This window comes from Lampetra fluviatilis, chromosome 39 (assembly GCF_964198595.1).
Source record: "Lampetra fluviatilis chromosome 39, kcLamFluv1.1, whole genome shotgun sequence".
NCBI lineage: Eukaryota > Metazoa > Chordata > Hyperoartia > Petromyzontiformes > Petromyzontidae > Lampetra > Lampetra fluviatilis.
In genome coordinates this window covers 4,165,554-4,217,138 of record NC_136313.1, presented here as the reverse complement: position 1 = coordinate 4,217,138, position 51,585 = coordinate 4,165,554, and the positions used below count along the sequence as shown (strand labels likewise).

Sequence of the window (51,585 nt, the reverse complement as noted above, 5' to 3'; positions counted from 1 at the left end):
CCTGGCACCAGGCAAACTCCACTCTACATCCTGGCACCAGGCAAACTCCACTCTACATCCTGGCACCAGGCAAACTCCACTCTACATCCTGGCACCAGGCAAACTCCACTCTACATCCGGGCACCAGGCAAACTCCACTCTACATCCTGGCACCAGGCAAACTCCACTCTACATCCTGGCACCAGACAAACTCCACTCTACATCCTGGCACCAGGCAAACTCCACTCTACATCCTGGCACCAGGCAAACGCCACTCTACATCCTGGCACCAGGCAAACTCCACTCTACATCCTGGCACCAGGCAAACTCCACTCTACATCCTGGCACCAGACAAACTCCACTCTACATCCTGGCACCAGGCAAACTCCACTCTACATCCTGGCACCAGACAAACTCCACTCTACATCCTGGCACCAGGCAAACTCCACTCTACATCCTGGCACCAGGCAAACGCCACTCTACATCCTGGCACCAGGCAAACTCCACTCTACATCCTGGCACCAGGCAAACTCCACTCTACATCCTGGCACCAGACAAACTCCACTCTACATCCTGGCACCAGGCAAACTCCACTCTACATCCTGGCACCAGGCAAACTCCACTCTACATCCTGGCACCAGGCAAACTCCACTCTACATCCTGGCACCAGGCAAACTCCACTCTACATCCTGGCACCAGGCAAACTCCACTCTACATCCTGGCACCAGGCAAACTCCACTCTACATCCTGGCACCAGGCAAACTCCACTCTACATCCTGCACCAGACAAACTCCACTCAACATCCTGGCACCAGGCAAACTCCACTCTACATCCTGACACCAGGCAAACTCCACTCTACATCCTGGCACCAGGCAAACTCCACTCTACATCCTGCACCAAACTCCACTCAACATCCTGGCACCAGACAAACTCCACTCTACATCCTGGCACCAGGCAAACTCCACTCTACATCCTGGCACCAGGCAAACTCCACTCTACATCCTGCACCAGACAAACTCCACTCAACATCCTGGCACCAGACAAACTCCACTCTACATCATGGCACCAGGCAAACTCCACTCTACATCCTGGCACCAGGCAAACTCCACTCTACATCCTGCACCAGACAAACTCCACTCAACATCCTGGCACCAGACAAACTCCACTCTACATCCTGCACCAGACAAACTCCACTCAACATCCTGGCACCAGACAAACTCCACTCTACATCCTGGCACCAGACAAACTCCACTCTACATCCTGGCACCAGACAAACTCCTCAAGATCCTTTTTGTTGCTGCTCTGCTCACGCACAAAGGATCTCCCTTGGAAAAGCCGGACAACTGAATAAACGGGATAATCCGTGGAACAGGCATGTCGCTCAACGAGCAAGAAACGTATTGCAAAAAACTCAAATACTCAGAAAAATCAATCAGACAAAAGAATGGCAATTACAACATAGTGTATCTTTTATTTAAATCACTATTACACTTGCGTATCACAAAATACAACAGGACAATGACGTCATTACAATCTGGGAAATGTGCAGTGAAATTAAGTTATATGCATCATGCCGAAACACAGTCTCTGGCCCTCAGCACATGTCGGCAGAGGCCACAGCCTCCAGACAGCACACTTTACACTTTTCTTGTAGCCCTCGCTGGTAGGTTGTGGTCTTATGAAAAACAAAAACACTTCCAGCGACGCAGGAAGTCAGGAGAGCAGGTTTACAAAGAGCGAGTTTACACCAGGCAGGGTAATGCTTTTCAACGCCGTTTGTAAATCAAAAATAAAATTTTAAATATAAAGGCTCTTTGGCAAGGGTGTGAGCCACCCCAAAAGAGCATCTGTCGGACTCCTTAAACCAAAAATTTAAAAATATATATAATTATAAATTCTAGTAACACTTGACAAGCCATACCAAACTGTACCACTAAACACGTAGGATATGACAATGTTACTTAAAAAAATGGTGATGAAATAACAGCAAACCTAAGTCTGTGCCAAGACTGGACCTCACTTGGTACTACCCAGTCAAACCTTTCCGTACAAAATGTATTGTAATGGCCAATAACAGTGAAGTGAAAACCCTTTAAAAAAATGTGTGGGTTATCAAAATAAACTTTTAAATGGCCATCCAAGAAATTCAGGTGGTTCAAATTCTACATTGGCTCATCGAGTTGGGGTTAAACTTAAGGGCAACTATATTTATTATCGGTCACAATTAGTGATGTGCTGGCCGGCTGTGCGATTATAGCCATGGCGAATTTTCTTAAGATCCACCGTTTTTTTTTAAGTGCTTAGGCTTGAGGGGGGAAAATGGACAGCTTTGAGCTCTTTAGGGACATGTGAAGGATACAGGTGCAACTCCCTGGCTTTAAGTGCACACTTTTCTGTAAAAGATAAAAACGACTTCCACAATATCCATTGGGTATTGAGTAAAGTACAAAAATGTTTAGATGTTTAAAAACACCTAAACTGTTATACGAACCTTTATCCTTCACATGTCAAGATTTTCCCCCCTCGGCCGAGGTGGTGGGACATAGCATCTGATTAACTCAGGTAATCTACAGTAACTTATATTTAATTACTATAGGGTTTGTTTTAAAGAGTAAAAAGGACACATTAAGAACAGCACATTTTTATTCTTAATATTACGTTGATTACCTCCTGCCTCGGATTGTGTGGGGCAGGTCGGGGGGGCGAGTCCTCAAACACCCCCTCTTCCACCTAATAATCCACTGTGCCCGTCACCTATTTCTCAATGTCAGAGAGACTTGGTTTGGACAAAGGCTCAGCTTAGCCGACCACTGGGGTCAGAGTACGGACCTCACGGGAAAATCTGTATGCCACCTCAGGTCAGCATTCTACCCTGGGATGAGATTCAAATCCATCCCTTCGATGTTCTGCATGAAACACAGAACCATGCGGTGAAACCACCATGACAACTTGTGCATCACGAACCAAACGTCAAATTGTTATTTTGGCTCCAATTATGTAGGATACAAAAGCACGAATGAATTCTGTATTTTTAAATGAAAATACAATTAAGGTCTAACAGTCACCGAAAACATGGTTTTGTAATACAGATGTAACTTTTAGCAAAAATGGGATTTCTACATCTGTTGTACATATTACTTTAAAATACAGTACCTCACTAATCGAGCAGTATAAAAATGATGAAACAAAAAACCCAAATATGTAGCACAGTCTGCATGCTTTTTATTAAAGTTACCTATGAATCCAAACTATACTCAAAGCACAAACCGAAAAAGTTGAATACATCGGTCATTAACGCTGCCTTACTATAAAACATAAGAGTATAAAGTACACTGAAGGCCGCTGCCCAAAAGTTAAGCATATCATCCCAGGAACCCATTAAATATCCCTTACGTATATTTATGTTGTAAGGCAGTGTTAACGATGAACGTGGGAAGTTGGGGTTTTTGATTTGTGATTGTACACCACTGCAAATGCAGTCCCTTAATATTCTATAATACTAAAGCAATAGCCTGACTTGGGCAACTTGAACAACGTCTGTACTCGAGATCGACACCTTTTCCACTGCAAAGACAAAGATCCCCCTTATAGCCTTAACAGACTGTTGGTGCAAGTGCTGTCAGCAAGCACCTTTGACCACTGCTCTGACCCATCCAACAAATCTTACAGTTCAACCACACGTGGATTTAAAATGCATCTGACCATACAACCCCCGTAAGGACAGGTCCAGATTGGCACGCGGTAATCATGTGTGACGTGCGCTGTACACTTTCAAGACTATGGAACAATACCCAAGCAGGAAAAGAGAAACCTAAAATTTACATTTTCATGGGCAAACCTGTCCAACATTTCTGTGTACAATGACAGTTCCACTGAATACTCGTTGTCTAGCAAGTAAAGCAAATCGGCTCAGCCAGATATAAATGCCTGAGTGAGGCCCTCCCCTAGATAAAACTAGGCCTAAAAAAATTAGCAACAGGGGCAAGGACCTCCCTCAAGTAGCCTCTAACTGACATGGAGCACCTGGCAAGGGCACTGAATTAAGTCCATTCCAAAGAAGAGACCCACCCGGCTTCAGCCAGGTTTCGGGCTACGTTTTAAAAAGCCAGAGCTACCTTTGAATGCAGGACGAGTCGCTGCTAAGGTTTGTGCCGGTGCTGTGACCCGACATTTCATGGTCATGCAGTAGATGCCATTGAGCCTACTCTGCCGGCTTGTCGGTGACGGCATCCTTGATGGGCTTGACACGGTATTTGTTGAGCGGCATGTGGTGAACGATCTCGAGCTGCCGTGTGGTGGTGCACGGCTTCATGTCCTCCAGGCCCTGGCCAAGCAGCCACGAGTTGGTGGCGTCATCCATCTCCGAGGTCACGTGCACCTTGCTCCACTCGTCCCACCAGCTGTGGAAGCGCCGGTGCAGGCGCCGCGAGACGCGCTGGTGCGACTGTGGACAGGAACAAACCGCGCGCGTGACGGTGAGCGAAATAGCTCCGTGGAGTGGCATCCCACACGCAAGTCCACAATGGCGATTGTTAGCCGTAATGAATACCAACAAGAGAGAAAGATACGCATCACTTTTAAATGACATAAAAAATATATATATATGCTTATAATAATAATTGCAGCGAAGGCTTCACACAAAAAGAAAATCTAATAAGCTTGTTTAATAACCTACGGAATTTCTGGGACCGATTTACCTATCCAAATTCCATCAGTTTGTTGTGGACAACTGAAATGTTGCTGGGTTGGTTAGAGTTAAGTTAAACAGACCCATGAATCTTAAAATATTATTTTCCACAAATAGAAATGTATACAATTATCCTGCACTGTGCAAAATTGGCCCAGGTGATAGGACAACTATCACCTGTAACACCTGGCAAAACAGAATTTGTTTTGCAGCCCACAACCCTGATGAGTCACCTCCGTTAAAGGGGGTCCAAATGGTTTTCCTACTTATAGGGTTCATGAGCTTGTGCAGATATTTTGACAATTATCCCATCAAAAACACATTTTTTTTTCCAGATACATCCTAGTTTCATTTCCCATAAAGTTAAGCACTCAATAAATAACCAAGTATTGCACTTTGGATAAATATAATTCTTTAAAAACATTGAACTCCAAAATAACCCAACTATACGAATAAAAACAACCCTCACCACATATACCATTAACACCTTCATATGTAGTGTGCTTGCTCGAGCACCAGTGGCGAGATGTTAACTACCTCACCTGATATATGTATATACAGGATGTCGTGGGTTCGATCCAGACCATGATGCCTGTATATCTTTGGAGTTTGCATGTCTCCCCCTTTGGTTGCAAGGATTTTTCTCCAGGTCCTCCGGTTTTCCCCTCCACATTTAGAACCATGCATTTAGATTATTTGCCTCCTATTTATTCCACACAAGCCACTTCGTTGAGCTACCATATGTGGGCCAGGTTGCTTCTACAAGAACTATACAGATCAGTGGGCCTTACATGGTAAAATAAAAATAGTTTTAGTTTACCAGTTTCATTAGGGAGTGTGCCTGTGCACCACTGGCAATCTGTGCATCACACTTCCGTTAATCTGAACCCCGCGGGAAGTAGTCACGGAGGAAGAGCGGCAGTATGGCGAAGGGGCGGTTGTTACCTGCTGGGCACGCTGCAGGGCGGTGCGTCGGTAAAGGTAGTCCTCCGAATTGAACACGTAGACCATCTTGTACGAGTTGAGTTTGAAGTTGCACTCGATCTTGTTGAAGGTCTCCGGCTCCCCAGGTTTGGGGGTCGTGGCACCAGTGGTGCTGCCGGCGCCGCTTGATCCGCTCGCCGCCTCGCGGCTCTCCTTCTCCTGGCAGTCGAGCTCCCGCTGCCACTTGCGCACTCGACGCAGGTTCCTGCAGGGCAAGAGTTGCCAATTAAAATCGCCACTGCCACTTCATGCAGAACTTGTTGCCCACGACACTAAGTAGTACTGTCGTGTATGGATGTTTTTGGTGAGGAGGAAAAAAAAGAGTTTGGGCAAGGTTTCACTGTTATGTTAAAAAATGAGATACTGTAATGCAAGATTGTGTTTTAATTGAATGTTTGTTTTCTTGAGACAGCCCTTGCCTTACTTTCATACAATTAAGCTGCATCTTATGATTAATCAAATAAGTAAAACAAATTCTGGACTCAATAAATGTATATTCCCATTCCTCTTAAGTTCTACATAATTTATATAAAAAATAAACCTTTTGCTTTACACAAGTACAACTAATTAATCTGATCCATAGGACGAGTTAAATTAGCTTATGGAAAACAATGCTTGGTTGACCAGACCAGCAAATGGAACAAAGCAATGTGGATTTTATGGCACTCTAGACGGCTTACCTGGGCAGGAAGACAGGCTTGCGAGCCAGGTGTTCCCTTAGCTCAGGCGATGAGAAGTCTGGGCTCACGTAGCGGTCCACGTAGTCCGACCAACGCTGCCCACGCCCACCACAAATAAAAACACGTTAATGCTACCGCTGCAATAATCTGCGTGCTATTCAACAATGATCCTTGTAGCAGCATAATAAAAATCTATTTATTAAAATCTGCTAGAAAAAGAGAGCCTACTGTAAAACTAATCGTACACATCTGCCAAATTTGATTGCTCACAAATAAATTGGTAAATTCTACATGACAAAATTACTCCCTGCCGGCAGGCCGGTGCTGCGACCATCTTGTGATGTGCAGGAACAGCTGGCACTGGGTGTCCCTTTAACTAGAATGATGCTGTGCAATGGAATGGTTGAAGGTGAGATGGAACTGGCATTTCCATTATATATATCTTTTTGATATTTCACATTGCCATACAAAATGGCCCTTATAAAATCGGAATAACGGATACAATAATTGTCAACAAAAACTAATTGTGCCATCGTGGATTGAATGTATCTGAATAAGAAAAATAGATTAAAGGTTTTACTTCATCAGCTTACAGGCCATTCTGGACCAATGTTTCCAACTTTTTGTTTAAGAAAACTTGTTTAAAATACTTGACGATGCGATTCAGAAAAGCATCTGGCGGTATAGATCAACACTAGGCACAAATCGACAAGATGCAATGCCGTTGATTTACACGGAGGTGGTAGCCACAGCAACAGGATGAAAGGTGTTGTGACAACAAGAGCAGTGACTGTACCTCTACTTCAACGGGGCCGTCCGAGTGGTCCTCATCTGTGTCCAGCAGTTCCACCATGAGCTTCACACGACCCTCGCTCTGTATGAACATCACCTGCAGAGGGGAAAAAATGCCCCAAATAAATGTAAAATTGTGCTTTAGTCCAGCCGATGGGTCTTCAACAATAAAACATTTCCAGAAGCATTTAAAAGCAGGCAGACGTCTCATCACAAGACACCATTACAAAAATACATCTTTTCGACAGTACTGGAAAAAAGCTAAGAGGTCAAAAAGGAGATCAATGGTTTCTGATTTATAGGAATTGTGACCGAGTTGAAGCCATTCACTCACTACGCTTGAGAAGCCAGTTTCATTACACGTGGCTAAAACCCATATTCACTGGGCATTTCAGAGGTAGCTGCTCAACTCTTGAGACAGTATTTGTCCGCTTAACCATCTGACCAAACAATTACTTATTGTTAATACGCTGGCAACCGACAAGCAACTGGATGGTTTGTACGATCGGCGAGGAGTTGGGGGTGGGTGGGCAGTGCCATACCTTGAAGCAGTTCTCATCGGACATGTGCTGTTCCACTTTTTTCTGGTAGGCGGCCTCGTGAGACGAGCGGCTGCTCTGAGTGGCCAAGCTGCCGCCGGTAGCGGCCGGCGACTCGCCCAGGTACAGCTCCATGACCCGCACGCACACCTCGTCCGTCACGATGTGCTGCAGCTGTTGGCAAATGTGTGGTTAGAAATGAAGCAATGAAGACTGGGGGATGAGGGCATGATTAGCACTGATCATCGCAATGGCAGCAGCTAAACGTCACAATGCCTTGCTTTTGTGGAATTGTATGTGCTGAAATACAAGTGTATTCTACCGAACTATATGCTATGGTACAGGAAATGCAATGATTTACCTCCAGGATTCAAATGACTTGCCTAAAACGATATTCATAAGTTTCTTAACAATTTTTTTTCCTCTGTGGTGCAAGTATAATAAATAGTGCCTGCGAGCTTCACATGCAAAAAACAAGTGCAATTTTCACAAATAGGAATAGGGGTTCTTGCACGCATGCTTTAACCAATGCACCATGCGAGCAAGTGAACGCACCGTTAAAGCGACAACATTAACAGCACTTGCAATAAAGCGCATTGTACTGCTTGAATTATGCCACTAGCAATAGTAATGCAATGGGTGGCAAGGTGGCTGTGTGTGGCGAAGGTGGCAGCAGACCTGGCGGACAATGTTCTGGATGAGCTTGTCCATGGTGAAGCCGATGTAGGCGTGGATGGTGAACATCTCGCGCAGAGTATCCTCATAGTGGGATGACTCCATGTTGCCATCCAGCAAATTTTTCACCATGTCCAGGAAGGCCGGGTAATAGTCATCTACTTCCAGCTCACCTGCAGTCCACAGGGAAACAAGGTAAGCGGCAGTCAGATCCATTCTTCATCAACTAGCTCGTTTGCCTGTCCAAGGACAGGTGTATATTGCAGTAAATCTGAAATCGAAGATTGTTCAGCTCATGATTATTAATGAGGGGGGGTTGCCCCATGTGGAGTGACGTCACCCGCGAATGGTTATTGTGGAGGGGAGCAGCATGTGGAGTGACATCACGCGCGGGAGAAACACATACTTGGCTTATTATATTAGTAATAGCTACAGCCAGCCAATCACCACTCAATTTTCACCAACAAAGTAAGCCGGTAAAGCTGACCAGTCAACTAGTCGACCATGGTAAATCAACTACCGTAAAGTTACCAGGCAGCCTACAAAGTAAACCTCAATCAAATGTTAACCGCTATCGCCAATAAAGGCAAATCAGAGATGGTTACATTTATTATGTTTTTGCCTTATTTCTTAGCTTCAAAAGTCAAATAGCCTTGGTGAGAGCATAGCTTGTTTCTTAATGTATTTTCCATGACAAAGGAACCCTATCTGTTTCTCACCCTGTGCCCACCTGAACAGAGATCACAAGTTGTGCCAATGCAAGTAATAAAATGTTGGGGAGCCACTTTGGCGTGCCACTCCAAGAGCTGGCCGCCATGTATAATAACGCTGTACGAACACCAATCCCAACTACCCGCTTTTTCTCTCATACATGGTTATGGCATGCTGAGAAAAACTATGATCATGCCCAGTGGGCCACAAAAACGAAATTTATTGACTGCAGCAGTATTTTTTCCAGATCACTTGTATATTCTTGAGTAATCTCATGTGTTAAGTCCGCCGGGGCGACACGCACTGGGCTGCTTGAGTCGCAGTTGGTAGGCAGGGCTTTCCTTCTTGTCCTTCTTGGCTGCGGGCTCCGATCCCATGCGCTCCTCCTCCATCTGCCGCTCCGCCTGCATGTAGATCCGCAGGAGCCGCGAGCACAGCAGCTGGTGCAGCCGCAGGAAGATGTACCAGTTGTTGTTGACGAACATCAGGTTGTACACATGCTCCAGCCCCTTCAGCTTATGCGCGTGCGTCGTGGCGAACAGCAGCTTGCTCTTGCCCGTCACGCTGCCCCCTCCGCTGCCCTCAGACTTATTGCCCTTCCCGGGACTGCTGCCATCTGCTGGCCCATTGGCCTTGCCCTCGGCCGAATCCGTGGAGGAGGCCACGGTCGGGGCGGCATCTTCGTCTCCCGCAGCCGACTCCTCCATGTCGCTGAGCTCACCGCGCGAGCCGAAGAACAGGTCTGGCACGAGGTGGTAGATTAGCTGCTTGATCTTGTGCTTGTCCTCGGTCTGGATACCAGTCTGCCGCTTGACGTGGTGGATGATGAGCGAGGCGGCGTCCTCCAGGATCTGCTTGTCCTCGTACTCGTACTCGAGGTGTGGGCCCGACGCCGGTGACACGTTTCCCTCCGCCGCCTGCTCCTGGTGCTGAGCAGCGCACGGCGCCAGGGTTGGGAAAAGCAGCACAGGAGGTTAGGCACAATTTTGGACAACCTTGGTCTATGCTGTGCATTTAAAACTACAAATTTATATAAAGCAAGCACTGTGCCTTACTATGTAAAAGAGGTACCCCACAGGCACGCATACTTTTAAATCAATAGAAATAAAATTCAGTTTAAGATACATGCTACCAATCATGCATTTAAAATGTATATTTAGGTTTATGCCAATCATCCTGCAGATGTTACCAGTAGCTTAATGGAATGAGACAGAACAAATATGACAACATACGAGACAAAAATACAAATATTAGTGTAAAAAAGACAAAGAAACGAAATTGGTGAATTGCATCATGGCACCGAATAGTAACATTGAATTGCATAGAGTAGGTTGGCGAAACATTATATGCACATTGACAAGACATTTAACCTCAATCTCCACCACCACCACCATCCATGATCAAGCAACTAAAAAAAAACACTAGGCAAGTCTCCCCAGCTTCCCTTACCTCGTCATAGATCGTTTCAATCTCATTGAGGAGGCTCTTAGAGCGCAGGGCCTTGGTGTCGTTCTGCTTGAAATTGATGCCCTGGTGGTCGAGTGATTTGAGGTAGTACTTCTCATTCTGCTCTCGCCAGATCTTGTTGAAGCCGCGCTGCGCCTCGCGCCACTCCTCATCCTTTGCCTTGAGCCTGTTGGCAACAGCATGAGAGATTTGCAAGAATAATTTTTTTTATTCCTCTCACTTATACATCACAGCAGTGGCATCACTTAAGTATCACTTTTAAAGTTATGGCTTTTTTATTATGAATAACGATTCAAACTTGTGCCGCATAGTGCACAAAATAATTTTCGTTAATAACTGCTGAACTGAAATATGGCAATCCATCAAATCACCAGGGGGGGGGGGGGGCAGGCAAGTCATTACATTCCTACTAAGAATGCATCAACAAGATAACTGATTTTGCCATATTCTGAGTGCAGTTTAGTCCACTACACTGGCTGAAAATTGTACCTCTTGAGGACTACGGGCACGGCGACAGCGGGGTTCTTCTTGAGGCCGTCGATGATCTCATTGGCTTTGTCACCATAGATGCGCTGTACGGCCTTGCGGTGCACGACCTCCGAGGTGCCGCCCAGGCAGCTGTCGAGGTGGAAGCGCGCCTTGTCCTCCTCCGACATGCGCGACAGCTTCTTGTGAACGCTCTCCAGCACGCGGATCGTCGCCAGGTTTGTCTCTAGCACGTAGTCCAGCTGACGGCAGAGGCAGTGGGGGAGGCAAACGATGAGACGTGGTGTAATGTGGGGGATAGGGGGGGGGGTAAGGATGGTCAGCCAGTGAAAGATAAAAGGAGGCTATAATTGATGCAAATATTGCAGATAACTGGAACACAAAGCAACAGCAACCTAGTAACAAAATAGGGGACAAGAAAAAAAATGGAACATCCACATGCTGTTGCGGCAAACCTAAGATGCCAAAGTTCAGGAACAAGCATTTGTTAAAACGGTTCTAAAAACATACGAACACACCTAATAGGAGGGGCAGTAGGAGAGTGAAGTAGCCAGGTCAGAGACCGGTACCTCAAATCGTTCATCCTCGCAGCGGTAAATGTGCTCTTCGTACTGAGTCTTCTTGGAGCTCACAAACGTGGAATCCTCCGACCACGATGGGAAAGACACCCAGGTGTCGTTCAACACCTGTACCACAAAACATCAGCAGCTTAACATTAGCTTTAACTTCGATACCATAGAGCAACTCCAATAAAGCTATGCTAGACTCGTCATTACAATTATAATAATTTAAATGAATGCTTTTAATAGTTAGATTTAATAATGCAAATATAACTATAGTCTTTCCTTTCCATTTGTTTTAAGATTAAGAGTATTGTTTCATGTCACGCTATCTTTTTCAGCCTCATATTCTAAGTTGCAGTTTTAAATGTAAACAAGTATTTTTCGTGCCCTGTATATAACATTACACTTTTCCATGCTTAGAATTTGCAAACGTCTTCCTTTGTATCATTTCCCAAGTTTCTTAGCCGTTGGATTATGATTGGTGTGGAACGCATAATTATTTTCTGAATGGGGCTTACTGGCTATAAATTATATTAACTAATCACAGGGGGTCTTGGTTTTTAACTAGTCAAATTGTGCAGGCAGTGAGGGCTCCAGTAATTGAGGGAACGTATTTGTCATATATTTACCCCAGGAAATCCTGAGAAGAATCGGGATTAATTTTGCAGCCCTGTATTGAGAGGTTTCCATTTTTAAAGGAACCTTGTGCACGTAGGAGAAAGCTGGAGTACCCCAAGAGAACCCAACCATACGAGTTGATAACTCAAGAAAAATAAATACATTTCCTGTATTGCCATGGCCCTAGCCACCGCAAACTATGGCCGACCGTCTTCATTTAGACCGAATGAAACAATGGTAAATTCCCAAGAGGTAAAACCCAGCCTTCTCTAGTCTCTCTGGAGTAAAAATATCCAAGAAAAACACAGTAAGAGTCCTGGCAAGAAATCCCACCCCCCGTCTCACATCCAAGTCCCCACTGCTTCACTCACCTCGCGGCACAGCGGCGTGCGCCCACTGCACTTGGGCTGCTGATAACTCTTGGGCAGAGCGCGGTAGCTCGGGCCCAGACGCTTGCAGGAGGCGTAGTCGATCTCCATGGCAATGCCCTCAGCCGAGCGGTCCTTGGGCAACGCCTCGGGGTGGGAAAACTCCTTGTAGCCAACAAATGTCTTGAACCAGCTGAAGAGCTCTGGGAACTTGCTGTTGGGGGGGGGGGGGGGGTTGTGTGCAGACACGTGGTATTGCATGGTTCACATTATGGTTGTTATTATCAACTCAGCCGATCATCACATCACTCTGGGGTAAGTAAAATGAGTACTTGTTCAGAAGTAAAATTGTCTACGTGCGAATACTTTTCCCTGCCATAGGAATGTAGAACATCCACCAGTCCCAGGACTGGCAATCCAATTGGGATTTATGCAACATCTAAAATGTAACCACATTTCAAGACGTTGCACAGAACAATGGGCATATTTATTGAACAGGAGCTCTAAATAACATTCCATATACCAATAAACTTAATTTTTATTGAACAAGTCTCAAATATCTTCACACATGAAGAAGAATTGGGGAGCGCTCATCATGACTGGCAATGCTGAGACAGTAATGGGAATTCCTTTTCCTACTTTGTAGGATAACCAATGCCATGAATAAATGTCACGAACATATTTAGCGATTACTGCCTACCATGGTAATCTTAACCTCAAAAGAAAGCTAGGCACCGCTTTATTTTAAGTTTCAAAAGCAACCCATTGGTAATGTGCCCTGTCCAATTCCCAGACAAAAGGCTTGCTCATGACAGTGTTAACAGCAGAAAGGGGCATCTCCTTACTCCTAATTATAATGTAACAATGGTACGAGATGCAGATCAGAGGTGAAGACTCACCTCACTCTCCATGTTTCAATTAATTATCTCAATTCAGACCCACGATTAAAATTAAGAATCCATTCTTGCGTCCTAAAAAGTATCCATATTGCTTGCATGGTTTCTCATGTTCTCCTCTAATAATTTCTGGTTCACCATTGGTCTATGTAAATTTCAATTTAAAGCTTTCGTGACTGCAGGGATTCATATTTTTGGTTCTTTCGGTAAAGTCACATAGAAGGGAAATAATAAAATAATTAAAATAAAACATAAGAGAGAATTTTATTGTTTTATTTTTATTCTTTTACTATTTCCCTTCTTCGTGACTTTACCGAAAGAACCAAGAATATGGTCTATGTAACATTCGTATAGTCTGCATACACTGGAAACCATCAATCCTCAAACCATTTGAGGAATGCATCGTGAGCCTTACCAATCTACATTCAGCAATTAATGTGTCCTTACAGTCCTAGCATATGCGTACCCCAGGAAGGGAAACACCAGCTGCACCAGCTCCGAGCGCGACACCACCTCCTGGTTGAAGAGCACAAGGCACCGCAGAAAATTCTCGTATACCTCGTGGCTCTTCAGTGCTTTCCGCACCTACACAATAGGCACACACACACACACGACACAGGTAAAGTTAAATACAAATATTAAACGAGCGGCATTTGGATTTCCATAGCAATAAAATACAGCTGCATCTAAAAGATGTTGTAAAACTGGGGGGGGGAGGGGGGCATGCTTATTTTTTGGGAGCAAGAGAAAGGCTTCTCTTAGGTTATTAAGGTGAAAGGTGGAGAAAAGGGTAAGAGGCTCTTCAAGAGTAGACAGAAAGGCACCTCAGCGAGTCATGGCTTGAAAAGGGCAATGGTCTAGCAGTGCAGAGAGCTCGAGGGAGATTGTTCCAGACATCAGTAGAGTAGGAGTGACCGACCACCCATTGAGCAGAGGTTAACTTGGGTTTTGAAAGAAGCCTTGGTTGCTAGAGAGGAAAGGCAAATTAAATGAAGATGAGATGAGAATAGACAGACAGGCAAGGGCGAGTCCATGGAGGCTCTTGATGACAGCAAGGGCAATCTTGCTGATGCAGGATTGAAACGGGAGGGAACCTGAGAATTGGGTTATGGTCACATTCACTGTTATGTTTGTGGTACATTTTTTTAATGCATAAAAGTTGGTGTGATCTTATAATTATATTAACCTGTCCATTGAATTACATAAATATGGAAGCTGGTGTTGTGATACTCAAGTTAAATGTATCTGCCATGATTTTATGGCAGATGAGCAGGAAGTAACCGGCATTGCCCGGGGGAAAAATATATTTCAAAACTTGTCTTCTCTTAAAAACATAACATATACATACACAAATACTAAGCTATTGTGAAAGCCCAGCATGCCGTGTGTCTGTCCATTTGTCCGTCAACAATATTATAAGTCCAAAAAGTAAGAGAGTAGGGGGTAAATGGTTGATCTAAAAAGGTTTCCGAAAATTGTCGACACACACCCCCCCTCTCCCCTTCAAAAATGTTTTTTTGCCCACCACGTAGGCATATATACCTACAGACCATACATACAATAGAGGAAGTATTTATTTAGTCTATCGTAGTATCTGCTGACTCTGTAGTTGTATCTACTGACTGTACAGTAGTATCTACTGAGCGCAGTAGTATCTACTGACTGTCGTAGTAATTACTGACCGTAGTAGTACCTACTGACTCTAAGTCGTATCTACCGACTCAACGGTAGTATCTATAGACTTTAGCAGTAACCACTGGCAGAGCCAGTGGGGGGGGGTGGCATATGTCCCCCCAAGATCCGATCATTGGGGTTTATTAGTAATAAATCGGCATTTTGCGACCCCCACTGCCACTGTGTAGCATATTATTACGTGCCAGGGACTCTATGAGATGATAGCACAATAGTCTGAATCCATAATTGGCAATAAGGAACGGCAAAGCAGTTATAAGTGACTCACAAAATTGTGCGCAGTTGCGTATACAGTACACGACTTCCCTGAAGGCATCAACACCTTCAGCGAGCGCGATGCTGATCACACGCAGTTCGAATTCGACCCTCGATCGATGGCTGCACCATCACCGCACACACGTCGAATAAAAATCAAGGGACAAGTCCTTACTTAATAACAACTCCTATAATTTCTCATTGCTGGAGGGGTTGCCCCCCTACCTGAAAATACTGGCTCTGCCATTAGCAGTAGCACAGACTCTGTAGTAGTATCTAATGACTATAGTAGTACCTACTGAATCTATAGTAGTACATATTGACTCAATAGTAGTATCTGCTGACTATAGTAGTAACTACTGACTCCATAGTAGTGTAGAGGAGAGATATACGCTGTGCGCTGTTAAGCGGGTGCAACTGAGGTGAAACAGATGTGTGCATTGCAACATGGAGTTTGCACCCAAACCGCCAGTAATTAACGGGAAAAGCGGGTGCAACCGAGGTCGAACAGGTGGTTACACTGTGACCGGAGGTTGGCGTCGAAGAGACGGGAGATGGGGGGTGAGAAGGGATTAATAGGCCAACTGGCGCCAGGCTGGCGGCAGCAGGGGAGCACGTGAGGACTCGGAATGAGGAGGGGTATATAAGGGGAGTGTGCGTAAGTGGAGGGAGTTATTGTTGCCCGGGAACCAAGAGTGAAGACTTCTCGCCGCTGTCGCTCCAGCCGTCAACGGGACCTCAACCCTCACGCCGTCGCCTGGCGGGTGTTGGCTGAACCCTCCCGCCCGGGACAGACGAGTGAGTGGGTATGAGGGAGCATAGGTGAGGGCAGCGGTTGAGATGCAGTGTCGCTGAGTACGAAGCTGCTGTGTGCAGAGTTGCTGAGTGCGGAGCTACTGTGTGCAGGATAAGTGAGGTGCAGAATAGATCAGAGCGAGCAGAAGTCCAGTGTATGTGACCGTACAGATAGTTATAGGAGTGCCTACCACTGGCGTGAGAACAGGTGAAATAAAATGTAAGCAGGCGACTTGTTACAACATGTGGGTGCGAGTAATTTTTGAAGACACGACAGTAGTATATGTTGACTATAGTCATATCTACAGACTCCGTAGCAGTATACTGACTATAGTGGCATCTACCGACTCTATAGCAGGTAACTACTAGCTTTACAGAGTGCTGTGGGTGAGGCCTAGTCCCGTGCAGAGCCCCCGGCCTCACTTAGATTGCCCAGCCGGCCGAGGTGGCACCTTGGCAGGCTGGGCCATTACCGCCCCCCACGATCCCCCCGCCCGCTCTAGTAGTTCTACGGACTATAGGAGTAGCATCTACCGACTCTATAGTAGTAACTGCACACATTGGGGTGGGGGAGAAGAGGACATCACACTGAAGAATTTACCTCAGCATTGTGTATTTTTTTTGCATTTGTAGCACAAATGAGAATTCCCCCCACCGATTGCGTGTCTGCGTTGCTAGGGGCAACCACGGCTCAGCATTTCGCGCATGAGCAAATGCGTGGTTTGGTGCGCGCTCAACGTGGTAATATAATAAGAGTACTAAATTGTTAATTTAACTACTTTAAAGTTGACGGATGGGAAATACGAATAGCGCTGGCTCACCCCCGGGCTTATCGCCTGTATCTGGGTACTTTTTTTTTTTACGTATACCCCACAGTTTGCGAGTTAAATCCGTCGCAAGTTGCGTACACAGATGGAGACAGACAAAAAATGACTTGTATAGGTAAGACAACAGCACAACTGATTAAAAGATTGCAAGCTTTGATAAAGACATATACAAAGTATCACACAATTAAGCCACATGACACTAATCATTTCACTTTGAAAAATCATATAAAATTAAGGGAAATATAAAAATGTAAACCCTGCCTGCCTTTAAACACCTGGCAAGAAAATGTACGCATATTGCACGGCGCTACCTTATCGAAGAAAGCGAACTCCCCAAGGCTGCCGTGTTTGCTCGAGTCAGCGCTGGACGTGTCTTTAAAGCTGCTGGGCTTCAGTTTCTTCTGCAATGTAAAACGTGGCGAGGGGCTTGTTTTTGAGGCCTTGAGTGGACAGAAAAAAACAAAAAATTAAAATTATCAAGCAGCAAACAAATAAATCGCACAGGTTTTCTTTTATTAGATGGTGTAAAAATGTGTCGTTAAACCCATCATCACCCGACAGCCAATTAGTAAGGTGTGTCGCGTAAACAGAACGTGGCAATTGCTAATACAGCACACCGGTGTGTTAGTGTAAATGGACAACATTTAACGGACATTTCTATTTTTGCACGATCTAACCCAAAAACCTCCGTTATGAATAATATTGGTCGCGAAAGCCTAGGGGGTTAAATAAATCGCAGTATGAAAACAGAATAAATCGCAGCATCAGATTTTTTTCAAGAGCTTGCATATTCAATATTGCAGATACGATTCCAACGACCGACAGCCCAATCCTTAACTATCAACAATATCCAGATGTAAGTCCAAACACCAATTCTAACCCCTCCAGCAAACACAACCCTAACCACACTATCCATCTAGACCTCGGCCTATCCCCAACGTTACTCACATTCAGACCGTAGTCTGACGCATATACCCAAGCCAAAACAATAACTACCCCTAACAAAAAACCCCACAAATCAGGCGTGGAAAACCTTCTTACATTTTTTCACGTGCATAATTTCGCTCAAGGCTCGTAGACTGGATATGCACAAAAACAACATCGATCACCGAACAGACCCAAAGCTGACATGGGTGGGAAACAATGTCAGAGTGCATGGCCAGTGGCCGGTGTCCTCCACCTACTCACCTTGGCGGGCGGCGTGGTGCCAGGCCCACTTAGCCGCCGGATCTGGCTGCCGTTCTGGCTCAGCCGCTTGGTGCTGCTGCTCATGCTGAGCAGCGGCTTCTTGACCGTGGCGCCGTGGTCATTGTGCACCGAGTCCACCTTCTCGCAGGTCTTCGTTAGCAGCTGTGAATGTGGATGCACATGCACCATTGACACACAATCCTGTGGCAGCCCACACGAAAGTTCAGGATAAAGAGGTATATATATTTGGTGCGGTTTCCTATGGCTACGCTTCTGTTGACACTGGCTTTAAGTTTCAAGCATCAATATTCCGTAGATTTATGATTTTAATCAATTCCAATGCTCCTAGATTATATTAGATGTATATGGCGTAATGGGTTGGTGACCCACACCCACCTCAAGTCACTACCTTCACCAGCGTCGTTAAAACAAAACCTTGAATTGATTCATGATCAGATCGACAATTTATTGAATTGTGGGTAGGGTAAATCATTACATGTCTGATTAACAATTAAGCCGAAAAATTACAAAATCACCTTTTAGTCTGGCTCAGCATCAGGAAACAACAGTGAACCCACAGAAACGTTAATTTGCTTTGACCCTCTGTACATTATTGCCTCAGGCCTCTCATAGCCTTGGCTGTATTAATACAATGGGTCACGAGCAATTCAAACCGTGATGCAAACCCACGATTTAACATGGCACTTTGCTAAATTTAACGCCAACTTAAATCAATAACCAACAACAGCCTCACACCTGCATGGCCAGACCCCAGCATACAAATAAACCACTACAATAAAACAACAGATGTACTCGTGAGCAAAACAAGTTGGCATGTACAGGTAGTCCCCGACTTACGATGGAGATGCGTTACGACGACCCCATCGTAAGTCGAAAATGGCCTAGCCTACCCAGGAGTCTTAAAGAATGGTGATAATTTAGCAAAACAGAGCAATTTACAGTACCGTACTGTATAAACTATATACTGTATGTATTTATTAATTACAATACTGTATTGCACAGTGAAATTTAAAGTAAAAAACAAGGTAAATTCTTAGCCTACCTATATGAACTGCAATTTCATAGAAAGTTTTTTCAGGAAACATTCCTATCTGCTATAAAAGCTTTTAACATGCATTGAACACCGAGACAACTTAACTCCGCCGACCGCTGGTGAGAGTGAGGCATCACACAAGGCGGGAGATGCGTACAGTACATCCCGGCAACGTCCCAACGTACAGTATCGTACCTCATACGCTGCTGAGTTTGGCTGCCGCGCGAAATGTAAAAAAATGTAACAATTTTGTCATATCGCTATCGCCATCGTAAGATCGAAATATCATAATTTGGACCATCGTAAGTTGGGGACTACCTGTATGTAGGTGGTCAGGACAGGGGAACAAATGCATTTGGTTCGTAGCGACCACTAAAGGGCTTACGTGAGAGCCGTTGGCATCTGGGAGGAACTGGCCGAACTCAGCCAGCAGGTCCTCCTGATTCTTGAAGAGCCGCGCAACCTCCGCATACACCTCCTGCTCCGTCAGCTTCGGCAGGTAATTCCCGCCAGACTCCTTCATATTACGCTGCTCCTTCTGCAATGGGCAGGGTGTGTCAAGCAGGAGTTATGGAGTGCAGCAGTGGAATGATCATTGCTGATGATGAAATAGGAATTTCCTGCACGTACAAATACAAATTGTAATTCTACAAATTACCAAAGGTTTTCACGGTTGTGCTCTATAGCTCCCCAATGTGTTTTTTGGTTCAGTTCCCGAAGGAGGTTCCAGCATGAGCAGCGACATGTCAGTGCCAAAGAAAATGCAATACAACCCAAAAACACATCAGGGCTAAAAATACATTGTTTTGCAACAGTAACACATTGCTAAGCCATTAAACTCAAAGCCCTTGCTTTCATCATTGATAAAGTAGGTGCTGGGAGGCACAATCCCCACTCACTCCCCTATTTCAAAAGCAGACCAACCCAGAAAACCCTGAAGGGGATTTACACACAGAACTACGAAAAATGTTAAGTGTATGAAAAAAAAACTAAGGAAACCCGAATTTGACTGAGTAAATTAGCCTTCTTATTAATATTTCCATACCATCAAGCACATACTAAATGTGCGAGTTAGCACGTATGGTCAGCTCCAAAGTCATCCGCTGCCACTGCCAAACACCTGATACGTGTGCAGGATCTCCAGGAAGGCCTTGTAGATGTCGGGTTGGCCCTGGAAGCGATTCTTGATCTTGTTTACGTAGTTGATGGCATGGTTGAACTCCACGGGTTGCGTGCTGTGAAGCTGCGGCTGCGGCGTCCCGTGCAGTCCTCCAGCGGCACCACCACCTCCGCCACCTCCACCTCCGCCGCCGCTGCCACCACTACCACCACCAGTACCAGGACCAGAGCCCTGGCTTGCTTGGCTCGTGGCTGCATGCTGCGTAGGGAAGCTGACCAGCGCAGCAGCTGCGGGGCCTGACGGCGTAACTGGTGAGCTGGGCACGGCCTGGTGAGAAAGAATGTGCACATGGGGAAAAATCTGGATGTTAAACTGTATGGGGGTGATGGTGTCACAAAGGAAGTTGTTTGATAATAAAACAAAGATGGAACAGTAAATTGGAAAATTCTTCAGAATATAATGTGGCCCGCCAAAAGATATTTGAATATCCTACACAGCCCTCGGTAACAAACACGTTCCATACCACTGCCCCACTTCAAAGAAAATTGAAACAAACATTATGGGACATTGGTTGACCCCCTATTCGCCAAATGTGTTAACACACAGCGATATGATCTTACCTAAATGTGGACACCCATCCAAGAACAAACTGGGCCCAAAACCTTTTGCTTAAAATCCCTAAGTCAACCAGACAATACAGCTGCAGAATTACCTTGCCAAGTTTTGGTGTGGGTGGTTGAGTTGGCGAGAGCTGCGGGTGAGGGATGCTGCTCAGTGGGTGAGGCTGCACGTTGCTGTGTTGCTGTTGCTGCTGTTGTGGTGGAGGTGGCGGCTGCTGCACAGGCTGGGCAGACTGCGTGGGCGTCGTCACACTGATGAGGTCGTTCGTCTGCACCTCAATCTTGTAGCCCGGTGGCAAGAAGGTGTTGAAGCCCATGATGAGGTCCGGGTGGCCCTTGAAGAGGTTGGAGACCCGGCTGATGACGCCAGGTGTGTCGATGCTGTGTGTAAATAACAAAAATGTGATACATGCATAAGCACACAATGCACAGATAACCCATTTGTTAATAAGCTCAAAATAGGAAGGAGGTAAATGCTAGACTTAAGGAATCACCCTTTGTGGTGATATGGTCATCTATTACGATTCAATCTACAAATTAAATATTTTTTACTATTAGTTTTAATTTATGCACACTAATTTATTCCATGAGCTTAAAGGTGGCATTTTCATGAAATTCATAAATCATTAATAATCCATTGTCCCTGAAATATTCGATGCACGCACCATGAGCATTAGAAGTTATTTTCAATGTTATTACGGTTGTGCCAAATAAAAAGTGGGTTTGCAATAAGATGCCATAATTCTGAAATACTATTTTCTAAAACCGGGTATGCGGAATCTAGTGTTGCGAAAACACAGTTGGGTTAATATCAACTAACACCACATTAAGTAATCAGAAATAATTTAAAATAATGCATAAGAATATATTAGGATCAACACATCATTACATCTCTACCAAAGTCTTGGATATTCAACAGAAAACAATCCATCAGAGTGAATCCAGGTTTCCTATGCGATTGTGGATCTGGGTGTGCAGCATCTTTCGCTTAAGAGTCTGCGAGAGACACTCATGAGTGAAGACTCACCTCTGGGACTTGAACTCTTTCATGATGTCCAGGAAGTCGTTGTACACTTGGGGCTGGTTCCCAAACTGTAGCTTCACCTGGTCCAGGTAGGACAAAGCATCCTCCACCTGGCAGTAACAAGATGTTGATTTAAAAAAAAGGTATGCATGCATTCATATAATGCAGCTGAGAAGTACATATACATTGCACTAAGTGTATAGAATTAATTTGTAGTCAATAAAATAACAATCGGTATGCACATTATATAAATCTGGTGTTTAACAAGGAGACTATACAGGAATTACATAAGAGTGCACTAAATATCCAATACGTGTTTATTTAGTGCACCCTTATTAAGCAGGATTAAATTAAATGTCACAACTCCATTCATGAATATTTGCATTATTTGACACAGTTTAATTATTTTTTCTAAAATAAGACATTTACATAAAATGCTTCATCCTTTAAATCACAATGACACGTTGAGATACAGAACTCAATTTCAAGAAGGAAAAGTGAAATGTGAAGTAGATTTTTAGCCCCGCTAATAGGTTTGCCAATTTAAGCTATAGTGCACCGTTCACACACAACTAATCACATTGGACGACTTCAACCCACCAACACAATAGCAGCTCTAATTAAGTGGCTCAGTGGTGCATCTACCTTGAGTCGCTGGAATTGCTGCCCTTGTGGCTGTGGCTGCGTGTGGGGATGAGAGGTGTGCGGGATGGGCTGGGGGTGAGCGGTGGGTAGCGAGGTGGAGTGATGATGTGTCCCGTGGACACCCGGGGATTGCCCGAGTGAACCCTGCGGCACAGTTGGAACCTGTTGGCAGTCAAAAAATAGCATTAACATCATGGCGTATTGCTGCTCAACACCACCAGCGATATTAGGAACAAAGCATGAATATATTACCGTAATAATATTTACTCCACAACCAGACTGCATGCAGATAATAAGCATAGAAATATGAAAAGTTACAATAAACAAAGAAAGTAGGGCGTAAACAATGCAATTTTTTTTTACATAAGCCTTATTTAGCTTCCACGGTTTGACTCCAATAAGCACACTTCGGATCTCAGAGGGTAAAGAGCACTGAATTGTGACCAGGAGATGGCAGTACAGCAATACTCTTGAATCTATTTGTGTGGAGCTTTGAGTGCAGTGCAATCCGATTACGTTCTCAGGGTACTCCAGTTTCTCCCCACATGCCAACACTGATTCATGAAAATGGCCAAACATAGCAACGTAGTGTGCTCCGGGAACAGGTTTGACGCTCAGCTTTTGTAGGTGCATAAAGAGCATTATTAAACCTAACATAGAAATGTAGTTTTAATATTGCTCTTATCTAATAATAAAGGCTGGCAGTGATTACTGCACTTTGCCATGAACATGGGGCAACCAGTTTGGTTCCTGCCCATAGCTAACACGAGTGGCAACACACCATTCCTGGGCTCCTTACCAGTCTGCACTGACCAGCATGGTGAATAAGTTAAAGTACCGCCAGGACAAAAATTACATGGGGAGGCCTTCATACAGCAGTGGATTGACAAAGAGCTATAAATTACGTAGATAAATATATTTTACAGGCCTGAGCATTGACACTGACTTTTACTTCACGTGATATTGTTTTCTGTTATGATGTAGCCATTTCAATACTTGACGTTTTAAAACAAACATACAGTAAACCTTGGATGGCAAGTAACTTGGTCTGTGAGTGTTTTGCAAGACGAGCATTTTTTTTTTATAAATATTAATTTGATAAACGAGCGAGGTCTTGCAATACGAGTAGTACGTATACGCTTTGTCTGCCAAGCGTCACGTGATCGCAACTGATATACGAATGCTTTGGATTACAAACACGATTCCGGAACGAATTATGCTCGCAATCCAAGGTTTTACTGTATGACCATGACAGAATGTCTTTTTTTTTACATCTCAAAAACTTTTGACAGACCAAATATGCCATAAAACTGTGTTCTTAGGCTCAAGGCGAGAAAATGTCATTTTACCATAAACATATTATTATATATTTTTTTAATTCTCAAACTTGAGCCAGTTAATAAAATTTAAAATACTCCCAAATATGAAGTGAATTAATACTTTTGGGTATGGCATGTTCAGTGTAACAATGTGAAGGTTGAAAAGGCAAACTAACGGTCAAAGCCAGTGGCCATTCCACTTGCTTTAATATTAAACCTTTAGACAAGACTGAGTCTTAAGACCCTTACAGACTGGGACCTGTGTGGGATATATGGACTATTCATTTAGTCCATACATGGGATAGATTCAATAAAAGATAACATTCAAACTTCACACAAATCAGCAACCTGCTTGCTGTACTGCCTCATATTAGGCACGACCTCAAACAGTCATCAGGCAACAACGCAGTTGAGTACTGCCTATTTGGCAGTGGTCATTTGGGATACCTATTAATTTCAAGGATCTATTATTTTTGCCCCCTTAATGCAACCCTATTTTCACGGATTCTCATGTGTAATTTGTAGTTTTATTTAAACCATTAAGCCCAACATAACAGGAGCACATTTACATGAATGATCATGAGCACAGTAGCGATCTTAAATTGCCACATCGTTAAATGCTTAATGCCCTGTGTGCCCAGTATGGGGACAATGACATTTAACTCAATAATCGTACCCAAGCAGTTGGCATCAGCATCTAAGGCATAACAGTGCGCACGTGTGGGTACCTGGTATGTCGGTGTCGTTGAATAGTGGATGTTGCTTGCTGGTGGGATGTTCTCCGAAATCTGATCGTACACAGACGGGGCGGGCGCTAGCGCCCGGTGCTGAGGGCGAGGGTAGACACCCTCTCCCCCAGCTCCAATGCGTGGTGTCAGCGGTCCCTGCTGCTGCTGTGGCTGCTGCTGATGCTGGTGCTGCTGCTGCTGCCCACCACCACCACCACCACCTGGCACATTCTCTTGTTCATCCAAGCGCCGCTTCATTCTACCAACCTGGAAGCAGATGAGCACGCATCAGCTATGCCTAAGCCCAAGACCAATCCGCTGCAAAGGACACTGCTGATTGGCTCATAAGGCTAATGGTGTGAGAGCACCGAGCCGACACCGCTGAGAGATCCTCCTGGGTTCTAACCTGGTTTTCACTTTCCCCTGATTAAAACCAGGTTCAAGTGTAGAGAAATGATGTCATCACGAGCCATCAAGTTCAGTTTCTCACTTAAAATGTGGCACATCCCAGCTACGAGGATTTCCATGCAAGGGATATCTCTAAAACGGAGCACGTGAAAAGTGCACCAGTGTGGACGGAGAGGAAATTTAAACGATCCATTACATCACCCTGCAAGGAAGGCCCCTTCTCTAACACAGAATAACACTGCTTTAAGCTCTCATGGAGTCAAAGAAAAATTGGAAAACGCATGAGAAAAAAAAACACAAACATTCAGTAAAAACTGGAACAATAACCCAAAATTTTGGGATGCATTTCTAGTTCAAAAAAAGATGCTCTTAAATTTAATTCCAGTGCATCAAGAAATCACTTCCAGGTTTAACAGAATTCTGCTGCAGATGTTATATTATCATTGTAGAAATTCATGGTCCTATGCCACTTAATGAAAAATGTAATAATTAAATTATCATCAAGTATATTAACACATGTAAGATCACCAGCATAGAAATATATCAACAGGAATTCATATTATTTGGGTCTTTCGGTAAAGCCACGTAGATAGAAAATTAAAAAATAATAACAATATCACGACGTTTCGATCGCAACAAGCAATCCTCATCATTGTGTTGCGATAGAAACGTCGTGATAGTTATTTTTGTATTATTTTTTATATCTACGTGGCTTTACCAAAAGACCCAAAGAATAAAAATGTGTCTAACGACAATCTTAAAAACCTTCGAAGCTTAAGGTACCTCTTGAAGTTTGTTAAAAGACCTTTTAAAGTATGCAATGATGGAGAAATTATCACGGCACTATATTGTAAATAAATGGTTGGATATATCTGTCACTTAAAAATGTTGAGAACTAGAATTTACATATAAGCTATCACCATGGCAAGAACTCACATTCCCCTGGCAAATGCCACTCAGGCTAAGAAAATAACACTGATGCTATTCATTAATTCGGCTTCCTGGTGAACTTTCCAAGGACAGCCGAATATAAGTGGACAGTTTACGGTTCTATTACACATCACCAATGCATAGCAAGACATCAATATTATTATACGGTACACTAATGATTTGAAATGTGTTTTTTGCCAAGAATTCAAATGCCACAATGAGTAGTACAGATTATTATACAACTATAACATAGCTTCACCCAAAAGAGAATACAAAATGGCAGAGCATGCTTCATTCTATCGTTAGATAGTTAAATAATGTCTTCATAATCACAATAAATGTTACACTGGGAAATATTATTTTTCCCCCCCGAATGGAATTTCTGAAATGAGATTTTAAATTCAAAGCCATGTTTGAGAAATCAGACTGTTATCATCCCGATCTCCACCAGCTATCAGCATGGAATCACCCAAGGGAGTAAAAAAATATGTATAGATGGGGAGCTGGCAGGATCAATCTAATTATTCACGTCGAAAAGCATGCCCTTTCCACAGGCAGAAGAAGCTTAGCCAGGGATCACCGTGCCGTCATTGTTTGAATGGACGTGTGCGGCCATGTGAGGTGTCTTTACTCCAATTCAATCGAGCACTCGCCTGCACCGAACCATGTTCAGCCGCCCTGCAGGCGAATGAATGACCATCCCACTGTGTGGTCTCAAGCTGCGTTTTACTCCTTGCAACCGTGCCGGCAATTTGCAGACTTGGAAAGATGCATAATACACAAGTACAGAGAGGGGAGGTGAATGGTTAGTGTAAAAAATAACGGAATAAAAAATTTCAGGACTAGAAGGACGATAATCAGAAATAATAATTATTGAATTATATATTTTTTAATGAAAAGCACAACTTTTGGCAAGGCAAATCAAAACCTCTATTTTACTGCACTCAAGTGAAGGATAACCTTGACATAAAATAAAAACATCAGCTCCAACATCACCTGCTCATGAGCCGAGTTCAGTATTCGCACTTTTCACTCACTGCATCATAATCCCTTGAGAAGTTCTAACGAGGGTTACACTACGCCAAACCCTTACCCATCGTGGTTACGTTCTTGAAAACAGCCGCAACCGACAAATCCGCCATCCGTAAACTGAAATGCAAATGAACATAGAGTTTGGTTCACGGTTTGTAACACGACACCCCCTCCTTGGTTACCCTACATTAAGCCAAACATAAAACAAGCATTTTACACGTAAAATATTAATATTTACTAAGTTGGTTAAATACAGTAGAACTTTTAAAATAAAATGTATAGAATGGGAGAAATATATATAATGTAAAAAAGAAAAATCGCGGACCACCTAACATCACTGGACTCTGGGAACAACACGTGACCTGGGACACGCGATGGGGCGAGTGTGAGACGATGGAGAAAAGCCGGCCTGTGCACTCTTCCATGGCTGCATCATCGCGAGCAGTGCAGTTATACGACCTCTACAATACTTTCTTTACGATGCATACTCGTGGTCAATCTTAAACGGTTGAGCCACAGGGGCGTAATCGGCTAACTGTATCTCAATAAATTTGGCGCTAATGGTCAAACCCATGATGGACGAGGTTTTGGTGTACCTATATTGAAATACATTATTGCTGGGCCACTTTTAACAGGTACTTAGAGACAAATTCGTATACTGTGGAATGTAATGTTGTTGCAATGTTGACCTTGCCCCACACCTCCGATTAGCACGTTTGGCTACGGAGTGCGACAGAAGTTCAACATATACACACACACATCTTTCTCTGCAAAAAGACATGAGAGCAATAAGGGTAAGAGAGCAAAGTTTGAGGACATTCGTCATTTTCACGACAACTTGCTTCCAAGCAAGCGCCTAGATATCTAACCTGCATGACATGAAATCATAATGCAATAAAATACACTAAACAGCAGCTTCAATTCTACACTGCAAAACAACACCTTTTGCAGTAAATTAAGAGCGATAGCCCAAATGTTGGTCGATGGACAAAAAAGGTTCACCCTATCGATACAATAGTGCAAGCAGCAACTCCTAACAGTCGGACATCGCATTAACAGAGAACATAAAATGACGAGATTCATTACTGCCCATCAAGCATTCCTTAGTAGGAACGGGGGCATTCATCTTTACAGCAATGACTATAATTCTGCGATAAATAGCTTGCTAAATGCAAACAAACTTAATTGGTGAACCCTTTCCCCGTTAATACCTACATGCAAACCTCTATATTTGTACATTTATAGATGTGGTCTTACTTAGCCTATAAATTCAGACTTGATGGACGTGTGTATATTATTTGTGTTTAGTTTAGTGTCCTTCCCACGCTCCTCCGATTATCACGGTTGGCTACGTACGGTGAGAAAGAAGTTCAACATACATATTTCTCAAACGCTCACGTATACATAGAACAATGTCAGCTATTAATTTCAGCGCAATGTATAAACTCTAGAAAATAATTAAATATAGCAGTGTTAGACCGATGTGCAGATTGGTGTTAATTTTAAATTAATAATTTAAATGTGCATTGTTATATTCTTGGTTCTTTCGGTAAAGTCACGTAGAAGGGAAATAAGAAAATAATACAAATATAAAACAATAAAATTCTCACGACGTTTCGACTGCTCTCTCACCCGATGAGGATTGCTTGTGTTGCAGTCGAAACGTGATAATTTCATTGTTTAACATTTTTATTATTTTATTATTTCCCTTCTACGTGACTTACCGAAAGAACCAATAATATGAATCCCTGCAGTCACGAAAGCTTTAAATAAAAAAATACATTAATGTTATTCAAAAGTATGCCGATGCCCCAAACGAGTTCGCCTTTAGATGTTTTACAAACTGTAAACTTGCTTATGTTAGGCACAAGTATAACACCCTGCGTTAGTCTTCTGTCCTATTTATAGTCGGTCCTCAACGGAGCACTTGGGAAAGTGTAACTGTAGGGGTGGGGGTGTACTACAAGAAAACGTATACAGAATGCCTTACCAAGAAATTGTAAAAACAGACGGAAAGGCAAGCCATGAAATGTCTTGGAACCGGTCTGTTTGGAGGTTTATACGTCTTTGGCGAGATGTAAGTAGTATACAGTGGTGTATTTTTAATCAGTCACAGCTGCAGCTATTAATCATGCGTACCAATTGCGCAGTTTAACGCGGAAAGTGGATGCATTAAATTAACTCGGCACGTTGGCCACACAAGTCGAGGTTTCGGGGGTAATGGCAATGCAAAGTAGATGGTCAGAATGACTGGCTTATAGATGGAAGAGCCAATCTTTTAAAACCAAAACCAATCAAAAGTGCCGTGTCCCGACGAAAGCAATGGGAAATTACCAGCCGACAATGACGTTTGGAAATGCACGACTAGTGTCCCCGCAAATAGGCAGAAATAAGCCGATGTAGTCTGGCAACTACTGTCCATGCAGATTTGTATCCAAATAAGCACATTTCAATACCACATACATTCATGAGCTTTTTAAAAAAAATACTCAAGCCGCTTTTATTTTTCGTGCAAGGTTATGTTTAGGGGTCAGGTATAGGAAGCGAACCTAAACCAGCCTTTCTTGCCCCGTAGCTAAGAATCCAGACAAAATGGCTATACTGCACCTATACATGGCACTCAATAATCAGTCAAATATCGCAATGCAGGATCCTGCTGAAAAGTCGATTTCATGAACAAATACTAAATTAACGTCACCGTTTCATAAAAATAAACTGCCCTCGTACGTACATGTACTCGTGCCTGAAATAAGTTCGGAACATCTATAAAGGCTCTTTGCCATTTAGTTTGTTGTCCTTCCCCGCACCTCCGATTAGCACGGTTGGCTACGTACCGTGCGAAAGAAGTTCTACATACATACATCCCTTTGTCAATGCACTGCTGGACGAAGGCCCTCTCCGCACGCCGTTCGGTTTTACAACTTCTCCACACTGGTCGGTGTAGTTTGCTTAACCCCGGAGAGACGCATAGACGCGAAAGAAATTTACCCGAACTACAGCCAAAGTGAATTGTAACCACCCCCGTGCATTGCAGGCAAATAAACTCGTCTATTCCGCCCCCTCCACCCCTTTAAAGGAGACTGCGATCATACAGCAAAGCCTAACTCCCCCTGGAAGGCAAGGCGGCTGTAAACAGCAAGTTACAGAACGAGAGATCGAATCCTGAAACCCAGTCCTTTTATTTAATTTACATAAATTTTCTAACTTAAAACGACAACGCTCCCGTCGACGGAACTGACCTTTTTAGGTCGCGAACATCGATGTAAAGCTCGCTCACATTTGCCGTGCTCGACAGCACATAGGTTGACGCGTTTAGTAAACGTGACCATTAGATTAGTCGGCAAGACGAGAAGGTGAACAAAGTCGGGTTTAAGTACAAACCGCAGCAGCTTCCGTGCTCCCACGGCTCGCTCTTGGGTACACAACTACTCACCACTCGCTGCATCACGACGCTCACGTACGAATTTCCCCCCCTTGCTACCAGGACGCCGAAGCGGACCAAACTCGACGTCGGATATAAAATTAAACTTTAAACAGCGATCTAGGTAACGACGTGGAATGAATAAGAAGCCGCGGAGGAGGAGCGCGGCCTACGCGGACAGGCTTTATCATGGCGAACCCAAAACAAGAGAGCCGCTTCGCCACACTCAACACTACGCTCACCCGCGCCAGACGGGCGCCGCGTCCCTCGCCTTCGGCAGCCCGCAGGATAAACTCGCTCTTCTCTTCGCAGAAGCGGCGCACGGTTTATAGAAAAAAAAAATACCAAAATAACAAAAATGTTTACACAATTTCTTGTGTGTGTGGTTGAAGCTCCGAACACCGTTTGCCACTGCTGGAAACGAAGAGGGGCGTGTCGAATAAAACCCCGCGGTGACGTCACGGCACCAGCCAATCAGGACGAAGCGCAGTTTTGGCGCTAAATTAAAGACACGCCCCGTTTTCAAGCTCAAGCCACGCCCCCAACCACCCTCAGCCTTAAATAACCATTTTCTTAATTTAACGAATTACCATTTATTACCCAGGATTTACTTCAGAATTACAATCTTTACATGGCGATGCTTCTGCTGCGTTGGGTGTGGTGCACGAGCGCAAACAAAATAAATAACTTAAACCACGTAGGCTTTCGCAACCAATATAATCGTTTTTTTTTGGGTCAGATCGCGTAAATGTGTCGTTAAACCAGCCACCACCCGACACAGCCAATTAGTAAGATTTGTCACGCAAACAGAACTCGTTACCAGTACAGCACACTGGTAAATGTTGTGGCCAAATGTCGTGGCCAAGCCACAACATTTACAATCAGAGTACGACGTTTCGCCAGTAATTACAACCAGCTTCATCAGGCGAAAGCCAGATTTGTGGAGAAGCCCTCTTGTTTGGTGGTGGCGGGTTTAACGACACATTTATATATTTACGCGATCTAACCCAACAAAAATCACCCGTATTGTGGAAAACAAATCAACTGAGAATGGACCTTAAAAAGGCTTTATTCTGGAAATAATAGGCGAAGTTTTGAGCAATGGTCCTTAATCATAACAAATGAATTTAGGCTTAGTTCTCCAATGTCAGAGTATTTGGATCCATTAAATTTCCACTTCGTTGAGCTGTCATTTGCAGCCAGGTCGCTTCTGAAAAAAACAGCTATATTGCTCAAGTGGGCCTTACCTGGTAAAAGTTAAAGTTTAATAGTTTTAAGTTTAATTTATCTCTGCTCAATTTATGAATTATATAACCACTCTCGCTTGGCCAACCAAGCAAGCTTTAGTCAAGCCCCTTGCTGGCAGCTTCATCTCGGCCCCTTCTTCCATGTTCAGCAACAATGGTTGAATATACATTCAGTAAGTTATCTAACAACTGAAAGGGGTCATCAGTATTTCATGGCTTTTTAAAATACCTTCTCCAATGCTACCTTGCAAATATAATCTAACAAAACGCGCTATTCTTACCACAGCGTTGCCTCATCTTGTTCTCTCCGAGCCCGAGACATTATTTAATGAAGACGTAGGTCTTTAACGATTAACAAACAATCATTGAAATAACAAAATACCAGCCCACCCCCATTCTTCGACGCGGCCTCGGTGCCTCCCTTTTATACCTGACCCCCCCCTAACCCCGCCCCCTAACCTCTACCCCCCCCAACCCCTCCCTTCATCTCAACCCCACCCACCACCATCCCCCCCCCAACCCCACCCCCCATCTCAACTCCCCCCCCAACCCCACCCCTCACCCCAACCCCACCCTCCCACTCCGCCCCACCCCTCCCCATTGAGACCGCTCGTCACACCCACAAGGCATAGCGACGTTATAAACTGCACCGAAAGCTTCAGAACATCTTCTTATTCAACATACTTTCTCAAAGATAAACCCGTAATATAATTTTTAAAATCATAAACAATATCAATGTATAACATTCCCGTATGCAATCGTCAAGCAAATCATCGTCATATGAAAGTGATCAGTTTTTACTTCACCCCATAGTGAAGAGTGCATCAGCTACAGGGTATCATAAATACTCGGCAGTTTTTTTGTGCTGTATGCCATGTTCAATCTACCGTTTGATGAATGCCACTCCATGCCGTCAGTGTGCGATCCAGCGACCCATTACAGCAGCTTGCACATGACATCTGGTGGATGTAAGTACTCTCGTGCAGGATTGTTCTAATCTCGTGTCCGTGGTAGATGTTACAATACTGCTGTGTTCTTTCAATTGTCAAAAAGTGTTTCTTGGATCATCGGATTCCTCCAGCCTAAATAAAAATTACGGTTCTCATAATTCTTGACTTAAAGCTTTCGTGACTGCAGGAATTCATATTCGTTGGGTCTATCGGTCAAGTCACGTAGATAGGTTCAAAGGAAATAACAAAGAACTACGACGTTTCGATCGCAACACAAGCGGTCGTCATCATTTTTTTTTCCTGATAACGACCGCTCTGTGTCGCGATCGAAATGTCGTAGTTTATTTTGTTATATTTTTTTATATCTACGTGACTTTACCGAAAGACCCAAAGAATATTCCCATATTTCTCGGGCCTCCCTCCCGGGAACACCATCCATTTTTGTGACGTGCCCTGCGCTACTTCTGGCGTGCATTGTTCTCAAGTACTCTTGGGTTTTTTTGGTAAAGTCACGTAGGTCAAAATAAATAATACAAACAATTAAAAAATAAATATATTTTAAAAATATTATTTATTTTTATTTTTACCAACGTGACTTTACCGAAAAAACCTAAGAGTATGAATCCTTGCAGTCACGAAAGCTTCAAATCTAGAATGTTCTCAAATGTTATACTGGTAGGAACCTCCTGGTTACACCAGCCCACAGGGGATTATTGTGTCCGTCGTGCAGGGAGGGGCTAGGTGGGGAGGGTGGGGAGGGGCTGGGTGGGGAGGTGGGGAGGGGCTGGGTGGGGTGGGGCTGGGTGGGGAGTGGCTGGTCACCCCGTGGTGCCCTTATAAAACGCAACGTTTAACCTACTCACGCCGGCTTGTGCCCGCCCTTGCAGTCGGGCATATTTGCGGAATACACCACGCCGCCGTTGACCCTGGCCATTGACCGAGCAACCCAACGTTCCTACCAGCTCCCTCCGCAGAAATGTGTTTATTGTCTCGGTGCAATTCCAAAATGCCTTGCTTCCCAGTCAACATGCAACATCGGGTTCTTTGCGGACTGTAAGTACACTCTTCCGAGTGTTACTTTCGTTATAGCTGCCAAACCGAATTGATTGAAAACGCCGTTCTTTAAGCGCGCTGGTTGCGATTATGTGCTACCTCCCATTAATTATTGATCATTCTCGGTTGTCTAAAACCACTCCTCTTCCAGACACCACTCTCGCCGCCACCATAGATCATGCTCCCTGCACGTCTATGATGGCGAGATGTTAACTACCTCGCCTGGTATGCAGGAGGTCGTGGGTTCGATCGTGACCCTGACGCCTGTTGTATAATTTAATGTGCGGTGTCTCTCCCCATGGTGAGATGTTAACTACCTCGCCTGGTATGCAGGTCGTGGGTTCGATCGTGACCCTGACGCCTGCTGTATAATTTAATGTGCGGTGTCTCTCCCCATGGTGAGATGTTAACTACCTCGCCTGGTATGCAGGAGGTCGTGGGTTCGATCGTGACCCTGACGCCTGCTGTATAATTTAATGTGCGGTGTTTCTCCCCATGGTGAGATGTTAACTACCTCGCCTGGTATGCAGGAGGTCGTGGGTTCGATCGTGACCCTGACGCCTGCTGTATAATTTAATGTGCGGTGTTTCTCCCCATGGTGAGATGTTAACTACCTCGCCTGGCATGCAGGAGGTCGTGGGTTCGATCTCGACACTCACGCCTGTATAATTGGAGTGTCTCGTGTCTCTCTCCCCGTGATAGCATGGATTTTTCTGCACATCCTCCGATATTCCCTCCACATTCAGAATCAAAATCACGCGTTTCGAGTATTTGCTATAAATTCCCACGTGATAAGCCACTTCGTTGAGCTATCATTTGTGGCCAGGTAGCTTCTGAGAAAGAGCAACGTAGCTCAGTGGGCCTTACCTGGTAAAATTAAAGATTGTAACAAAAAATTGTTCCATGTCATAATTTTGATGCTGGTGACCAAAATTGTAACAGTTTAAGATTAACATGGTAAGAAAGTGTTCATGAGAGCAAGTGAAACTATGAAATAGGGGAGGTGGGGGCTAAGAGGGGACACGTTTTACCTTTCCAATCAATAGTTTGCTTTTGGTTGAATGTTATGGGAAAATGTGTAAAATATTTGTCGATAAATGTGCTGTATTTCCCCCCTCAATAAATTTGTATGTGTCTGATCACGGAGCCACTGTCTCTGGGAAAACGTCCATGAGTGCAATTTATTAGTAACCTTGTCTGCTATGTAAATATTAAATTTGTTGTTTCACATGAGTGTATATTTTCTAAATATATGTCAATAGTTTGTCGGGTAATGTCGTGTGTTATTCTTATTCATGGGATTCATTTTCAACGTGATTTTTGGCGATGAAGAGTTAACGTAATTCCACCAAATACAGGTTAAAACACCGTTTAACTTTGCGTTCATACAAACGGTATAACCTATGAAAATATACTGCAGTACAAAGCCATAAATTGAAGCAAAACATTTATTGAACTGTAGTTGTAAAGTGCTGTACATACATTTTTTTAAACAGTATCCAAGATGTTGCAACAAGGCAATACAAGATAAGCTACTGCGATGGCTTGCGTGCATGCAAAATCATAAAAATATACATTTCACGAATATAACAAATGGAAGTCTAAAGATATTCATTTTCTTAGTTTATTTCGGTAAGTCACGTAAGAAAAAATTAAAATTAATAAAAGTAAAATAAAAATATTTTAAATTAATAAAAGTAAAATAAAAATATTTTATTTTTATTTTACTTTTATTAATTTTAATTTCTTTACCTACGTGACTTTACCGAAACAAAACTAAGAATATGAATCCTTGCAGTCACGAAAGCTTCAAATATAGAATCTAACGATATTGTTAATTTCTCCAACGTGGCCCAGTTTCCGTCAGCCTGCAGTGTCCTGGGCTTAACCAACTATTCTGCTGCCCTGGAATCTTGGGAGTGTATCTCTTCGTCCCCGAAACTAAGTGTGTGTGTGTTTGTTTGAAGCCATGGGCAGGTTACATAAGCAGCAGGCATATTACTGGAAGAGGCAGATCTAAAAAATTCCTAAGCGGGGTGGAAGGGCACACAATTTCAAGCATTTAAATATGGCCCCTACATTATTGACATTCTTGACAATAAAATAGCGTTTTTATTTTCTCTGGCAATGATCCATCACTGATTTCTGGCTAGAATCCACCACTGATTTCTGCATGGTCATATTTTATTTTAAATTCTCGATTCATCCCTCTTCTCTAGTTCTGCACGGTGTCATTCTTGATATGTTGGTAGATAAAATGGCTCTCTGTGACGTTAATAAACACCGACTTTTCAACTGTATTTGCTTTGACACTTCCATTCGATCAATTGAGGGCGAGCTGGTACGGGTCTAATGACTGGCACTTACGAAGGTTTAAAAAGCAACGAGAGCGTTTTGTTATGATTACACAGGTTTACCCAGGAAAGCCCCGCTGGGTCTCATGGCTCTTTTTCAGGAGGGTCCTGCTGAGTTTCAGAGTAGTGAGCAAATAATTATTATGTATACATACTCCCAATTGAGTAATTTGCCGGGTAACCTTGACAATTTTTGAAAGTTGCGCCATAGCAGCCAAGCAAATAAAAAGCATACAAAAACATCGGGAAATAAAATACAGGATATCAACGTAGCAAATGTAGGTGTTGTGCAAATGAAGTATACGTCTCGAGTAATGCCAGCTCAGCTCCACCGCGGGAGTTCACAATCCAGTGGATACCTGAGCCAGTTCCACAACTGGATCTAAAGGAGGAGGGTTGAGCAAAATGGTGCCGATACTTCGGCCGTGGAGAAAAAAGACGAAAGGAATCCAATGCAAAATGTGTTGCTCTAGATGTATACTGCATCTAAACTGGACCCAAAGGGCAGAGGTCGCAACCGGGTACCCGATACCCTACCCGATACCCGGCTACCCGTACCCGGCCGGGTACGGGTACCCGTTTGCGACCCTGGTGCGGCCGGGTACGGGTACGGGTAGGCCGTGAGTCACTGGTGAGTAACCGTTTGTCACTCATTTCCCAACGTCTTGTCTCTTCTCACAATTCAAGTTCCTAGAATCAACCCACCCGCACCTGCAACATGGCTTCATCCCAGAGGTCACAATCGGGTACCCGTACCCTACCCGATACCCGGCCGGGTACGGGTAGCCGGGTATCGGGTAGGGTACGGGTGTTTGTTTGCGACCCTGGTGCGGCCAGGTACGGGTAAGGAATCATAACCCGTTTGCGACCTCTGCCAAAGGGTGACCAATGTAGAAGTAAGAAAACGGTTGCTCAGAAGAATACCTGATGCAGGCAGTGATAAGAAGGGAACTGCCACTATTTGGACACGTGTAGGATGGACAACAGGAAGATTGAAAGTGTGTTGTTCGGAAAAATGGAAGGAACCGGAAAGAGAGGAAAACCTAACAGAGAACGGCTTGATGAAAACAAGAAATACGTGCACCACTTGAGCAGATTGGCACAAGACGAAGAGGAAAGTGGAAACAAATGGACACCTATGGGGCTATCTGCCCATGGATCGTGATGATGATGATGAATGCCTGGTCAGATGGACTGCAGGTAGGAAGCGGGAACGTGCCCTCTTTGGCCGCACTTCTCCGCCATCACCCACCCGGCATCGGCGCCACCGCTCAGCACCAGGACCTGATCGCCCTCCACCACACTCAATGTCCCTGGTTCCTGCATTCAAGAGGGAGGGCGTGGGCATGTCTACGTTATTACTCTGGGGCCATGGTCCCCAGTAGGAAACAAACACAGACCATGGAACAGTGTTGCCCTTTGGTCAATGAGAATGGGTGGTGTAGTCCATTTGGCCATTGTTTTGCCATTTTTTCCCCCCCAGTATTATCTCGATTGTGTGTTCAGCATCATGAGACAGAGTGTCCATTAAGATTTCACGCACAGCAGTGCAGCTCTCGCTGTTGGAGAATGGCCCACTGAAGCAGATATCACAGACCTACCTCTGAGCTGCGAGGTGACCCGTGGATTGCAGACATGGTGATAATTGTGTAGATTAATAAATTAGATTATGACAATTATTATTAAACTTCGTATTTAGCAGAGATCGTCGTTAACTACGCAATGATGTCATTTTCAAGACCAGGGGCTTGGAAACCTTTCAAAGAAGAGGAGCCATTTTTGGGGGTTTCTGCCTCTGACCAAAATAGTTCGAGAGCCGCATCACATGCAGAGCTACTCGTACACAAACACAGCAGCAGGTATACAGCAGATGACACATTCTGACTTAAATAAACAAAATAGGTGATGGAATAAATTGTGTCTATTTAGTATTTTGTCCCCCTGAGTTCTCCTTTAACAATACCGTACATTTTGTTGTCACAAAGACATACCATACTGACCCGTTCCGTCTCATATTTAATAAATTGTTTATTATCTTTGCGTTAAATTATGTTTAACATTGAAGTTTTTGGTATTATTTTTTCTTCCAAAAACGGTTGCCCGTAAGAGGGCAGCCAAAGAGCCGCAAAGGGGAAGCCCTTGCAGCCCTTGCAGGTTGCCCACAATGCCCAGAATACCCTTTTTCCCGAAATATTCTGCACAAGTGTTCACCACCATCGACTCCTCGTGCGAGTAGATCACGAGCACATTCACCTGCCCCGCGAATGTGTAGAGAACACGGTGGACTTGGGCATCCGGCTTGCATCTCCCGGCTATGTCAGTTATGGAGCTGTACACCACGTGCTCTGTGTGTGAAGTCACAAAAACCGGCGTCACTTCCATTACCGATCGGTCACGTGGTGGGAGAAGTACTGCTCTCCACTATCACGGGACACGGTAAAAGCTGGCTCGATTTAAGTACACCCTCATAGGCAAGGGCAGGCGATGCTTATATATATCACGATGTACAGCCTGAAGAACACAGCCAAGGTCTGCACAATTGGGCCTATATCTTAGTCACGACTCGGCTCAGGCTTAGCTCTGACTCAAGTTAGCCGGCTCAAAGCCGCGCTTAAATGTCAGCCGGATCTGAGCATGGTCCCAGCCATGTTTGATGATTTCCATCAGCTGAGCCTCAACCAAGCCGTGGCTGAGCAGCTCACACGTCTTTGGAATAAACTGAGCGACGCAAGCCAGAGCCGAGCCTTCAAACTCGGCGTGCCAATAAAATTTGGCTAAATTCCTGCTTGGAAAATTAAGGCGTCGTGTTTGATTGTCATGTGCCAGTCACGGATCTGAGTTCATAAATGCATTACAATATCACAATGATAATTAATTACATTTTAATATTGTTACGACACTTTTGACGGATAGTGTTGAAATGCAAACCCATCTAAATCATGTATGTATGTAGAACTTCTCTCGCACCGTACGTAGCCGGCAGCACTGATCGGTGGTGCGGGGGAAGGAACATGCGCCCATAGAGCCCATTTGTCAATAGAGTGCTGAACGAGGGCCTCCCAATGCTGTGTGTGAGAAAGGCCACCCTCGGATGTATTACACTTTTTGAAATGCCACTCGGGGGGTTTTTCAGAAGGTCCTCTCACAGCTGTACTCGGGCACACAGGATTGCACTGCTCGGCGGGAACTCGGAATGGCTTCTATGTCTCATGACGTGATGATGTCGATGGCACACTCAATGGGAAAAAAGATCAAGAGTATATTGTATGCAGGAAGTTAATGAATAGCCACGAACAGTTTCTCCACCTAAAAAAAGAATGTGTCTGCCAATGGGCCTTCAAGCAATGTTTTCTAGCAACATTTGTTGAATCAGGAAAACATTGCGTCAATTCACAGGTTTTTTTTGTCATTATCCACCAAGCTGGTATAAATAATTTGTGCGAAATTTGCACTACAGTGCAACGTCACCTATTCAACTAAATGGCGCCCAGAGGTAAAGCCGGATATGTGAAAAGTTCGAATACGTGAATGTCTATAGGAAATGCCAGTTACAATCATCATATGTCACTGGACAACACCAGAGTGCAAGCTCCTTTAAACATAGGACGGTGCGTTACTGCCCTTTAGAAGTAAATGAATGTACGCAAGATTAATATACATTGCGTGACAACGTCATCATTGTGAACACGTGTATAAAACAAAAGTTACTCCATGCACAAATACTGCACTTGGTGTAGGCGGTTAATTGGTTATGGCGGATAGGTGATTAGATATTCGAAGTTGTACTTCATTTCCTGTTTGGGCTTCATCGTTTCAAAGTGAAGGGAGAGAGAGGGGAGCTCAGTCGCTACCTTTATGGAGCGTACTCTCGTGTTTTTCTTTCGGAGAGTTCATGGCAATAGGAGAGTTCCTGGCAAATCCGTCAAACAGTGGCGGAAACATAGCAGCACACAAACACATCAGCGTCAATCGGCAGTAGCACTCACTGGGATAATGTAACAATAACGATATTATCCTTTATTTACCCAAGAAAGCCCGAGTCTCAGAATTCACTTCAGCCAAAAAAAATAATTCTTGCTGTGATTTTCCCACATGATGATTGCTTGTGTTGCGCCCGAAACGTCGTGATTTATTTTAGTTTCTACCTACGTGACTTTACCGAAAGAACCAAAGAGTATGGATTCCTGCAGTCACGAAAGCTTCAAATCTAGATTGTACCGCAGGGTGTTCGGCATGATGTCCTTAGTTTAGCGCGTGCTGGGGAGCCTCTTCAGAAGAAGCCTCTCAAGAAGTTGAAATGAGCTCAGTTCAGAAGGGTGACTACTAACGGGAAACACAACGGAGAACTATGCAACAGAACTTACACAGCATTTCTCAGAACCATTTTCAGCAGGGTCCTGCATAGCAAAGTTGGACTGATGACATTGCTGAGTGTTTCGAATCTAGGAGGAAACCACAGAGACCAGAGAAACCCCAAGCGTAGGATGGAGTCGCACCCAAAGCCACGCAAATATCGTTTCATGGATTCGAACGAAGGTCACCTGACCACTTTGGAGCCTAAGCTTCCAACGCCTGGTATTCCTGGGCAGTCTCCCATCGAAGTGCCAACAGGGCTTCAATTCTGCTTAGCTTCTAAGGGGTCGTTCATAAAGGACGTCACGCGATTTTGGACGATTTTTGACCCCCCCCCCCCATCGTCGTCACACGGCGTCACAAAAAGTCAGACCCCCCTCAAATATGACGTCAGAAAACTCTGCCCCCCCCCCCCCCAAAAACCATATTTCCATTTTGAAAATAAAACATGCTTCATATCGCTTTAAACTATTGTCATTGTAGTGCGTATTTAATGTGGCGCTGCACTCTGATGTTGTAGGAGTGTTGTTATAACAATTAGTGTTGTTATAACAATGATATATTTATTTAAAGTGGCGCATTTTTACGTGACGTCACATTTCTCACCCCCCCCCCCCCCTCGTCGCACATCGTCACAAATGTCTGACCCCCCCCCCCCCCCCAGGTGCGTGACGTCATTTATGGACGGCCCCTAAGGTCCGTCACCGGGCACGGTGATTTGGTCACATGCCGTACTGGCCCACGTCCACAGTGCAGGCGTAGTTCCCAATCTGTTCACTCCGTGTCACTCGTGCAAATGTCACAATGACACTGAGTGCTCATATTACAAAAGGTCAGTCAGTGCCTCTGTCGCATTATTCCAATAACTACACGCCATACGTGGATTGAAGCGATCACTCTGTGAAGCCAGGATAACACTTTTGGCATGAGAGTAGAGAGGCAGCAGAGTGCGTGGACGGGAGTAGAATAAGAACTGATTTGAAGCTTTCGTGACTGCAGGAATCCATACTCTTTGGTTCTTTCGGTAAAGTCACGTGGGTATAAAATAAAATAAATCACGACGTTTCGGGCACAACACACACCTGATGACAGACGCTTGTGTTGCGCCCGAAACGTCGTGATTTATTTTATTTTATACCTACGTGACTTTACCGAAAGAACCACAAAGTATAGAATAAGAACTACTAGACATCTGTGAGAAAGAGCTTCATAGCTCATAAGATTTCTCCAGGATAAATAAAGATTCTGAAGATGAGAAGGGAGCGGTAGGCGAGCGCGTGGCAGGGGGGCAGAGTGAGGAGAGAAGGCAGGGTTAGACAAGGACGAGTTGAGTCTTTGTAATAATTAGTATTAAAAAAACTTTTTTTTAAACACGCTTTTATGAAATGTACTAGTAATGGAAGAACTCCACGACTCCAGGAGGTGGCCCCGAAGCTTGCCATAACTTAGGGGACCGTGGCCAATTACAGCCAACGTCAGTTGACCGTGAACAATTAGACCCAAGACGAAACATAACATATAAAAAAAATGTTTAATAATATATATTTTTTTATTTTATGATAGAATATAGTATTGTCATCAGTATGACATAAGTATACCAAGTTTGCAGTCGATACCACATTGGGAAGTGGGTTAAAATTGAGTTGCAAGATTTGAGGATACAACGACAACAACGACAACAGCAGACAGAGTGAGTTAAATGAAAGCGTGTAAAAACAGCTGATCCATACTCCTGATGACGGACGCTTGTGTTGCGCCCGAAACGTCGTGATTTAAGTTTAGTTATTTTCATTTTAATTCTAAATTTTATTATTTTTATTTAAAAACATATATTTTCACCTACGTGACTTTACCGAAAGAACCAAAGAGTATGGATCCTTGCAGTCACGAAAACTTCAAATCTAGAACAACTAATCGGTGGACGCGCACAAAACACAAACAAACGGCCGGCGATTGCCTGCGACGCGAACGCCGGCGGTGAAGCTTACCTGCGTTTGGCGTTGGGGGTGCCTTGACTGCACGTGTCCAGAGCGAACATGCTGCTATCCCTGATCTTCGTGTAATAGTTCTCATACACGATGGGAGCTGCGCACACACAAAGACAAAGATACCCCCGTATAGCCTTGACAGACTTTGGGGGCAAGTGCTGTTAGCGAGCACCTATGGAAGCAAGCACGGCACACGAGGGGGTGGGTGGGTGGCCAGCACTACGCCCGGCCGTCTTTGTCTCCCCTGTGGCAATGCTTACACACCGCACCAAGTACTGATTTGAGGCTGAGTAGACCTAGGGGAGGCCCAGGACCGGTTCAGATAATAGTCACTGGGGTTGGCCGTCAACTGAAATCGAACTGGGGTCCCTGGATTCGTAGCGCAGTGCGCTAACTGCTAAGCTACCGGTCCCCACACACACATATACGCGCACACTCATACAGCACGGTCCACTCAGGGATGTGCCACCCCTGTACTACCACACACTCTGCCTGAATAATAATACAATTCATAACGCGCGCAATGTTGCGGACCGAAGACGCATTGCTGAGGCATGGAACGGATCTCAGCGTCAGGGAGACTCGGTGATTAAATGTCGAGTTGAAGAGATGCGCCTCTTCGATGGTTTGTGAACGGAGAAAACGATTGATCGTTACCGACGTGAAGGGGGATGACGTTCCAGATGACGGGGGGGGGGGGGCTGCGACGGAGTAAACGAAAGTCCTTGTCCTGGGAGCTTCAAGGAGGTTCTGCGACGCACTTCGAATGTGTCTACGGTCAACTGAAGGCGTCAGCAGGGAACTTCGCTACGGTGGGTAGCCGGATTTTAGGGGGCGGTAGCAGAGGCAAGCGATCTTGAAGGTAATTCTGGTCGAAATGGGCAGCCAAGGAAGGGCACATTGATGTATATACCTCTAGGAGTCTAGGGTCAATGCATTGTTCAAGACCTCGAGGGTTGAAACCTTTCGGGGCTTGGCCTGGAGGGTGCGGGAATTGGCATCCGTGCTCTTAGTTCTTTCGGTAAAGTCACGTAGGTAAAAAATGTAATTAAAATTAATAATAATAAAACAATAAAATCAGCAAATCTGGCTGTGACGGTCCCACCTGATGACGGAGACTTGTGTTGCCTCCGAAACGTCGTGATTTTATTGTTTTATTTTTTACCTACGTAACTTTACCGAAAGAACTAAGAGTATGAATCCTTGCAGTCACGAAAGCTTCAAATCTAGAATTGGCATCCGTGGTTGGGGGTTGGCAGGAATTGATTTTCGTACGGTATCGTGTTGAACTTTATTGCACTGCACAGTTTTGATGGACCCAGCGCTAACTGAGAAATGCGTCCGAGTTTGGTTTTCAGTGGGAAAAGATTGGCGAGCCGACGCATCTCCGTTGCAGTGTCTTAACATGTGTTTGCCATGAGACACTCTTTCAATCCAATTGTACACGGAGAAAAATGCGAGCATAAAAGTGAATGATTCAGTCCGTATATGACCATTTATAGAGCACAAAGAACTTATACTGGTAGGAACCTCCTGGTTACACCAGCCCATAGGGGATTATTGTGTCCATCCGTCGTTCAGGGAGGGGCTGGGTGGTTAGGGAGGGGCTGCGTGGGTAGGGAGGGGCTGGGTGGGGAGGGGAGGGTGGAGAGGAGCTGGGTGGGAAGGGTGGGGCTGGGTGGAGAGGGGAGGGTGGGGAGGGGCTGGGTGGGGAGGGTGGGGAGGAGCTGGGTGGGGAGGGTGGGGAGGGTGCGGCTGGGTGGGGGGTGGGAGGGGTGGGGCTGGGTGGGGAGGGGCTGGTCACCCCGTGGTGCCCTTATAAAACTCAACGTTTAACCTACTCACGCCGGCTTGTGCCCGCCCTCACAGTCGGGCATATTTGCGGAATACACCACGCCGCCGTTGACCCTGGCCATTGACCGAGAAACCCAACGTTCCTACCAGCTCCCTCCGCAGGAATGTGTTTATCATTGAACTTATTGCGCACCGTATGTGGCCAATCGTGCTAATCGGAGGTGAGAGTTTAAAAACCTCTTTCAACGCATGTACACGTGGCCTTTTTGAGAGAAACCAGTGGGGGTCGCTATAATTATTCGCAGCAGCATGTCTGAACTTTGTCGAGATCCAAACTGCAGTAACTGTACCAAGTTATATTTGAGTCCCAATTTTATTTTTAGTTTCTATTCTATTTTGGTTTTCTGACGTCTTATTAATACGCACTCGTGCTGTTAAAGTATACACACAGCGGTGTTTTAAACATGTTTCATAGTGTACACTGTTAGAGCTGGAGCCAAGGAGCTGGGACACTCGGGATAATTTGTAACTTTTTATCTACTATTTTAAACTATCAATATTTATTCTTCATTTACTATTTTTATATTTAAAATGTTTACTCTTTATTTCCTATTTTTTACTTTCAATGTTTAATCTTCATTTACTATTTTTATTTTTAAATGTTGACTTTTTTTTTTCAATGTTTACTCTCCATTGATTGTTTTTTTTTACTTTCAAAACCAGGGGACTGAAGAAATATAAGAACCGTGGTCACTGCAAGGGACAGACATCGCACCGGACCACGTTTTAAGAGCCTCACTATTCAGTGTCAACACCAAAGGCTCCAACAGCCGAGAAAAAGGAACTCATCGATGATCCCTAAGAGTAGAGGGAGAAATATTCTGTGGTTCTTTCGGTAAAGTGAGGTCGATAGAAAATAATAATAAAAAATAAAGTCAATAAAAATAAAAAAAAACACGAATGTAGACTGTAGCCTGTTTCTTAATCGGAGTGAGTGTACTGGCTACCTCAAATGAGTGCAATGTGTAAACATCGCCACTGGGGAGACAAAGGCGGTCGGGCGTGGTGTTGGCCACTCACCCCCTCGTGTGCCGTGCTGGCCTTTATAGGTGCTCGCTAACAGCAGTGCTCGCGTGTGTGCGTGTGTGTGCGTGTACGTGTGCGTGTGTGTGCGTGTGCGTGTGTGTGTGTGCGTGTGTACGTGCGTGCGTGTGTGTGTGCGTGCGTGTACGTGTGCGTGTGTGCGTGCGTGTGTGCGTGCGTGCGTGTGTGCGTGCGTGTGTGTGTGCGTATGTGAGCATGGTGGGGCTACCCGGGCGATCGGAGCCCGTCTGCTTGAGCTGGACAAAGTAGTCGATCTCAGCCTGGAGGTCACACTGCTCCAGGATTTTTCTCACGCCTTCGTAAATCTGCGAGAGAAAGAGAGAAACAACTATTTGAGAGCTATTGCCACTGCAATAATTAGTCAGACACGAGACGATCCACCTCTCTTCTGCCTGCACGATTCAGGTTAGCAATTGGGTAACTAGCGTGGGGGCAGTGGGTGCCTTAAGCCCCCCCCCCACACCCCCTGTGACCAAAGCTACGAGTTGGGGCCCCCTTGACAACCACCGTGAGGGCTGCAGTGGCTGCATTTTGCGTAGACGGAGCGCCCCCGACAGCGTTAAATGTTCGAGACCGTGAGCATAACGACGATGTGATTGGACAAGAAGATACAGTGAGGGAAAAAATTATTTGATCCTCTGCTGATTTTCTACGTTTGCCCACTGACAAAGAAATGATCAGTCTATAATTTTAATGGTAGGTTTATTTGAACAGTGAGAGACAGAATAACAACAAAAAAATCCAGAAAAACGCAGTCACTACGCCACTGATAATGTAGTTACTATACCACTGATAATGTAGCTACTACGTCACTGACGACGCAGCTACTACGTCACTGACGAGGGCTCACGCCAACCGCGCTGCGCCACTAACCTCGTCGTCATGCACGCACTGCTGGGACAGCTGGTTGGTGTGGATCCACAGGGAGTTGCGCAGGACATTGACCCTCTGAAACTCCTGCTGCTCAAAGCCCTGCGGATGCAGCAGCAGCAGCGGCAGCAGCAGTGTCGGCATTAGAGAGCTGCTGGTGTGAGTGGCTGTGTTGCGCAACTGTAAACGACAGCAGTGAGTGACTGCAATGACTGTGAATTGGCTGGAGTGACTGTGTGAGTGAATGGAGTGAATGGCTGGAGAGGCGGAATTGTTCTTGAGAGTGAGTGGCGCGAGAGACGGGAGTTCCCGTGCGAGTGGTTACAGTGAGCGATTGGTCTAAATTGACCGTCGATCGGTGTTCTTCACTCTTTTTCAGAGGCGGGGCGAGGGAGGGGCAGAGGTCGCAACCGGGTACCCGATACCCGTACCCTACCCGATACCCGGATACCCGTACCCGGCTGGGTACGGGTACCCGTTTGCGACCCTGGTGCGGCCGGGTACGGGTACGGGTAAGGAATCAAAACCCGTTTGCGACCTCTGGGGAGGGGACACTTTTGCCGATAAGACATCGTCGGTGTGAGGGCTGCCACACCATTTGAAACCAATGGGGGTTTGACAGCAGCACGATGGTGATGATGATGGGGGAGTGTTTTCACATCTGCTGTGTATTGTCGGGGGCCGCACTAACGACCACCAAGGGGCCGTTAGTGGCCCGCGGGCCTTGCAATGAAGATCACTGCCACACAGAGGCTGCGGTGAACGAGGTGTGCCCCATGAGTGAGGGCCCTGCCTGCCCATTCACCTCGCATGCGTTCACGTGCTCACTCTCCCAGTCTCTCCGCAAGGCCTCCAGGCTGTCCACAAGCTGCTGGTACTGCCTGTCTGTGGTACAACATTAGCATTGTTATCTACAAACGCAATCGGATGCGATGAGGGTTCTGCATCGGACGGGTCAAGGATCCTGTAATATAATAATAATCATACATTATTTACCCGTGCGAGTCAAACTCCAAAGGCTCTCTGTCAGGTGGGTCCTGGATATTTGGGCCAACACCAATTACCCATGAAGCAAGCAGTGCCAGATTAAGCTATAGTGCGGGGCCTGTAGCATCTGTTATAAAGGGGCCCTAAATTGAATAAAAACATAAATATAAAAACACACATTTTTTACATGCATAGAAAAGTAATTGTATTTTTTCATTTGCTATACAGCGAAATAATACGACAAATCGCTCACCTTAAATACCCAGTCGTTCATAAAAGTTGAAGGCAGTAGAGTACTATCGTAATAGAGCAAGTGCAAGAATCACTGAACCGGAATTGATAGTTTGAAAGCATTTAGCGCGGGTCCCTTGAAAGTGTGGGGCCTGTAGCTACATATGTAGCTACTTTTGCTACGAGGATAATCCGGCACTGGAAGCACGGCTTCTGTAATGGATAAGACGAGAGTTCTGGTTTGGATCAAACAAAGAAAGTTTTTTTTCTTCCACATGAGACAAGGGTTCCGTATAAGATGAGATGAAAATTCTGCATCGGATGAGATCAGTGATGGGACAAGATGAGGGCTCTGTGTCAGAAGAGTCAAGGGTCACCTCTGGAATTCGACAAGCGCTGTGTATTGGATGAGACAAAGAGTTCTGTATATCGGATTAGGGGAAAGTTCTGTGTCAGGTGAGACTCGCTGCTGCTACATGCAGCACTAGGCATTCGTTTTGGTGGATGCCAACTGATTGGGGTGAAGTCGAAAGGGTACGGCTCGCGGATTATACAACTTGGGCGCCATCTCTGGGCATTACCAGCCTCGTGTGCTGCCTCCCGCGTCTGAAGACCCTTCGCCTTCACCTGAAACCACAAATCCCACGCAGAGTCACAAAGGCACTTGGCATAAACACACAACCGTGAAGATCAACGTTGACACTCATTGGCCGACACAACATCTTAATCCAGTGGTTCTTGACCTTTACTGCAGCCTCGCTAATTATCTACTACTGAAGTAGTAGATAATTGGCGCGTTTTGATCAAGTGTCGGCTGGTGGTGGGTTAGCGACACGTTAATATTATTTACGTGATATAACCTAACAAGAAAATGGTATACATTTGGCGACGTTTCGGGGCTGACCCTCACAGCTTCAATGCGCAATTGAAAGGACGGGGGGAGGAGCGGGGGTTGCCAAAACATGACATTCTTCACAAAGGGCCCCCAAAGAGCCACCGTCACCACCACGGGTCACCCAATACCGCCGGATACCGTGACACTGGGAATTCCGGCTGTCCTGGTGTCCCCAGAACCATCCTCTTATAGTGTGAGTGTCTGAGTATGTGTGAGAGTGAGAGAGTGTGTGAGTATCTGAGTGTGTGTGTTAGAGTGTCTGAGTGTCTGAGTGAGAGCGTGAGAGAGTGAGAGTGTGTGTGAAAGTGTGAGTGTCTGAGTGTCTGAGTGTGAGTGTGAGTCTGAGTGAGTGTGTGAGAGTGTCTGTGTGAGTGAGTGTGAGAGTGAGAGTGTGTGTGAGAGTGTGAGTTTCTGAGTGTGTGTGTGAGAGTGTCTGTCTGAGTGAGTGTGAGAGTGTCTGAGTGTGTGAGAGTGTCTGAGTGAGAGTGTCTGAGTGAGTGAGTGTGAGTGAGAGTGTCTGAGTGAGTGTGTGAGTGTGAGAGTGTCTGAGTGTGTGTGTGAGAGTGTCTGAGTGAGTGTGTGAGTGAGTGAGTGTGAGTGAGAGTGTCTGTCTGAGTGAGTGAGTGAGTGTGTGTGAGTGAGAGTGTCTGAGTGAGTGTGAGTGTCTGAGTGAGTGTGTGAGAGTGTCTGAGTGAGTGTGTGTGAGTGAGTGTGAGTGAGAGTGCCTTAGTGAGTGAGTGTGAGAGTGTCTGTGTGAGTGTGTGTGAGTGAGAGTGTCTGACTGAGTGAGTGTGAGTGTGTGTGTGAGTGAGTGTGAGTGTGTGTGAGTGTGTGTGAGTGAGAGTGTCTGAGTGAGTGTGTGTGTGAGTGAGTGTCTGAGTGAGTGTTAGAGTGAGTGTGAGTGTCTGAGTGAGTGAGTGTGTGTGATAGAGTGTCTGAGTGAGTCTCAGTGTGTGTGAGCGAGAGTGTCTGAGTGAGTGAGTGTGTGTCTGAGTGAGTGTGTGTGAGAATGTATGTGTGTCTGTCTGAGAGAGTGTGAGTGAGTGTGAGTGAGTGTGTGTGAGAGTGTCTGTGTGTCTGTCTGAGTGAGTGTGAGTGAGTGTGAGTGAGTGTGTGTGAGTGAGAGTGTCTGACTGAGTGAGTGAGTGTGTGAGTGAGTCTCAGTGTGAGTGAGTGTGAGTGAGAGTGTCTGACTGAGTGTGAGAGTGTGAGTGTCTGAGTGAGTGAGTGTCTGAGTGAGTGTGAGTGTGAGAGTGTCTGAGTGAGTGTGTGTGTGTGTGAGTGTCTGAGTGAGTGTGTGTGTGAGTGAGAGTGTCTGAGTGAGTCTCAGTGTGTGTGAGTGAGAGTGTCCGAGTGAGTGTGTGTGTGAGAGTGTGTGTATGAGAGTGCCTGAGTGAGTGAGTGTGTGAGTGAGTGTCTGAGTGAGTCTCAGTGTGTGTGAGTGTGTGTGAGTGAGAGTGTCTGAGTGAGTGTGTGTGTGAGAGTGTGTGTATGAGAGTGCCTGAGTCAGTGAGTGTGTGAGTGAGTGTCTGAGTGAGTCTCAGTGTGTGTGAGTGTGTGTGAGTGAGAGTGTCTGAGTGAGTGTGTGTGTGAGAGTGTGGGGAGCGGTAGTGTAGCGGTTAGCGCGCTGCGCTATGAACCTGGCGACCCGGGTTCGATTCCCGCTCACGGCTAACACCAGTGACGATTATCTGAACCGGTCCTGGGCCTCCCCTAGGTCGACTCAGCCTTAAATGAGTACCTGGTGCGGTGTGTAAACATCGCCACTGGGGAGACAAAGGCGGTCGGGCGTGGTGCTGGCCACCCACCCCCTCGTGTACCGTTCCGGCCTTCATAGGTGCTCGCTAACAGCACTTGCCCCTACAGTCTGTTAAGGCTATACGGGGGATCTTTATCTTTGTATGAGAGTGCCTGAGTGCCTGAGTGAGTGAGTGTCTGAGTGAGTCTCAGTGTGTGTGAGTGTGTGAGAGTGTCTGACTGAGTGAGTGAGTGTGGGGGTCACCTTCTCCTGCTGCCGCGGGGTCGCGCAGGCGGCGTTCTTGTTGTGCACGGCGCTCTCCGCCTCGTCCGCTTCGCGGCACCGCTGCTCGTAGCCGCGCTTCGCCTGCGGGGTCCGCGCGGGACACCGCGACGGTCAATCACCGCGACTTCCAACTGTTGTTCGGTTAAATTTCGATGTAAAGCTTTCGTGACCGCAGGGATTCATCTTCTTGGTTCTTTCGGTAAAGTCACGTAGAATGGAAATAATAAAATAATTCTCACAACGTTTCGGCCACAACGCAAACAGCCGTCCTCAGGTGGAGAACAGGTCTGTCGAGGAGACAGAGTCTGAATGACAAGCCCCAGGCTTGGAGCGACTATTTAAGCTGGGATGGAGAGGGCGAAGAGCGCCTTGACAAAACAATTTGCATATCAAGAGGAATTTAGCATTTCCCATAAATATGCTAAATTCCTCTTGATATGCAAATTGTTATTATTTCCATTCTACGTGACTTTACCGAAAGAACCAATAAGATGTTGTTCGGTTGTGCCGTGATGTGCCGTGATGTGCTGTGATCAGTGCCGGATTAAGCTCGCGTGGGGCCTCTAGAATATGTTATAAAGGGGCCCTAAATAAATAAATGAAACTAAAATATTGAAACACAAATTTTTAACTGGCAAAGTAAAGTAATTGTATATTTTTTATTTGCTATACAGCCATATAATACGAAAAATCGCTAACCTTAAACACCCAGTCGGTCATAAAAGTTGAAGGCGGTATAGTATTATAGTAATAGAGCAAGTGCAGAATCACTGAACCGGAATTGATAGCTTGAAAGTATTCAGCGCGGGCCCCTTGAAAGTGCGGGGCCCGTAGCTACATGTGCAGCTACTTGTGTAGCTACACGTGTAGCTACACGTTTGTGTGTGCGTGGGTCGGAACGTGTGGGGAGCGGTAGTGTAGTGGTTAGCGCGACGCTGCGCTACGAACCCGGCGACCCGATTTCGATGCCCGCTCACGGCCAAAACCGATGACGATTATCTGAACCGGTCCTGGGCCTCCCCTAGGTCGACTCAGCCTCAAATGAGTACCTGGTGCGGTGCGTAAACATCGCCACTGGGGAGACAAGGGCGGTCGGGCGTGGTGCTGGCCACCCACTCCCTCGTGTGCCGTGCCGGCCTTCATAGGTGTTCGCTAACAGCACTTGCCCCGACAGTCTGTTAAGGCTACACGGGGGATCTTTGTCTTTGTGGGTCCGAACGAGGGCCCGTCTCT

At 45.2% G+C, this 51,585-nt stretch overlaps 2 protein-coding genes across 6 annotated transcripts in view; both read right to left on the bottom strand.

The window, feature by feature from the left end:
• Nucleotides 1-1,426: 1,426 nt before the first annotated feature.
• Nucleotides 1,427-30,931, bottom strand: SIN3A (SIN3 transcription regulator family member A). Of its 5 annotated transcripts, none has more exons than XM_078874516.1 (22): nucleotides 30,746-30,931; nucleotides 27,144-27,199; nucleotides 24,713-24,979; nucleotides 22,666-22,827; nucleotides 22,024-22,130; nucleotides 21,089-21,377; nucleotides 20,377-20,703; nucleotides 19,642-19,794; nucleotides 18,203-18,364; nucleotides 17,326-17,454; nucleotides 13,912-14,030; nucleotides 12,553-12,763; nucleotides 11,570-11,686; nucleotides 11,004-11,242; nucleotides 10,497-10,680; nucleotides 9,352-9,976; nucleotides 8,340-8,509; nucleotides 7,665-7,835; nucleotides 7,127-7,219; nucleotides 6,331-6,425; nucleotides 5,612-5,855; nucleotides 1,427-4,423 (listed from the first exon to the last, which is right to left on the bottom strand). In XM_078874516.1, exons 3-22 carry the CDS (start codon nucleotides 24,968-24,970, stop codon nucleotides 4,181-4,183), a joined length of 4,098 nt encoding a protein of 1,365 aa, XP_078730642.1. In that variant the 5' UTR covers nucleotides 24,971-24,979; nucleotides 27,144-27,199; nucleotides 30,746-30,931; the 3' UTR covers nucleotides 1,427-4,180. The 5 variants fall into 5 exon arrangements, with proteins under 5 accessions (XP_078730642.1, XP_078730641.1, XP_078730638.1 ...); XM_078874515.1 differs by lacking the exon at nucleotides 27,144-27,199 and adding an exon at nucleotides 26,704-26,809; XM_078874512.1 differs by lacking the exons at nucleotides 27,144-27,199; nucleotides 30,746-30,931 and adding exons at nucleotides 26,704-26,809; nucleotides 29,917-29,982.
• A 6,321-nt stretch (nucleotides 30,932-37,252) lies between these two features.
• LOC144946028 (proline-serine-threonine phosphatase-interacting protein 2-like) overlaps nucleotides 37,253-51,585 on the bottom strand; it is a 24,726-nt gene continuing 10,393 nt past the window's right edge. Inside the window, exons 7-15 of the mRNA XM_078874767.1 lie at nucleotides 50,332-50,433; nucleotides 48,016-48,061; nucleotides 47,022-47,101; nucleotides 46,220-46,318; nucleotides 45,555-45,651; nucleotides 42,449-42,545; nucleotides 39,959-40,017; nucleotides 38,361-38,452; nucleotides 37,253-37,427 (exon numbers count right to left, since the gene is read on the bottom strand). Coding sequence (XP_078730893.1) covers nucleotides 37,293-37,427; nucleotides 38,361-38,452; nucleotides 39,959-40,017; nucleotides 42,449-42,545; nucleotides 45,555-45,651; nucleotides 46,220-46,318; nucleotides 47,022-47,101; nucleotides 48,016-48,061; nucleotides 50,332-50,433 — 807 coding nt within the window. The 3' untranslated portion in view covers nucleotides 37,253-37,292. The remainder of the gene's footprint in view (nucleotides 37,428-38,360; nucleotides 38,453-39,958; nucleotides 40,018-42,448; nucleotides 42,546-45,554; nucleotides 45,652-46,219; nucleotides 46,319-47,021; nucleotides 47,102-48,015; nucleotides 48,062-50,331; nucleotides 50,434-51,585) is intronic.

Coding starts and splice junctions, on each gene's coding strand:
- SIN3A (XM_078874512.1), bottom strand. CDS start 29,945: ATGTATGTATGTAGAACTTCTTTCGCACG. Junction 11,687..12,552: donor GCACGCCGCTGTGCCGCGAG/GTGAGTGAAGCA, acceptor TTTGTGGTACAG/GTGTTGAACGACACCTGGGT. Junction 4,424..5,611: donor CCCTGCAGCGTGCCCAGCAG/GTAACAACCGCC, acceptor TCCTGTCCACAG/TCGCACCAGCGCGTCTCGCG.